This window comes from Pagrus major, chromosome 15, assembly GCF_040436345.1.
Source record: "Pagrus major chromosome 15, Pma_NU_1.0".
In the NCBI taxonomy this organism is placed as follows: domain Eukaryota; kingdom Metazoa; phylum Chordata; class Actinopteri; order Spariformes; family Sparidae; genus Pagrus; species Pagrus major.
Window position 1 is genome coordinate 27,837,423 of NC_133229.1, and position 63,544 is coordinate 27,900,966.

The window sequence follows — 63,544 nt, forward strand, 5'->3', positions numbered from 1 at the left end:
TTGTGGCAAGTGTTGTAAAGTGCTTTGAGTCGTCAGTAGACTAGAAGAGTGTAACAATGCAAGTCCATTTACCATACACACTTTAGTTCATTGCCTACATAGTAGGAAAAAAGCCTTTTTGTGGGCCCCAGGGCCTCACATGACGTTGTAAATTAAGTTTTTGGCCACTATGTCGAATTGGCTTTAAAGCCTGGCGCTCTTCCTGGGGGTTGCTCTCAGGCCCAAGACTGTTTGTTTCACTTAAATATTTAACAATGGGGAGCAAATATCTTTATTAATTTATTTTAAGGTTCATTTCTGGGGAGAAAAAAAACTGGGCACTAGGTGATCTTTAACAAACAGTACTTATTTGAACTGGTGCAGCTTTTCTAATCAAATCAAATCAAATCAGTTTTATTTATACAGCCCAAAATTACAATCACATTGCCTCAGTGGGCTTTACAAACTGTACAGTGAGCGACATCCTCTGTCGTTAGACCCTCGATTCAAGTGAGGAAAAACTTGCCATGTTGAGAAAAAAAAACCTCAGGAGGAGCCACAGAGGAGGGATCCCTCTCCCAGGACGCACAGACATGCAATAGATGTCACATGTACAGAAACAGAACAACAAAATCACAATTTACAAGTTGCATTGACAGAATATCTGATATAATTTATATAATATATGTAAAGTGGCATCGCCAAGTGGTGCCCGAGCCACAAGACCTCCTCTCCACCACGGTGACCTGGAAGAGGGCAGGACACACAAGATAATAAGCAGTAAAACAGAAAGATCAGAGTGAAGAGGCATCAAATTTTATAGAAACGATTCTGGCTTTTATGGCATTAGCAGCCGGGGAAACTCACAGACCCACAACATGGATACACACACAGCCTCCTGACGCTTTGTCAGTTTTGTGTTGGATAATGCTCTTTAACAGGTCAGTGGAGTTTCCCCCCCTTTCAAAAAACAACTACAACTGTTTCATACCAAAGAAGTGGTCCCTAAGAAATGTCCACATCAAAGTTTTGGGGACTCTGGAGTGACTGAGACACTGTCGTCATCTTCAGCACAAATTAAATCCTGTTCATCTTCAGTGGAAAAACTCATTGAGCCCCTTTAACCCTAAATTAAATGAAACACAATAGAATGAATCAAGGCACAGACACACATTTGCACTCAATCCATGTCATGCATTCTGACTAAACTGCTGTTTTAATTATTGACATCCCAGCTTAGCATTAATTAGAAAATGTGATTACCATTTTTGATCACAGTTGTGTGACAATTTTTATAATTCATCCTGTTAGGAAGACAGTGAACTGTTTCCCCGAGGCGTTTTAATATTCACACTATTTGTATTTATTTACTTTAAGAATAACTGTATTTTTTTAACTTGACTTCTGATATTCAAGTTCAGGCTTGTTGTTTTTCTTCTCATTCTTCCTGCTGTTGTCTGCGCGCCGTCACTGCAGGTGAAGAAATCAAGATTAATTCCTTCGAGCTTCACAAGAAAGTCATTTGTTCTTATAAAGTGTGAAAAACAACTTCCACAGATTGAAAATTGCCTGAGCCTCAATAATCCTTCACACCGAACATGAAGCATCATTTATTTTGTCAGTTTCTGTTTCATCGTTATTCTCGTTGTGCCCCGTGTTGAGCATTTTCATATCGGTGTGTGGATTAAGTAACGCTCTGCTTAGTGTCAGTCAGCTGACACCCACACAGACAAATGAAAGGAAATAATCCCTGGAAACTTTGTCACCTCCGTGCACTCGTAATGCGCTCAGAGAGAGAGAGCACGAGTCTTTTTCTTTAACATGACAGTTTACTCTTGTTACACTGTTGACATTGCTTTTATTTAACTCCTTTTCCCCTTTAAATTCCTCCTGATGACCTTAAAAGGGACAGTTCGCCCCCAAAATCAAAAATACATATTTTTCCTTTTAGCTGTGCTTCTTATCAATCTTGGTTGAGAGAGAAGAGACATTAGCCATAGAGCTGTTTGCCTTCTCTTTCCAGAAATAATGAGCCAGTTACTCGAGATAATCCACAGACTTACAGACAGACTGTTGTGAGCAGTTTCATGTGGGAACTATTTTCTCTCCATATCACCACACGGAAGGAAGCGTGCCTACCTGAGCTAAATGTGCTAACGTTACAGCTCACCCATGGAGAACAGCGTTGCAGGTTATCCCAAATGTTAAGGCACGAGTCTTAACACCGATCGGCCCCCCGTGGTGCGCCCATGTTCGAAAAAAACACAGCGTAAGTGCCCTCTTGGACGTCCATAGGGTAGATAAAACATGATAAAGTGCCCTGTAAGGTGCCCTTCTCTTTCACTTTAAATGGATCAGGCCTTTCTGTGTGCTGGTGCACCACTGACCCTCTAAAACCACAAGTTGTCTTTTGTTTGTCCAAGGAGTAAACGAAGGAGATGCTGTGTGATAATTAATGAACTTTACAGGTCATAATAGGCTATCTATTGTTTGTTGTCTTCATGCTAAGCTAAGCTAGCTGCTTCCACACTGATCACATTGACACGAGATTTGTGTCGATCTTCATGCAACTCTAAAGATGCCCTCCAAAGTTTCTAAGCTTTTAAGCTAAAAATCCCCCACACGTCCTCTTTCATACGAAGCACTCAATTAAAAGTGAACTCGTTAAAGAACATCATTACCAGGTGACGATTACAGCGAGTGACATGTTTACATTTCCCTTTCAAAATCTATATAATGTAATGCTAATTGAACATTTCATTGCAGCTGTGCAGTTGTAATCTGGCTCCTGTAAAGTGCCACTTGTTGTGAGCTAATTGTCGATCCCTCGGGAAATGTAAAAAATCTAATTGAATGAGTTTAGCCGGGGCTCATTTCGCATATTCAGTTAAAACCAATCTATCCTCACCGCTTGAAACTGATGATTTGAAGAAGAAACTCCTCCGCTAAGCCGAAACACACACACATTATTCCCAACCAGCCACCCACAGATGCACACACACACACACACACACACACACTCCGACTGCTGAGATACTATGTGTGTGTGTGTCTGTGTTTCATAATAGTCCATTAGTGTGCAGTAAAAACACAAATTAGTTGAGATGAAGAAACAGACCCACTGGGGTTCAGAGCTAATATGCAGTCATAAAACACACACACACACACACACACACACATGCAGAGTGTGTCAATAAAGACATTTAACTGAAATATTAGTCTTTGCACGGCGATGTTAGACATTACATCTTCTTTCGTCAGGGCTTCTCTGTGTGTTTATACGTGTGTGTGTGTGCAGTTTGCATCAGTGTTTGTGTGCACGTCAGAGAAAATGAAAGGAAAATATGCAAAATAAGAAAAAGGAAACAAGTTGACAGATATTTTCAGGCCTTTTTGCATCACTGAGAGACCGGAGGAGGAGAGTGGAGAGCGAGGTCACCGAGGTCATTAATTGCTCCTCTTCACTGCTCGGAGTAAAAAAGATGAGATGCTTCAGAGTCTCTCCTGATGAAGTGTCATGAGAGGAAACTGCAGGGGGTCGGAGAGAAAGAGAAAGAAAAAGTTGTTTAATCCTTGACATTCCCGTCCGAGTTGGGCTAAGAAACAAGAGCTGCGGCTCACAGAAGGCCGCAGGAGGCAGGTTTCACTGTGTTTCCAAAGTCACTGCTGGTGTTTTCATGCATATGTTGCTCTCAGATAACAGCTGAAATGCCTCCATCTGTAATTGTAGTCTGGTGGCCTGCAGAGGAGACAGAAATGTCAGCAGGGCTCGACGGCAAATTGCCAGAGCAGCTTCTTCCAGATTGCGTGTGTGGGTTGGTATTTTAACTTCTGTGTGTGCTTCTGAGTGTGTTTGTGTTCATTTGCCAGTTACATCACATTTAATGGTGTGTGTGTGTGTGTGTGTGTGTGTGTGTGTGTGTGTGTGTGTGTGTGTGTGTGTGTGTGTGTGTGTGTGTGTGTGTGTGTGTGTGTGTATTCGTTATGTAAGATAGCAGTGCAGAGTGGACTCTTTCTGTTGATTTGGGACAGATGATAAAATGAGTCTTCAGTGTTGTCTTCAGTCACACTCAGGATCGGCATTGATTGGAGTTACTTTAGAGGATGTTTATCTTTGTGTTGGACAACTTCCTGTTTGCCAGAAGAAATGTTTACTTTGTAGGTTTCATATTGAATATGTTGAAACTTTAAGTTCCTGTTGCTGTGGTTACGGCCTGATAAGGTTTAGGCATGAAAACCACTTGGTTAGGATAACATTGTGTTTTGTCTTAAAATATGCTTTTGTTGATTCAAACATGGTTGCAAAATGTCCTGACTATTCGTTAAAATGATCTACTTTTGCTGACTAAAAGTCGGCTCCACAATGTCCCAACCAGTCGCTAAGTTACCCAGTTGAAGTGGTCTCAAACAGCAGCTTGTCATGGCACCACCCTACCCCTCCTCCTCGTGATATGAAAGCCAGCTCATGTATTTGAATCTGAGACACGTATTGTAGAAATGTTATGATATGTATGAAAAGTAAAAGTACAAGTTTGACATATCCATGGTTTGCACAAATGTGTGCCGACATTTCATTCTGCAGACTGCATGTGGACAAAAAATATACGACCAACTCACAACCTGTCTACTTCACATCCAGGACCATCATTTCAACTTACGAAGGACAAAGTCCACTTCTGGAACATGTTGTTCAACATTATTTTAACACTTATTATTTGCCTTTCTTTGTGTGTGTTTGTGTTTTTGGATGCAGCTTTGTCGGCAATAAAAATACTTGCTTAGGTTCAGGAAAAGATAGTCACAAAGCTGTGACAGTTGCTGTGACGTTGATTAGGATGTTCCAGGAACAACACCACCTCATCAGATCGTACAGTTTTGGCACCGCGTGGTGCTATTAAAAAAGTCTTCTTCACTTATTTTTTAGTGGGTCTGTATAATTATCAAACAACAAATACTGAATCAACCAGAACAATTTGAAAGATGATCATCTGAAGAGCTACACTCAGTGTTTTTAAACGGGCATTAACTGATTCATTAATTTTGTATTTATATATTTATTTAGTCCTGTTAGCTCCACTGTTTTCACTCGGTCGTTGTCTGTCTGCCATTGGGGGACAAAACATAATAAATAAATAAATGCATTTTTAAATCACCTGCTACAAATCTACAAATGCGAACATGAAACAAGAAATACTGCAAAAAATACACAACTAACTGTTTCCATTCAGGCAGCACATCATTTCAACAGCATCTTAAACCTCCCAGCTTCAGGGACAAACTCTCTCGGCTTTGACCGTTTCACCTCCAGTTTGTATTATTAAAGACATTTTTCTTGGTGTTAAACTATGTATGACTGTGTTTTCTGTACAACCCTCAGCCCCTTTATCCTGGTAAAAAGTCCACACACGCTGTTTGCCACGGAGAGAGATGTTACAAACGATGAAGAAAAAGGTCTGACAGCTCAATTTCTCTCTGCGGCAAACAGGTGACGGCCGCCTGCCTGCACCGATCGACCTGCGCTGCTCTCCTGGAGCCACAATGGATCACTGTGCAATGCAATTCTAGTGGGAACCTTCTGGCACCCAGAGTCTAGACACTGGACATTTCCTTCATGCTGGTTTTTTTTTTCTTATTATGTAACAGAATTAATTGTCCTGCAACTAAGTTAACATGATGAGAAGATGTTAAAGAATACATTTAATGTGTGTTTAGATGATAGAAATCCACTTTTAACCGATTCTTCCACTTCTTCTTGCATTTGTGCTGCAGCTGGTGCGTGATGAAGAAGTCGGGGTTCATGTTAAACGTTTGAGACATTTCAACACTGATCTGCTGCTGATGCCTGCTGACGGAGGCGGTGTGATGTTTAGTAAAAACTGAACAAAGCTCGATATCTGATACGAATCTGATATTAATCATGAACCTCTTGATTTTTGGGGTATTTTAGACCTGGAAGCATCAACCCAAGCACCAGGATGAAAGTGGGCCAAGAAAGTTTCTGCAAAATCACACTAAACATTTTGTTACGTTGCAGCTTTATATTTGTTTCGGTTGAATTTTCAGTTTCTATCGTGTCACAACGCTGTGCTAATGCTCTGGTGAGGTTTAGCCACAAAATACACTTGGTTAGGGTTCAGAAAAACATCATGGTTTGGCTTAAAATGCCTGTTTCAGTCGCCACGATCAGGGATGGAGACGGTCCAACATCCCTTTAAAAATTGCCGTTTTCTGTCCCCCACAAAAACGACTGGAAACGTCCTTGAAAATCCAGTGGTGCAACCCAAACTGCAGCTGGCTGTTAGGCAGCCTCGTGGCTTGTAATCCCCTCCACCCCCTGATGTGAAAGGTGGCTAATGAGCATATAATGTGAACATGATGCGCCACGTTAGGTACAAATGTCGACCTTGGACGTATCTGTGGTTTTTGCAGAAACATTAGCTGCTAACATCACATCCTGGTGACAGGGCTTGAAAAACAAATTCATGAGTTCCCTGTGAGTTAGCACTGCGACCAACTCAACTCCAGGTGAGAAACTGATTGGATGATTGAGAGGAACCATCTCCAAACTGCTCGGGACCGAAGCGGAGGGTCCAGAATAGAAGAGTGCTGCTGTGAAGATAACTCAGTTTGACTTTATACAAACAGGTGCTCTCCCTAACACACACACACACATAAGTAATGAAGTCTCTCACTCTGTCACCCAGACTCATTTAAAACATATCGACAGTCTTGTCATGTCGCAACCCGGCTGCACTACTCACCACCTACTTAACTTCTGGGCCACGAAACTCTGGCTAGAAAAAACAAACCGTATTGAAAAATGATCTCTTCTCGTTTGCTAAATCGCCTCCAATTTCACATCGATCCTGCGAGACGTTTGCTGCCAACTGATCAAGTGGAGATTAAATGTCTCGCTGAGCGGTGCAGCCTCTCATTGTCTCCACCTCCATCTCCCCGTGGCTCTCCTCCACCAGTCCTTCAGCCTCTCCGTCCCTCTCCACAAAACAGCAGTTATCATCACAGAGACATCACGAGGACAACTGAGTGTGAAGAGACAGGACAGGACACACACACACACACACACACACAGATGAAGAGGCCTTATTTCATTTGTCAGCGTTAGGAAGATAATGATAAGGGAGAATAAGGAGACGTATCTCTCGCTCTGTCTTTATTTCTTTGTCTGCTTCTCTCACAAGAGCTGTTTTTGACCTTACCAACACACTGTGTGTGTGTGTGTGTGTGTGTGTGTGTGTGTGTGTGCATCCATCCCTCTCAGCCCTCTGCTATTACCGCTAACTACTCCAGGCCACAGTAGTTCAGGTATTGATTTTCCACCTTGTTCGTTCGGTCTTTCTGTCCCCTCCAAACCACTCCCTGGAGAGGGTGTGTGTGTGTGTGTGTGTGTGTGTGTGTGTGTGTGTGTGTGTGTGTGCTCTCATACATTTGTCTTGGTGTGTGGAGCGTTTGCACTTTCTGGTTGGATGCTAAACTGCATTTTATTCCCCCCCCCCCCCCCCCCCCCCCGCGCCACCTACTTTGTGCAATAACAATAAAGTTAATCTTGAGTCCATTTGTGTCAGTGATCGTCCTCACGAGTATAAAACAGTTATATAATACCCTGCAGAGAGAGAGTGTGAATGCAACCTCACGTCAACTGTTGCACTGCCAAAAAACTACAGACTCTGTCACTTTTAGTCACTAATCTTAATGCTGCTTTTGCTGAGTGTGTGTTTGCAGCCCTTTAATGTGTGTGTGCAGTAAGTCTGTACATTATTAAGTTAAAATGCCATTGAAATGAACTGTTGGCGGTGTGTTGTGTGTTTATGAGGAAAGAGAAAGAAGAAAGAGAGGGAGAAAGAGCATGAGGACGCAGGGAGTGTAAGTAAGTAATAGACAAAGACAGACAGACGATACAGTGTTTTATGTCAACTGTGTTAATCTGTGAAGTCGTGTTAGATTAATAACTGTAATGACACAACATGTCCACAAGATGGCGGCAGATGATTGTGTAAACATGTCTTTCTTTAGTAAAGATGTTGTGTTGTATCTACAATCAGTGATGCTTTCAAAGACTCATGCCATCCTCCTCAAAGTCCTTTAATCTGACAGGATGATACATCGATTGTAATAACTGATGAGTCAAATTTGCTTTTAATGTTTTTGATTATGAGCATGTTGATTAAGCTGGGTGATCATATAAAATCTTTAATGTTAATTTCAAGATATTGACATATTGTAGACTTGTAGTTGTCAGCATGTAAATTAATTAAAATGATTTGTTTCTGCAGTGACATGTGGAGGTTGCATTCTCAAGGACACGCTGCCAAAAAGGCTAATGTGCAATAATAGTAATAATTAGACAGAGTAAAAAGTAAGGATTAGAAAAAGAAATATACAGTAGTAGACAAAAAATATAAATATATGTAACATAAGTATTAAAACGTTGGCAAAAATGTTAAATGTACATCTGTCACTCTGACAAAATGGCCTTTTTAAGCATCACAGCACACATGCATAAGGTATCCTAAATGTACAATATGATATACTAGCAGTGAATTTTCAGCTGTATATTATAATCTTTCTAAATTCATCACGACAGATCTGTTGTGTTTGATTTGACTCAATTGTAGCCTATATTGGTTGACTAAGAACAAGTAGCAAGGGACTGTTCACTGTTTATTGACAGTAAACACTGTTTGAAACAATAATTATTATTATTATTATTATTATTGTTATTATTATTATTATTATTGTTGTTGTTGTTGTTGTTAATGAAGCCTCCTGTATGATTTTTAACTAATATAGTGTGATATTTGTAGCTGTAATATCTCTGGTGTCCGCTGGAGGGCAGTAACACCCCTGTGCAGCTTTGACTACTACCCTGTTGCACGTAATCGCAGAAGAAGAAGCTCTTACGTCAGTGGAGGGAACTTTGACAGCTTGTTGAGCGGAGCGTTACACCCCCACAACTTTATAATGTTTTGAGTTAACTAAGATTAATGAGGTGTTTTATCGACGTCTTCTCTCAGTCTTCAACAGGCTAAACGAAAGGTTTGTTTCTCTACTGTTCTGTCAACGGAACATTTAGTAAAACGCCGCCGACAACAGTAACAATTTAGCTAACAATGATAAACAATGTGACATACGTACACGGTTTAACTATAACTAAACCGTTTCAGTTTGCCAATATATAACACTGCTGAGTGGATTATTTATATGCCGAAATGTTAATGGTTCGTGTGTGTTTAAATGGTTTAATTCAGTCCATACGAGGTAGCTGGATGTGCTGCCTTAGAATTGCGTTGGCACTAAATTTACAGTTTTTTAAATGGAGTTCTGCGAACGGGATGGGATTAAAGTGCCACGACTGATTATTTGGGCTGTAAAGTTATTGTTGGAGCAATAGGCATCACTTATCGTATTTAAAATGTTCTAATAATTTGTTTTGTGTGTTACATAGTCACTTGAAATAGTCCTGGAGCGGAAAATACATTTTTCTTTTGATATATATTCAGTACACCTGCCACTTGATAAAGATCCACCTGTTTTATGGCTCTATCTGCCCTGATGCCTTGTCACTCTAATGGATTATTGCTCTGTTCCTTCTTCTTGCTTTCTCTCAGGAAAGTTATGAGTGGAGAGGAATCCAGGAGAGGCTCATGGAGGGGTGGGAGTGGTGGAGGGAGAGGTGGAGGAGGAGGAGGCAGTGGTAGTGGAGGATGGAGAGGAGGAAGAGGAGGCGGTGGTGGTGGTGGTGGTGGATGGAGAGGAGGAGGCGGTGGTGGTTGGAGAGGAGGCGGCGGTGGAGGATGGAGAGGAGGCGGCGGTGGTGGATGGAGAGGAGGCGGGGGAGGATGGAGAGGAGGATGGAGGGGTAGACCATGGAGAGGAGGATCAGCAGGTGGAGGAGGAGGAAGAGGATCAGGAGCTGGAGGGTCGAGAGGTGGAGGTGGTGGCGGGGCAGGAGGATCAGGAAACCAACAGAGAGGTGAGTTCCACTTGCTTTTGTATTTTCCGGTTACCAACGTTGAAGAAACTAAATTCTCAATGAATGTTTTATAAAATTAACTGTTTATTTCTGTTTGCTGACATTTTCTTCTTCTTGTAAGCTGCATATTAAGATAATGTGGGGGAAAAAAACATTACATTTTACATGAGCTGAAGCATTTAATGTACTTTTATATCATGAAAATGAAATTGTATGTGGAAAGTTGCAACAATATGTGTCTGAATTTACAGTCTAACTTCTTGTCTGCCTCTTCAGTCCTTACTCAGGCTACTTTAGATATGTTGTGTCCGTACAGAGGATGGACACTCTACTTCTCCGAAGGTATGTGTGTGTGTTTATACTTCTGTTTCACATGATGATGTGGCTTTTTCTTTCTAGTATGTAAATGTCTTAATACTGTTTGTCTTATTATGTGCAGGCTTCATAGAGAGCTCACCCAGTGTGGAGAAGATCAAAGTGTTTGAGAAATACTTCACATCCAAGATTGACCTGTACGACAAGGTCAGTCTGTCTGTGAGCTTGTGTATCTTTCTGTGCATTTTTTTTAACGGACATTTTTTCACTTTGTGTCCTGGTTTATGTTTATGATGTAACTTAAAAGGATGATTCATGTGTGTTTGTGCGCAGGATGAGATTGAGCGTCAGGGCAGCGTTCTGGTGGACTATGCAGACTTGACTGGAAACCAAACTGTGCGTGCTGCACTTCGTGATCTGACCACACAGCTGAAGGAACAGCCAGAGGTGCTGCTCAAGTGTTTGGGAGTGGCTATTCACCAGGTACACACACATACAGACACTACTACTCACATATGTTATCTGCACGTTTCAGCCTTTCTCATGTGCGTACTTTATTAGATACTCATACGCCTTTTAATACATGCATATAACAGATTGATAATGTTTTTCTGTGTGTGTCTTTTAGGTGTTAACTATAGATTTGGAGAAACAAGTCGCTGAGCTGCAAGAGGAAGAGCTTCCTGTCGCCGCACCAATCATAAACATCCCTCACATTAGTGCGAGGTACTTCACACAATCACTGTTTGCTTGACTCCTGGACGTTTCCTGATCAAGAATGAAGATGACTTTATTGATGATGAAAATCGTCCACAGGCTGTATAACTACGAACCGGTGACTCCGTTGCGGACGTTGCGTGCCAGTGTGTTTGGCCGGCTGGTGTGTGTGAAGGGAACAGTGGTGAGAGTGAGCAATATCAGACCTCTGTGTACCAGGATGGCCTTCAAGTGCCTGGGCTGCTCACAGACACAGTCTCTGACACTGCAGCATGGGAAATATGCTACACCTACCAAGGTATGAACACACTCGGGTATCTTTTCTGTACTCTGCTTCCACAGCTTAGTACGCAGAAGTAACACTGTATCGATACAATTTCCTTTCAGTATACACACAAAACAGTCTTTGACATCATTACTGAGATTTATAGGTTAACTTTGAATGTTTAATGTGTGTATACTATACACACGTGTCTTTTATCACCTAGTGTATCCAGCCTGACTGTCGCAGTCGTTCCTTCACCCCCAGCCGGAGTTCTCCTCTTACTCAAACTGTCGACTGGCAGATCATCAAGTAAGTACAGTATATTAAGTGCCTTTGTACAGTAGTGAACTGTTGTGGAAGGTTGTCTCTACAAAAGAGTGGAATATTGTTAGACAGTCCCAGCTTTTCTCATGATGTATTTTAATGAGAAAAACATCACATACTTCATTTGAAATGTGTTTTTTATGCTACCTCAGGGTGCAGGAGGTGATGGGCGGAGAGCAGAGGGAGACTGGACGAATCCCACGCACCGTGGAGTGTCACCTGACCTCCGACCTCTGCGACAGCTGCGTCCCTGGAGACACAGTTACTGTGACAGGGATAGTTAGAGTTACCAATGATGGTACGAACACACTGAAACACACATTCTGACTAACGTTGGAGCAAGTTTGGAGTCAGCTGTTACCTTTTACTGGTAGTTGGTGCTGTGTAAAAATCTATTAACTATATCTGTGTCTATACAGTATGAGTATAAACTGTAAACCTGTAAGCGCGAAGATTCTGGATAGGAATTGAATAAGAAGTGCTTCACAGCTTCTCTCACAGTTTTTGTGAAAAATCCACAAACTCCTACTTATTCCTGTGCAGGTACTTCCCGAGGGAAAAAGGATCAGTGTATGTTCCTCCTCTACCTTGAAGCCACTTCAGTCAGTAATACTAAAGGTACTGCAGCTTGTGTATTTATTTAAAGTTGGACTTGAATTTTGCAAAGCAGTGATGTATTTTTTTCTTTGTTTTTTTTTATGTAACAGAGCAATAAGATGTTATTTCTTTTTAACGTGTAGGTCAGAAGTCCAAGTCAGGTCAGGGGTCAAGAGGGTCGCATGAAGATCGTTCTAGAGGGGAGGAGTTCAGTCTGAAGGAGCTGTACGCAGTCCAGGAGATCCAGTCACAGCCTAACCTGCTGAGACTTATCGTACAGTAAGATGTTTATTACTCACAATAACACATGCTCACTATTTAAAAAAGTTACTGCATTTTCTCACACATCAACTTGTAGTTTGAATGCAACCCAAGCCAAACAGGTAGAACAACATGGGCCACTGAGGGACAAATTCAGGAAAGTTTCCTTTTTTCATGGAAGAAAATATCTTACAGGCTGTGTGAACACATTTGATGTCTGTTCTAGTGATTTTCTTCAGCTGAAACATAATTTATTCCTCTGAGTGCTGGGAAAAATTGTAGACTGATGTAAGTTTGGCCAAGTCTTACAGTATTGAGTCTGTGTCCCAAAATGGCTGCCATCTAAAGGAAAAAGCCTTGTGGTTTAGGACACAAAATGACTTCTGGCACCACTTCAGGCCAAACTTGAACTAGTGGTGAGGTATTTAGGTCTCCTCTTGCCTTTTTTTCATTCATCCTACAGCCTTGTCTTGCGTTATGTAACAAGCATTACAGCCTCACTGGGCTGCTACTGTGGGTGTAGACTTTTAGTCATTCTTTAGTTCGGTTTTCCATGGTGCTGTTAACTCATACAGAGATATATAACTCATATGTAACACTCTGATCTTCTCGCCTCCTTCAGCTCTTTGTGTCCTGTCATCTACGGCCACTTGGTGAGTTCGGTAACTAGAATAAGACTGCAGCATTCACACATTATAAACAGGATTTGTCAAATATCACAGAAGTTCAGTCCAACATCCTCAGTTCTCGTGTGTCCCCCAGCTGGTGAAAGCCGCTCTAGCCTTGGCGTTATTTGGTGGCCGACAGAAACACACGGACAAGAACAGCGTCCCAGTTAGAGGAGACCCACACATCCTGATAGTGGGAGACCCTGGACTGGGAAAGAGTCAGATGCTACAGGTAAAACAGAAAACATGAAATACTTTGTTGTGTGTTATTTGTATTGTTTTTAAGCTGAGATTGTGATGTACATTGAATTTTTAAAGTTAAGATTTGTTGGTCCTAAATCAGTGACAGTGTATAAATGTGAGGTTCATACTTGCATATGTGTGCTTTGTGTGTAGGCAGTGTGTAATGTGGCTCCTAGAGGAATCTATGTATGTGGCAACAGCACAAGCACCACAGGTAAATTGTCTTTAAGTACTACTCTCCCTAAATTATGCCGTATGTAAGAGATAAGATAAGATAATGCTTTGTTAGTCCTCCACGGGGGAAATTTGCAATATTACAGCATCAAAGGGGATAGCAAAAATAGAGAGCATCAATTAAATCCCGCAGGTGAGTGTGGTGATTATGCTCTAAACAGTTATTTGGATTTGTTACAACACAAGCAAGTTGTGAATTTAATATTTAATGATATTTTTGTTTTGTTCTGTTTTGTTTTTAGGACTAACAGTGAGTTTATCCCGAGACTCAGGAACAGGGGATTATGCTCTAGAGGCTGGAGCCTTGGTGCTGGCTGACCAAGGTAGGAAGGACAGTGGGAACACACGTTTAAAAAGTATGTTTGTCTTTTCTCTTATAGTGTATTTTGATTTATTATGGTTGATATATACTCCATCTCTACTTTCACCCAGTGCAGCACTGCCTCCTGGTTCCACAGGTTTACACAGTTGTCAGACAATCCTCTTAATTCACAGAGGAATTAAAGAAATGCCCTTGACTCCTGCTTGTGTCTAATATTTTTACTACCTCATTGTCTTCTGCTGGCCTCATCCTCTTGTTACTCTCTGTCTGTTTTCTTCAGGGGTGTGCTGCATCGACGAGTTTGATAAATTGGGTAACCAGCAGCAGGCTTTACTTGAAGCCATGGAGCAGCAGACTGTGAGTCTGGCGAAGGCCGGAATAGTTTCCTCTCTGCCTGCTAGAGCGTCAGTATTAGCTGCTGCGAACCCCATTGGGGGACATTACAACAGAGGCAAGACCGTCTCTGAAAATCTGAAGTACGTTTTTTTAGCAATTGCTGGAAGATGTTTATCTGTGTATATCTACAAGTGATTGACTTGTATTAACGGTGTTGTTTTCTTGTCTTTAGAATGGGTTCAGCTCTTCTCTCTCGATTCGACGTAGTCTTCCTCCTCCTGGACATCCCAGACGAGTCACATGACCGCCGGCTGTCGGAGCACGTCATGGCAAACAGGGCAGCAGGAGGCAGAACCAGCAGTGCCATAGTTACCAGGGCCAACAGTGAATTAGAGACCTCCATATTACTAGATCACTCTGACATGCCGCTGTCTGAACGCTTGCAGGTAAAAACTAGATTGTGGAGTACAGTCATATCTGTCAAATATCAGTTGCATTTATACAATATGTGTGTCCCTGTGTCAAGATCCCTGCAGGTGAATGTGTAGACCCCATTCCTGCATGTTTGTTGAGGAAGTATATCAGCTACGCTCGTCAGTATGTCCATCCGACGCTCTCTCCTGAAGCAGCACAGACAATTCAGGAATTCTACCTGTCGCTGAGATCTCAGGCACACTCTGCTGATTCCACACCCATCACCACACGGCAGCTCGAGTCTTTAATTAGACTCACTGAGGTAGGTTTCTGAATGTTGGGTGCATTCACCCATCAGCAACATGTGATGGATTAACATGAGATAACATCTTTGTTCTGCTGTAGTTTGAGGCTATACCTAACTCTTAAAATGTTATGTGTCTGACAAGAGGAACTTTTTCTTACTAGTGTCCCAGTACTTGCGTGGTTGACTGTGTTTTTTCGTGCAGGCAAGAGCCAGGTTGGATCTCAGAGAGAAAGCTACCAAGAGTGATGCTGAGGACGTGGTGGAGATCATGAAACACAGGTGATATTACAGGAGTAACTTATGTACAAAGATGTGTATGTTCTGAGAATTATGCCAATTTTGTTTGCTTTAAGAGTGTGAATGACTTAATGCATTTAGAAAAATACTTTATTAATGAATACCCTTACAGAACTGATAACTGTGATGACATCTTGTAACAAAATGAGCATTATATCTTAGTTGTGCTGTCCTGACATCGAATGTACTGTCCTGAGATATAAATGTCTCTTTCTCCCTCCGTGTGTGTGTGTGTGTGTGTATTATTCTGTTGTGCAGTCTGGCTGATACATACTCAGATGGTCTGGGCAATCTGGACTTTGAGCGCTCTCAGCTGGGGGCAGGCATGAGTCAGCGCAGCGCTGCAAAACGACTGGTCAATGCACTGCACTCTCACGCCCAGAGGACCAATCAGACGCAGTTTGACCTCCAAACGCTCCGATCTGTGGCTGAGAGAATGAACATAAAGGTGAAAGCATTCAGATGCACCAAAATACACATGCACTAGATAAAAAACAGTCAAGTTAACTGGCACAAACAGCTTCATGTTAATTTCACTCACCATCTGTGAGATATTAGCTACTAAAGAAATCCGCAACCGAAACTGTCGTGACTTGACGCAGCAGTTAAAACACGGCCATTGTATACATGCTGGATTATTTATTTATTCAGCCTTTGGTTGATTCCTGCAGGTGATGGATTTTGAAGGTCTGGTGAGTTCCCTGAATGAACAGGGTTTCCTGCTGAAGAAAGGACCCAAACTGTACCAGCTGCAGACTATCTGATCTCTGACAACTGCAGTAGAGTCAGAAAACACACCTGCTCCTTCCTGCAGACCTCACCACAAGGTCAGTGTGTGGGATAACCGAACAGGGTCTCTCTTTATAGAAAGGAAACAGTGATGGTGAACCCATTATCCAAACCACTTTCAACAAACCTCCAACCTCTGTGTGACCTTCTGAAGAGACTGTAACAACCACGACAACTGACAAATACAGGGCAGATCATCTGACAGCAACCAGTTTCCTGGATGGACTCAACCTTCCTGCTAAAAAGAGGAAATAAGCTTAACTGACTCCTGTACACACATCTCTGCAACTGTCTGCAGTTATTTACACACATATCAGTTTTTTAATAAAGACATAAAAAGTCAGAATTTGAAAGAATTAAGAAGCTATTGTTATTTTTTATGAAAATGAAATGACATGTTTATATTTATGTATAAATTTATGGTATTGTGTAGCTTGTCCAGTGTTGTCGTTACACTCGGTGATAGCAGCAGCACAACTCTGCACGGAAAAAGTTGACACAATGAACATTGAACGATTGCAGATTTTCTTTATAGGTCATGATATAAGTATCCCATATTGGGGCTATAGTTTGTTGATCTGAACGCCACAAAATGTACAGTGTTTACTTGTCATTTTGGTCTTCATGCTCTCTCAAATGCTCTGTATTCTCTACTGTTTCTGGGTTTTTTGTATCGTTCGCTCACTCAGTAAATAAATCATTTTATTTGCTTATTCATTTCAGCATTTTGTTGTTTTTCTACGATTACAAAAAAAGGTTTGACAGGGACTTAAAGGTGCTATTAGTTTCAAATTAAAATGCAACAATACACAATTTACTTTTGTATTAACACTAAAGCTATAAAAACTGTTATAGCGTCATTTCTTCATAGCAAAGTTATTTTAAAAACGTTGCTCTGATACCTTTCTTTTTGCGTTTGACCTTTCTAAATCATAAAAACAGATACTTTCAAAATAAAAGCCTCGCAAGCGAAAGTGTGGTTTTACGACATTACGTGCCGTGTCGGTTTACGGCAACATGGCAGCCCGCTGTCTCGAGCTGAGACCCCGTCGGCTCTGACCGTCACAATCTGAAACCTCAACATGAAAACAAGGACGGACCGCAGGAGACCCGCAGGTCGGTAACGGAGGGCTCGTGAAAGAAGATGACGATGTGTTTGCGGAGGATTCCCGCGCTGTTGTGCCGCAATGCCGCGAGTGTTCGCTGTGCGGTGTCCACGCGCGGTGCGGGCGTGTGCTGGCTCGAGCCTGCGTCATGGCGGCACAGACACACACCTGTCAGCGAGGTCGCGAGGTTGAAGCAGTCACCGGTGAGCGGCTCGTGGCAGCTCAGACTCAAAGGGACCGACGGCCGTGTCGCGTGCTGGACCGGGATCCTCCAGCAGGTGAAAGCGACACCCTGGCACGCGCGAGGGACCGTGCCACCGGTGTACCCGGGAGGTCACGCGAGGTCGGTGGCCAGTTTCCGGTCTCTGCTGTCACCCCCAGCTCGTGGGCTTTGCAGCGGAAAGACCGAGGAGACGCCGGGCAGCTCCGGGGCGGGGGACGGGAATGAAGCCAGTCCGGTACCGGGACAAGGGCTGTTCAAGTTCAAAGAGCTGGTGAGTGCAGAGCTGGATGACTGTGAGAGGTGTGTGAGGTGTGTAACGAGACAGAAGGACACACACACACACCTGTATGACGTGTACAGATAGTTTATGTTACTATCAGTGATGCTGCAAGTCAGAACAAGTTCTGATCCCTAATACAACACTGAAGGTCCAAGATGTGTATTCAAAATGTTACTTAACCATTGAAAAGTGTGCACGTCATTGGACTATAACTATATCATGTAGTAGGATTGTTGATACTGAAGCATGATGTGTTAACAGCATGTTGATATTGATGCTGTTTGAGATACAGCTGTAAAGATGAATCTATAACTACACTCTGTCTGTTCGTATGTGAAATCTGATTTATATAAAAATTAGTTGCTTTTAGTAGTACAACATTTTACCTAGACGGAGGTACTGCACTGATTGGACGGGCTGATATTGGCCCACTGCAGGTAAATTGAAGTTGCAGCACAGAAGTCTTTAAGATTCTTCAATAATCTTCATTTTTGGTGAAGATGAGGTGGAAACTAACTTTTTGCACTGGTGCACCAGATAATTTCTTAATGTTTTTCTTAGTTTAAATCTCAGTATACGCAACAAGAAATTAGGATAATCAGTGAACAGTGCGATCAGTGAAAATGTTTAGTTATCACTTGTCTGATAATCGCGTTTTTGACCGCTATCGGTAAATAGGATGGCATTCACCAAAGGCAGGGGCCAGTTATCTGTTGTGTCACATCAATTTTATGCCAGCACATTCATAAGGCATCAGGTCAGAAAGCTATGTAACTACTGAACAATTCTGATCATTGAGTAGGTAGTGGTAAAGAGGGCTAACAAAGCTTTTGAAGCAGTCACTAATAAAGATTTATTTGTTTCCCTGATACAAAAGGGGTCATAAATAACAACAAAAACTAAATTAACAGCAAAAATAACCATCCGATTTGAGCAAATAGTCATGTTAAGCATCAGTATCTGGTATTGGTGCAGAGCCACTCACTACAGAAGTATGTTGATGTGTCTGACATGTGAATTCCACAGATTTAAGTCAGTTTTATTATATTTATTTGTGGTTTTAACACGTTTCTGATCTGTTTCTCTGCAGTATGAGAACCCGTGGACAATCCCCAACTTTTTGTGTGTGTGCCGGATTGTGTTGGCTCCGTTCCTGGGTCACCTGATCATCCAGCAGCACTTTCACCTCAGTCTCGCTCTGTTTATACTGGCGGGAGCTACTGACCTGGTAATGCAGACAGACGCAGACACATTCACTGAATCGCTTGTAGGAGTTTCATTAGTCATCTACTGAAAATGTTCAAGATAGTGACATAGTTCTGGATTTGAGATATTTGACATTAGCAGTTACCGGTAGTGTTGTTGAATACAAACACAATACCTACAGTGAGACAGTTATTGTTTTAAAATGTGTTATTATTGCCATGAAGTTCATACAGTCATCTATATAAAAACTAGCTATTTAAGACTTGAAAGAATGTATTGAAATGTCTCCCTCTCTTTGTCTCTGACTCAGCTGGATGGTTTCATCGCCAGGACGTGGCCCACTCAGAAGTCGGCGTTGGGCAGCGCTCTCGACCCATTGGCTGATAAGATTCTCATCAGTTTTTTATATGTCAGTCTCACCTATGCGGAGCTTATACCAGGTATCTGTATTGTATTATTGTATATAATGTGACAGTTCTAGCAATGTATTACAGTGTTACGAGGTTATTTAACGTGTTGTTTATTCTGTTTTAGCTCCATTGACGGCTCTAGTGATTTTCAGAGACATTGGTTTGATAGCTGCTGTCTTCTGGGTCAGATATAAGACTGTACCTCCACCGGTGAGACACATTTCACTCTAACACGGTTTATTTAACAGAATTTAAAGACCACAACAGCTGAAGAAAGTAAAATACTTTACAATCTTTCCTTCTCTTTCCTCCAGGTGACCCTCAGTAAGTTTTTTAACCCCTGCTACACCACAGCACAGCTCAAGCCCACGCTCTTCAGCAAGGTGACACACATTCACACACTCACACTCACACACACACTCTTACAAACTTACCACCCACTCTCACTTTGCACTGGACTTTTAACATTTTGTACACTACTGTAGTAAAGTGGAGATTTAGCTACAATGGAGCCTTAAATAACAGGATTTATTCAGTATATGTGTGACAATTTTATTATGTTTTCAGTCACTTGAGCAGCAGAGTCAGAAACTCATAATCTAATAGAGCACGTTACAGAATCTGCACACAGATGTGTTTTTCTTTTCCAAACGTTTTATTGCCTTTTTTATGAAAAGCTGATATTTGAGATGGACTTCTTTTAAATTTAAACCACGTTATTGCAGAACTGTCAAAGTGCAACGCAAATGCCGTAACTAGATCAAACATATATCTTTATCACTCAATCTTATTACTGCTATGCATGTAAAACTTGAGTCAAGAAAGAAACCCGACCAGGGCTGCACAGTTAGCTGAAATATAATCAAAATCGTGATATGGCGAAGTGCAATAACTAAATTGCAAGAAGCTACTAAAAAATGTCAACTGTCCTGTTAATTTCTGACTCCAGATTAGAAAAAAGTTTGTTCTGTTTGTTGTTCATCATCATGATTTTAACAGCTTTTTCAGTGAAAAGGAAATAGTGATGCAAAAATGAACTTTCACATTAATCGTCATCATATCACAATCATAATCTGTCAAAGTAATTGCAGTTTGATTTTTTTAAAACCATATTGTGCAGCCTTAAACCAAACCAACAGATCTGACACTCTACTGTTGAAAATAATCATCTGATGTAAAACTCATTCCTTTCTAAATTGATGTACTTACTATACTGTACTTGTGATACTGAACACAGAAATCTGTTGTGCAGAAACACATTAAAATTCTCTGTCAAAATATTCCTTTATGGCTCCAGCACAGGCTCTGCATAATTCATTTTAATACATTCGACTGTGTAGAGTACATTCCTGGATGCCGGCAGGAGTATTTTTTTTTAGCTGCCTAAGAGTGTTGTATTTGGCAGCATCCGTAACTCTTGTAACACGCTCAACAGGTTTTCCCAAAAATAATGAGCCAAAGAGAAACAGGTGAAAGGTTTTTGTGCCTTTTTTATAATGTTATATTTATTTTTTTTGTTAGGTGAACACAGCCATCCAGCTCTTTCTGGTTGCATCTTCTCTGGCTGCCCCAGTCTTCCAGTACACAGACCACGTCCTGCTGCAGTGTTTATGGTAAATCATTCACACGCCATCTCACCCACTTCACTTAAAATATCCAACATGTCCATTTACTTTCCAATGTAGTGATTACAAAGAAAAAAATAAATGTTTATTTCTCAGAGCGTTTTTGAATACAAACGGTTTCATCTCTCTCAAGCACTTAAATGCCGTTTGTTCCAGCAGAGTGTTCGGGTCAAGTGCGTTGACTCATTTCAATCTACAACTCCGAGTGAGACGGAGTAGAGATCCGACTCTGGACAAACATTTTATTGTGTCACAGTGACCTACATATTTATACAAATTCAGCAGACTGTTGAACTGATCGACACGACGACGGGCAGCTGCATTTTTCATGCTTGGTTTTTGTACATTTATGCTTCATTTATCTTTCATGACACTTGGCATTATGACAAACCTTCATAACGGACTTAAACATCTGCTTGAGTTGCAACTAGTTTATACCCTACACATCCTAATGATAATATGCTTTTACAGTGGTTACATTTAAAAACACAATTTATAAACTGTCTTTTTCTTTTTAAAATGATGAATCGACAAGATTATTCACTTTAAATGATTTTCTAAATCTGTCTTTAAATATGGATGAATTGAATGAAATACATTTTTTTCATTTAATAGCATCCATTCTGTTAATGTCTTTCTTGATCCTGCCACTAGGGGGCACACATTTTACACATACAGTTTAATTGCACAATTGCAAGTCAGGTTAATTAATTAATTACATTGTTCTTAAATGTATCAATTAATAAGCTGTAAGAGGTCCACTGGATGATGAGGAGTCATCCCCTCATATAACTCAATAAAACCACTGTGAAAATGATGCCGTTTCCATTTCAAAGAAACTAATTCGACCACTTGGTTGTATTAATCTATCATGTATGCGTTATATTGCAGGTATGTAACAGCCGTGACTACAGCAGCGTCCGGCTATAGCTACTGGCACTACGGCCGCAAGACTGTCAAGGTGCTAAACACCAGATCACCATGACAACCACATCCAGGAAACATCAGGAAAACGGAACAAAATCAACAAACAGGCGCCGGAGACGCTGATCAGCCATGGAAAGAGTCAGACAGACAGATGGATGATCGCCAGGAGCTCTGAAAACCAAGTAGCCGCGACAACCATTTATGAGTCGCCATGGCAATGACGCACGGAAACCAACGGAGGACCGCAGATGGTTCACTGAGACACTACGCCGCACAGCAGCTCTGCCTCTCTGGACTGGTGGTGGACGAGAGACACATGCACACAGATAGAAAACAGCAAACACAAATATAGACCGCCCACACACACACACACACACACACACAGACATTAACACTCAAACATACGTGTCAAGTATATGTTAAGTGATCTGGCAAGAGCTTCTATTTTTTAGTTTTTCAATCAAGAGGTGGCAAAAGTCAACCTGATTATGATTGTTAATTTTGTAAACCGATGATTTATGATTAAAAAGGAAAATCTGCTCGGGTTTGTCTCTCTGTGTGTTTATGAATGTGTGCAGGGCTGTTTTTCTTTGTTTCATTTAATCTCACCAGACCACAAATGTGACAGTTAATCCATTTGAAAACAGCATTAAGCATTTAAAGATGGGTATGAAAAGCGATGACATGCTACCAGGATCCATTTCATGGTCCGCAGTCCACAAAAATGTCATTTTAATGCTAGAGCTGCAAATTATTGGTATTTATTTGAAGGAAACAATTATTCTATTAATTGATAAATCACGGTCACTCGATTTTTTCCTTGAACATTCCCCGTCCAAGCTCCTCCCGTGTGAGGATCTGCTGCTTCTCTGTGTTTTCTATCACTGAATATCAAACATCTTTGTGTTTTGGACTCTTGGTTGGACTGAATACCTTACTTCTCTGGCCTGGGAAACTATGGGGATCATTTTTTATTATTTTCTGACACTTTATAGACCTTACAGGAAAATAACGTCAAATTAATCAAGTGAATAATTTCTTATTTGTTTTTATTATATTTTATTTTGGTTGATTAACAAGTTTCTCGTAACACCTGTCAGGCGTTTAGGCTAAGACTGGCTCACATGCATCACATTCATCTTAATTAAAATGTGCTGCCTTTGATTAATGAAGTAAAGAACACAAGGTGACATCTTAATTTTGCTTATTTTGTTGCCAAACCTCTAAAGATATTCCACTTAAACTGATAGAAAACAAACAAAACAGGCCAAACATCCACAGTTGAGCTAACGAGCCAGCTGCAACCAGTGAATGTTTGACTTCCATGAGATGTTTTTCAGTTTCACCTGTTTGCACTGTTGAGTTTCTTACTCAGGTGCAGAGCTCATATCTGAACTCTCTGAACCAAGAACCATAATTGCTACAAGGCTCCTTTCAAGTTTTTCCAGTCTCAAGATCAATAAGCACAATGAGCCAGAGGTTATTTGCATACTTGGGTAGAACACCAGGTACTACTGGACCCTTTTCGTCGAACTCCTCTGGCGATTTTATCCGATAAACCGCTTATTTTCCCCCTCAAGAAAACTTGTACGATGAGGGAGACGGGGAGGGAGGCTGTGTAACCTTTTCAACTCTTCCACTCATTTTCTAGCAATCTTCTGCAACCACTTGGGTAATGTCGTTTCATTACCGACAGCGTGCCGATGACTGCCAGGCTTGTGCGAGTTGTTTTCGTGGCTTTTGTGTGGGATGTCTGCTCATTATCTCTTCACTGAATAATTTAAAAGTCTCATTCTAAAAATGAGATATCCATCACTGGGAACAAATTGATACCTACGCTCATTAAACGACTGTTTGAAGAACTTCTGCTGCATTTTTCAGAGGATACTAACTTAAGTCCATATTTGAAAACACAGATTGGAAGTGTATAATTTGGAAGAACTAGATGATGCCCCACAGGCTTTTCATGTAGTGTTTGAGAACGGCGCTTTAATTAGTGGTGACTCTGAGATGAAAGCTTAAAAATAATCAAGCCGCTCTTTTTCTTTTCAAGCTCTCAGTAATGAACTGGCACTGTAGCAGGCTACACGTGATCATGATTGACAAATATTGACAGAATTTTACTTATTCAATATCAGTATGAGTTTATTAATGCTGACTCTTTATTCCAAAGTTGTTCATGCAAGCACATGAGTCTAATTTAAAAGAAACTTTTTGGTCACTCACCCAAAACACATGTAGATTTGACATGACCTCTTGGTTTTTGTGCTCCTCTGGTCCGTTCGGAAAGCAATCCTTCAGAAACGGTTGCATATTCTGAAATCATATTAGTCCACTTCAAATAGGAATCCATCAGCCTAACACTGCTCTGTTGATAGAAATGTTCTTTTCGGTTATATTTAAACATAATTTATGCCCTCATCTCAGGAAATGACCTCCACTCGCCTTTTGATATTTGAGTAGATTGAATGTAAAATGGAACAATTTGTATCCGCTGGTCCGGAACCGGAGTTATTACAAGTCACTGGCAGGGCACAGCTCGGCCCGAGATCACAGGGCGTCCTATCAGGCAGCACTACGATACAGTGTTACTCATAGTCAGCATTCACCGCACAAAATACAAGAGATGCAGTGACGTAAAATGCAGCTTATTGATTTGATTAATTATTATGTTTCTTTGAATCTACTAACCATTGTTAGTGTATAATTTAAAGGATAAGTTCACCCATAAACAGAAAGTCAGTCATTATCTACTCACCCTCATGCTGATGGAGAGTTGGGGGAAGTTTTTCGTAGTCCACAAAACATTTCTGGAGCTTTACAGCAAAACAACTGACGCAGCTGGGGACTTGTTTTGAAATGAAAAAAAAAAAAACAAGTGAAAAAACGGGTCGTCTGGCACAATCCAAGTCTCCAGAAGCCCAGAAGATATTTTAGTTTTTACACCCTCTCTTTTGCCCTAATCTTGCTGCTAAGCTTTTTTTTCGAGTAGTTATTTTGACATTTTAAAACAAGTCCTCAGCTACTTTAGTTGTTGATGTGGTCAAAAAGCAGCAGCAAACTTTAAAACTGTCTCAATTGTCTGAGAAAATATTTGTTTTTTATTTTTATACTTCTCACCATGACAGGAATACAAAAAAGCAAACAAAACAACAAAAACACTTGTTTTGGCTTGTTCTGAAATTTTTAAGGTATTGAATTAATGTGCAAAATATCAGTAACTGGCAGTTTCCCATTAACAGTTGAGCTGTCAGTCAATATCTGTGCCGTCAGTCAATATTACATAACATGCTTTATTGAGTCAGGGAAATCCAAACGGCAATTAATTGAGAGAAGCTGCAGGAAAACGTTGAAAATGTTTTACCCCAAAGAGACTGTAGAAATAAATCACCTGAGAAGGAAATTATGTTGTCAGCGTTAAACAGTTAAAGATTATTAATTGCCTTTTACGTGTTTTCATACATTTATGTGACTTTTGTTGTGTCGTTCTTTACTTTCACTGAGCTTTGGTTTCATGTAACAAGCGTGCTTCCTTCCATTTTTGACAAGACACGCTTGAAAACACACGTAGCTCTCCAGAGACCACTCTTGTTGTGAAAACAGGAGGCTAGTTTTCTAAAGCGGCTGCTGGAACCAGTAAGATTACACCAGTAATACAGATGATTTAGTGATGGAGGCGAGAGCAGCCAAATGTGCCTTCACACTTCACAGCGCGGCCCTCCAGAACCCACAGACAGGCTGAATCACGCTAACAAGGACAAAACTTTTGGATCTGTATGCTTATGTCAGCACGGCCCTCCGGCTACCGCTCGCTGTTGCTGTCAGTCCTGCATCAAGTGAGAGGATCCTGTCTCCTCCCAGAGCTGAAGAAGCTTAGCTCTGCTCTACAGGATAGACTCTATTATCCCATTTATTTTACTCAACAGGAAATGAGATTAATTTGAAGTAGAGGCTGTGAAAAGGCAAAACCATGCTGTAAAGCTTTATTTTGCTGTTGTACATGGTTAGCTTAGCCAAAGTTAGTTCAGGTAGAATGCTTTACATAGACTTCATCTCTATTATGTATTTCTTTTTATGCTTACAATAAAAAGGCTGACTTCAATCATTCTTTCTCATTTTGCCTCTTGAAAGACTTCTGGTCATAGTTTTGAAGCACCTTAAAGTTTGTGGTTCCTGTGACCCCCATACTGTGATGGTTCGGCACAAATACACAAGCTGTTCCAGCCCTAAACGTTGTTTTGTTTCGGTGGGAGTAAAACCATTCCTGTATGAGCACAGTGAGTCCACTTAAGTCCTCGATGGTACAAACCACCAGTATTCCTCGTAGACCAAAACCATTATGTCATCCAGCTCCAGTCCAATTAGATTCTCATTAATCCTGCTCTACACAACAAATATCTGTCGGCATCAGGAGTCGTGAACAAAATCGTGCATTGACAACTTTATCCTGCGTTGTGTGTCATAGTGGAAGTCAGAAAGATGAGCTGGTTGGACGATGTGCTGATGTTTCTAATGCAATTCCCTGACATTCCCTGTTTTAGCAGTCTGTCTTTGGCCTCTCGTTTTCGATCACATTATACAGCAGTGGATCAGCAAAGTCAATAAGATCCATCCTGCTGCAATCCCTCCAGTATTTTAGGAAGATATTTCAGTCTAGATCAAAGTGGTGGACCAACCAGCCAGCATTGCAAACCCAAGAGCTACACTGTGAGCAGTGCTAAAAAAAGACACATTTTCTTTCACATCCCTCTTGGTGTGTGATCCTCATACACTCATGAGGATAGTTTTGGTTTTGTTTGATCAGGTTCATCAAAGCATTGAGCAGTTACAGGTCCGAATCTCAAAGCAACACGTGTCCCCTCTTATTCTGTATGTTTCCCCGTACATGCTTTGGACAGTTTTTACAGCGACTCTTTCTCCAGTAGAAAGTAGTGAACTGTTTCCCGGAGATCTCAGGGAATTCAGACGGGCTTTTTTGGGAAAAGACTGCAATTAAAAGCGTTCGTTGGAAAGGCTCTTATCAGAGCCGAGAGAGAGAAAGGATGCTGCTGCCACAACATCCGGGTGCACTTGACATGTCTGTGGCTACAACAAGTAAACATGTAGGCATTTTCCAGTTGCTATGCAGCTCTGTGGGAGCGCTGATTTTTTAATGTGTGTGCAGGCAGCTCCGGGGTGTGACTGAACACGTCGTAGGCACAGAGACTCTCCGAGCTGCCAGAGGTTCTGAGCCAAACTTCACTTCAAACTTGACTGGTTACGAAACCCACTGAATCAGAGTCCTTATAGTCCTTACAGCAGGCCTACACACACACACACACAGCAGCGCCCAATACAAATCCATATGGGTACTATAGCCATGCACACACACACAAACACACACACATGCGCGCGCACGCTCACACTCATGCACACTTACATCTTTTCTGGTCCTGAAATAGCTCTCAGCCTCCCACTCTCCCTTATATAAGCTCCCAGCACGGAGATCTGCTGGTGAAGACTGGGGTGTGTGCAAGCATGTGTGTGTGTGTGTGAGTGCATGTGCCTGTTTATGTGTGTGCACATGTGCGCCTCTGTCTGTGCGTGTGCCAGTGTGTGGGCAGTAGGAGTGTCTTGAGTCCTGTGTGTAAGCATAAGTGTGTGTGTGTGTGATTGTTTCTGTCGGTGAGTTTCTGCTGGCGATGCTGCAGCAAGTTAGTAAACAACCTTTTACTTTTTAGTTAACAGCCTTGTTTTTGTAGTGTTGGCATCTATTGTGACATCAGCAGCAGAATTAAGTCTGTCAGGGCGAGCAACACAACCAGTTACACAATGACACAGGATGCAGACAAACCCTGATTAACAACAGTTTTATAAACCACATTTTTTTTTAAGTTTAAAAGAAAAGAAATTACACTCACACATTTATTATGATTCCTCATTAAAGTGGAAAACTCAACTCCAGCGAGTACCGCTGGTCAAAGTTTCTTCAACTTTTATTGTCATGTACCACCTCAGAAAATATTAGTCTCTCGAAGTACCGCCATTATGGCTGACCTTGATATACATTAGCGTAGGTCTACTCTCTTCAGCCTATTGTTCATTTGCTGCTAATGCTCGCAGGAGCTGCTTAAGTAGCCTCGAGCACTCGTGCTCAGTTCACTGTCGTCAACTTCAGTTTCAACGGGCTTGCTCGAAATACTCTCCTGCTCCTCACTTCTCTTCCTGATCATTTGGAGCCATGTTTGTAGTGTTTCTGAACATTTCACAAAACCACAAAAGCTTACTATCTTGCCATCACAGTGGAGTTTAGCTCCTAATCCTGGTTAACTTACTGTATGTGCGTGCAACGTGCATGAACCTTACTTCTTAGCAGGCTGAAACATAAATAATACAGGAAAGACAAAAATGTTGGAAATGATCATCATTTAAAGTATTCTAGCAGTATTTTGATTGCATTAACTGTATGTTTTAAAATCAACTTATTTCATTTATTCCATGTACCTCTGGAGGGAGCTTTCCACAGTTTGAGAGCTCATGATTTTTAGCTTTTTTAAATATAACAGTAACAATACTCTTGATAGAAGACTATTAGCAGAACAAACAGCTTTATGGCTGAGCTGCTACATTCAGGGACTCTGGTGCACGTTTTCTTTCGGCCTTGTATAACCACAAACATATTCTCAGCTGTCTTTGTTGAAGAAGGACCTTGTGTATCGTAAAGCTTTTACAAACTGTGTCCCTGCAGCAAGAAACATACATTTTGTATGTGTGGGGATAGAACAACTCGTTCTCACTGCCAGCTCGTCAAATACAGCAGCTTCGTCAGCGGCCTTAGGATTCAAACTGCGACGCTCCACCTAACCCTCTGTCGTCTGCAGTCAAGTTAGCAATAATGTGTAATAAACAATGTCTGGTTAGACGTCCAAAGTAAAGCTTGCTGTCATACATTTCACAGATTATGACATATTAACTTTTGTACTGTTATTACTCGTCTTTCTCGCGCTTCAAGAAGTGATGCTTCAGGGGCACATACAGCTTTAAACTTTGAAGCATCGTGAGAAAGTGCTGGCTATAAAGAAGTGAAAAGGAACTGAAGATTAATGTTTTTAATGTTAAAACTGTCTACGGCTAAAATCAATGGTCCTTAATTATATGACCTGGAACTGGGGATTCATTTACTGTTCGACCTGTCTTGTCTAAACTCATTGCTTATCCTAATAGACATAAAACCCAGGTTGCAGTCGTGATTCTCAGTCTTTGAAATGATCGTTTCGGGATCCCCCCCCCCCCCTGAAACTGTAGAGCCCAACTAACATATCGGTTAGTTGATATTATCGGCGGATATCGTTCCATCACAGAACTATTGGTATCGATGGATATGTTGTCCGATGTGTGCAGATATTTAGGTATAATAATGCAAAAAAAGATGCTTGGGGTAATTTATGATTATTCATTTTCCAGAGAAGTTTATCGTTTCATTGCACTGATGTCATTCTGGACAATAACGTTTATTGTTAAACCAAGATATCCTGCCTCTGTTACGTATCTTGGTCACAAGATGTGTGTATATCAGCCAATATCGGATCTATTTACTCAATAATACCAAGTATCAGTCAGGCCCTAATAATGAACAGACAGGGCTTAACCACCGATGGTTGTTGGACTTTCTATATGTAAATCCAGCTGGAGGATCCTGAACTGAATCCACCCGAGACAAAACCTCCCACCTCCGCTGTGGGAAGCCTCTGTCTCATCTCACTGAGGTGCAGCACAGAGCACCTTAACTGCTCTTTTGTGCTGACAGCCATAAAGCTGTTCAATGCCTCCCCAGTGTTTACTGAAGCAGAGCGCCTGCTGTGTTTACGTGAACAATACTGGATTGTTATCTGGACTAAACAGCGTCGGTACTGTTGTTGTTCTGCAGAATCTGATACGTCCTTCTTCGTGATCTGATGACGACAGATGTAAAGACAGCGCTCACGTCTTTTCTATACATCCGTCTTGTATATGAAACCGCATATTAATCTTGCACGTTTGCTGAGACATTTGGTTCTGGCACTGACTAACAGCATCAGGTACAAACTCGCAGTGTCATGGCAACATGAGTCTCTGCACGTGTCTTTTTATACATTACGAGTGTGAGTGTGTAGGAGACCGCAGCCTGATAAAACAAGCCTTGAAAGAAGTCAGGGTCAAGCTGTGACCTCAGAAGAGTGCTGTATGATCTTGGTTCTTACAAAATGTATATGTGGAATCAATGTTTTCCTGTATGTTAGTGCGTAGGCTGGTGTGTTAATGCAAACATCCATGTGGTTGGTTAGCGGTGTTGTGTGTGTTTGTGTCTTAATGCAAAGACACTAATGACACTAATGATTAAAGCTGCTTTAAGATGTGACCGGAAAGAAAACAAAGGAAAAAGAAGATGTGTGCATTTCTCTTTTTTTTGTCTGTGTTTGGAAAACAACAAAGTTATTAGTCAAAATAAGCAATTAGTCAAATCACTGGTGGTCTAATAATCATTTAGATAATTTAGGGAACAAAACAGCCAAATTCTCTAATAATGTGAGCACATATGAGTATGAGAATTTCATTTTAATGTTTTGTGTTTTGGGACTATTGGTCGAAGTAAACGGGCAGTTTAAAGACATCATCTCTGGCTTTTGGAAGTTGTAATGAGAATCTTTCACCTTTTTTTATTAACATAATGATGAACCAATAAATCAAAAACATCATCAGTGTCAAATTATGGTGTTTCTTATATATTTTACATCCATCTGTCCAAATTCTGTCTAATTTCAGACGCACAAAATCCAAATTAAGACAAAGTGAATAAAACATGTTTAACTGTGGCTTACCATCATTTTGACATGAAAGTCAAGAATGACTATTTTAATTTTATATAAACTTTTCATCCAATTGTACTTAATCTCCCATAGAAGGACTTCAGTAAGAAACGTTGTCTCTGTTAGTCCACAGACTATAAACAGTTTTCATCTGAAGTATTTTCTACAAAACAATAAAACAATAAAAACTGCAGAGTCTGTGAATAATCATTAATTGCATCCCTACAAAGAGAGATAAATGAATCAGTGAACACTTTTTGCCACAGATGTCCCGCCGATACCAGTGAGGATGCATTTTTATGAGCGTTTAATTTAATTTATGTGTCTGTTTTTGTCTGCTGCTCTGCAAACACTTAACAACATGTTTTACTGAGATTGCTTTTTCAGAAAACATGACTTGGATTTGAATCCACGGCCGAGCACGCAGGGGCAGATATTACAGACATTCACAGGCTTGTGTCCTTCAATGTCCTCATTTGCCTCTTGATCCCCTGAATCATTACACACATGCTCACACTCTAAACCAACATGTCCTGTCATTAACTGGACTCTTCATGCACCAAAATCTGCCAATATTGGTTATAGAGTTTGGAGGCAGAGACGTGTTGTTACAGCTTTCAGGCCGTTTGTCATTGACTGTGTTTTTTTTTTTTTTCCGATATTGTTCCAATAGTCAATTATTGACTCTCGACTGTTTCGCCCACTCTCTTCCATCCTCTGTTATAATTAGTTCAGCTTGTAAACATGAAAAATCTCATTCCAAAAGTATGTGGAAATAACTGTCATATTTTTAGGGTCTGAGCTACAACTCATCATTCCAATTATGAATGATCTCTATGTAACAATTTGGAGCATTTTGCATGTATTCAAGTTTTTATTGACCGTATGTGAGCAGATTGTAACGTGACATGAAAAATTAGATCTTCCCTGTCTCTGCCAGTTGCCTATAAAGTAGTTTAATGCTGCTGGACTGGATTTCTCTGCGACAGTCCAACGGACGTGACTTTAAAGTATGCATGTTCTTGAGTGTCTCATGTCAGCGCCTCTCTCTGCTTCGCTAACAGAGAGCAACATTAGTTAACGTAAGTTTAGAAATGGAGTCTTTTAACATAAACTAACGACCGGTTTCCAGCACAACACAGAAGTTTCACAGACTGTGTTAATGGTTCAAAACCAATCAACACCAGAGCCAGAATCCAGCTGCAAGTTGTCAGTTAACTTTTCTGCAAACCGCTGATAAATTCACCTTTGTACAGCACGTATCATAGGCTATGTACCATATTGACATTCCTACAAAATGTGTCATATCACATTCAAATAACATGTCTATGATCTTACTTTCATATATGGAGGTGGAGGGGACAGTAGTCGGGTTAAGCCAGAAGGCTGCCAAGCCAGTGACCGCAGTTCAGCTTTTAAGGAGACTTCAGGACAATGTCCTGCTGCGTTTGTGGCAACCAAAACAGGCACTTTAAGCTCAAACATGATCTTTTATAATCCGAACCACGTTGTTTTTGTGCCTAAACCTAACCAGATCATGAGCACAGTGGTTGTCACGAGACAAAACTGAAAATTTAACCTAAAAAACCGTAACATAACAGCATCAGAGAAGCACAGAAAGTATGCACTACGAAGGATGTGACCAGAACATGATCTAATATGGGAAGGATCTGTTTGTTTTTTTTCGTGCGGAGCCATATCGATACCCAAAACAGGACAAAGTATCAGCAGTATCGGCCCTCAGCCACATCTCTCCCAGTTTGGTGTGTAAGATTTTTCACTGGCCTGCACAGAGCCATGAACCCGCTGACAGCAAGCCAGGCCTTATCACCCAATACCAGTGCCAGATCTCACTAATGCTGACCAAGTGCAAATCCCCGCAGCCAGGATCCAAAAATCTGATGGAACCAGAAGAGTGGAGGCTGTTGTAGCAGCAGATTAATGCCGATGCTTTAGGAGATAGAACCACATATGGGTGGAATATTCGTACTTTTGGCAGCGAAGCATATATTCAAAAGTGGCCTCATTTGACCAAAAATCCTGGTTTTGGTTTGATTCACCATCCACTAAATCGCCCACTCTCTTTCCCTTCTCTCCCACTCGCTCTTTATTCTCTCTCTTTTCCCTCCTTCCTCTTCTCTTTTCATTTCTGTCCATCTCTCCCACTCTCTTCTTTCTTTCTCTCTACCTCTCCACGTCCCTCCTGCTCTCCCTCTCTTATCCCTCCCCCATCTGTGGGAAGCTGCCGTTTGTGCGCATGTCGCCGATGAGTCAATTTGTGGAGGCAGTGCACGCACGCACACACACACGCACGCACAAACACACACACACACACACACGTATCCTGTCTCCCACGAAGGCATCTGTTTCAGTCTGTCTCTCAGTGAGATGCAGCACCAACAGAGGAGAGAGGGGGAGACAAACAGAGGGAGGGAGGCAGAAGAGAGGAGGGAGGGATAAGAAAAAAGAGAGAAGAGAGAGGAAGGAGACACAGAGCAAAGAGAAAGAGAAGAGAAGACTGAATTTTGAAAAAAAAGAGAGAACAGAAAAGACAAGTGCAGCCTGGACTGGATGTGAGGAGGAGAGGATGCTGCTGCAGCTGAGCGTCTCTGACTGACTTCTGAGGAGTTTGAGCTCGGACATGACAGAGATGCAGCATCTGAGTGTCTGAGTCTGAGCATCTCCAGTTTGTGTGTGTGTGTGAGAGTGTGTTTAATGTGTGTGTGAAGCCATGGCGAGCGCTCAGCCGGGGGTCCATGCATTAAAACTCCAGCCTCCCTCCGTCTCTCTCACACTGAGGAACGGAAGCAACTTCATTAAATGGGACGAGGTAAGGACACTGATTTTTAGAGCTTTATTATTTTGAGCTGTTTAGTTTCATGACATGTTTGGATTTACTTTTAATTTTGATAACATAATAATAGCAATATATTTTTGGCAATGTCAGAATATAATCACGACTATGCCCGACTGAATTGGATCCAGTCTGATGGTACTGGAGTGAGAGGAAAAGGAGGAGGAAGAGGAGGAAATGTGCCATGTTGTCAGATGTGTTTACATTCATTTGTTGATTGAGCTTTGGCAGTAAGTACCTGTGGATTAGACGCCAGCAAGCGGGAGAGGAGTGTGACAGTGTGTGTGTGTGTGTGTGTGTGTGTGTGTGTGTGTGTGTGTGTGTGTGTGTGAAATGCATCTGTGGTCAATTTTCTTGGTTTGCCACCTGTTGGTATGGACTCCATTAGTATGCACTGACTGTAGTGTGCATTGAAATGTGTATTAAATACACACACACACACATGCAGAGCTCCTCCTGTGCTGTCATGTGCACGGTCACAACACATAATTTGCGGAGTTGTGCGCGCGTGTGTTGTGTGTGTGCGTACGCAGGATGTGTGTGTGTGTGTGTGTGTGTCAGTGTGTGTGTGCTGGTATGCTGAAGTATGGGTCCTGACTATGAGAAAACGTGCTGTCCGGTTGCCATGGTAACTGGCATGGTTACCACCACCTAAACAGATCTGATGTGTGTGTGTGAGAGAGAGAGAGAGAAAGGACGGATGTTTGTGTGTGTGTGTGTGTGTGTGTGTGTGTGTGTGTGTGTGTGTGTGTGTGTGCATCGATGTATTGAGCCATATAATATCATGAATCACTCACAGAAGAGCTCATCCACCGTTGAACCAATTCACCGTGATTGAACCTTGTGTGTGTGTGTGTGTGTGTGTGTGTGTGTGTGTGTGTGTGTTTTGATATTTGAATTTCTCCAACATGTAGAGCTGGGCTTTATGAAAAATAGAAATCGGTTGCTATGCCAACAAGTGACAACCAGGGATCTAGTTAACCATCTTCTGAGCTTTATCCTCCAGTTTTGATTCTTTTGAACGTAGGCTGCTGCACTGTTAGGAGGGAAAGCGGCTCAGACAGCAGAATCTGTGACCTTTTCATTAAACATGGAGGAAATGATACAGAACTTTACAAGCACCGACATGTACACAAATATTTTATCAGACTGTTTCCCTCAAGAGATCCCGCTGGTCTAAAGCTGCTCTTTATACCACATGTGCGGTGTTTCATGTGCCTTTTAGATCTTTTTCTAATTTATAAACTTCCTTCTCTTCTCTGCTCTGTCCAGAAGCAGCATTTTACATCAAATGAGATCTGGCTTTCCTCTTCCCTCCAGAAATATGACAGATGTTTGATCCAACAGCTTAAAACAGGGGTGCCCAGATCTGAAACCTAAAGGTGGACCACAGGCCAAAAGCAAACATCTATTTTATGGTTTGCATTGTTAAAATGCATATTGGTACGAGGATCCCAAGTCCCCTTAATTGACCCACTTCCTTCACAAAGCGTCCCTCTGCCTGCTGTGCTCAAACTCTGTATAGTAATGAATAATCAGGGATCCTGCGTAACAACTAACTATGTATACACTCAGTGCCAAATGGAAAGTGTAACCTTATCTATACATTAACAGTTATTTGTTTGTCAAGACAATAATGTTTCTCTTACATTAGCCAGTTAATTTAATCTGGCTGAGTAGGGTAGGGTAGTCATCAACTAGTCAGAAGGCTGGTGGTTCATCCCCTGGTTCCTGCTGTGTTAAAGTGTTCATGGGCGAGATACTGAACCCTGAATTGCTCTTGGTGGCTCTTCCATTGGTGTATAAGTGTGCATGTGAATGGTTATTGCTCCTTGCATGGTGGCCACCAGTGTATGAATGTGTGTGTGAATGGGTGAATGCTGACTAGTGTTGTAAAGTGCTTTGAGTGGAAAGTAAGACTAGAAAAGCGCTACGTAAATTCAAATTCGCAGCCCATTTAATTTAATACAAAATCTGCAGTACAGAAAAGAGTTTGAGATGCACTAAAAATATCGGATTTTGTCATTTATCTTGATGTTTTATAATTTAATTTGAATTCATTAGTGTTGTATCCATGCATTGACTGAAGCATACAGCTGGCTATTAGTTAAAAACATTTTTGAATACCGATACCTCAACTTCGATACTGGTTCCTGAATGATACTTTTTTCCGATACCAATTTTATGAAGTCTGTTTTAACAAAAGATGACAGTACACACACATACATTTTCCCTGTATCTGGGCATAGCCTAGTGTTTTCCCTATTTTGCCAATCACCAGCATTATTAGATTTTGCCACAACAAGCATGCTGCATGCTTATTGGTTCACTGATGCTGATGAGATTAACTCCTTATGTATTGAAATTTGGGATCCAATAACAAGACATTTTTCTATACTTGATAGTATCGAGGCAATTCGGTCGAAACCCACCCCTACTGTCTCATGATAAACGAAGACTAACTTTACCTTTCCTGTGGTTTGTGAAAAGTTACAGATTTAACTTTAACACAGAGCATTTTGAGCCTGGATCAGCTCCTTCCTGGATCTGCTCTATAGTAGATTTTAGGTTTACGTCACTGAAAACAAGCCGTACTCAGCCAATCACCTGAAGCCTTGTCAACTTTCAATCTTATTTTAAACCACCTGGAAGTAGGAAGCCATTTGATTCTGGGAAAGATTTAAATAGTTAAGTTCAAGTACTTTTCACCCATATCTGTAAAAATTAGGCCACCTCATTCTGACTTTATGTAATACTGTTGAAGCCACTGAGAACACTTGTTTAACTGTATATACTTAAAACCAAACGTAGTGGACTTTCGAACAAAATTCACGTGTCTTTGCTTTGTTGTGTGTTTGTGTGTATTTGTTGTTTGAAAAAGCTTTAAACCAAACTGAAGTACGTCCATCCCGGCCGCGAGCTGGAAGACATCAAACATTGCAACTCCCCCCCTATGGCGACCATACTTACTGCCAAGATTTGAATGAAATACTTTTTGTAGTCAAACAGCTTAAAACCAATTTCTACTATTTTTGTGCAAAGGCTGTTCAGACAGCAGAACATCAGGGCAGCTGCACTGTCTCATTCCACCTGCAGCCAATTACAAACTGTCAGGGTTGATTATTCTGGCAACTGGGAAAAATAGCTGTGTGTCATGACAACTGAACAGAACTTTAGTCCGTGACATCAACCCCTCGTTCTCTCTCTTGAAAAGCACATTTAGAAGCTGACTCGGATGTGAGCAGGAAAATGAGATTCATGGGTACCGCCCATGTACGAAGGGTTGTGCATAATACTGACATGACACCTCGACTCCAACACGAACAAGTCTTTATTGATGTTTATTACCGTGTCATTTGGTCAAGGCACTGAATGTTTTTTAATAGTGTTGGAATTCTTGAATGCTTTTTCTATGTTTTCAGGCTGTTTCTCTCCTGTTTGTCTCTGTAGGATCTGTCTACTGTAAATCCAGTGACCCTACACGTGGATCCACATGGATTTTACCTCTACTGGACCGACCAGAACAAGGTTCAACTCCAACAGACACACACACACGTATTGAATCTCCTCCGTAGGCCTAAACTGTCACCAACCAGGCAGATGATGAGGAGCTAATTTAGCACCATGCTAAAAAAAACAGTGAAGTTAATTAATTACGTCCAAATCTGACTCATCAATATGCAGATCTGGGTGGTAGAGTCATTAGAAGTGGGACAAAAGTCAGATACAGTTCTGAGCCAAACTTTAATACACCACAGTCAAATAAAAGTATATTAAAATATGTAGGAATAATCAGGAAAATGTGCATGAAGTATTAAAAGTAAAAGTGCTCAATGGGGGAAAGTGGCCGGTGTTATCACTCATTAATTAATGTAAAAACAGGCGTCACCATGTCACACACTCGCATAATTTACACCTAGAAGCTAGTTTAGCACGTAAGAATTGATTTTGCCCAGCTGCTGTGTCAGTGCTGGGTCAGGCGTGTGTGAGCTGACCAATCAGAGCAGACTGGGTATTCAGGAAGGAGGGGGTCCTTAAAGAGACAGGAGCTTAAACAGAACGTTTCAGACAGAGGTGGAGAAAAAAAGCATGTAAATCTCTTCTAGTAGTAACCAAAAATAAAATTATGAACCTGAAAATGAGCAGAATATGTCTCCTTTAAATCTGGATTCCATATATTCAGTCAAAAACAGGACTTTTATTAACATAATTTATTAGGTTAACTATCAAACATTCTGATGAAGCTGTTTTACATATTAGACTTAATAATTATTGCCAGTGCTTTCAGTATTTATATTGTTTTATCTTAAAGAAAAAACACAATGATAAACCACAATGAAAGGCTGTGGGAACAACTGAATAGAATAGCATATAGACAGCAAGTGATCATTGATCGTCACACAAAGACACACACACTCACACTTTCTCTCCAGGTGGGATGAAATCCTCAGCAGGAAACAGGATGAAGCATTTACCCTCCCAGATAACAGCTGACAGTGTGTGTGTGTGTGTGTGTGTGTGTGTGTGTGTGTGTGTGTGTGTGTGTGTTCATTAGGAGACAGAGTTGTTGGACCTGACCCTCGTCAAAGATGTCAGAACGGGGAGAAGCACCAAAACACCCAAGGTACTTCACCGTTCACCCTTCACGTTTTAACCGTCTCCCTCTTCACACCTGCATCTCTGTGACCTCTCACTGCTCTCATGCAGAACAACTGATGTTTTAATCATGTAGTTTCCAGCATCCCTCTCGTATTTGTACAGTATGTTTGATTCTTTTTTTCTTTGAGATATTTTACTTTTATGTTTTATTTTTCTCATATCGTATGTTGCATTTAATGCTTTCATGTCCTGTCATTATGTTTTATCTCCCTTCTTCTGAAAGCTCTCTGTGCATGTTGCTCGAAAAGTGCTCTATAAATAACAGAATATGATATACAGTATATCGTTCACTGGCAGTCGCTCAGCGGTTCTGGAATGATTTTAAATCATGATTACTGTGGCTGCCGTACAAATCTCTAATAATCTCCTCCCTCTGTTCCTCCACTACCTCCGCATTTATGTTGTCACCCAGAAATGGATGTTCATGTTTCAACATTTGCTGTAGCCAAAGAAAAAGCGCCTTAAAAAGATGGAGGATTCATCCTCACTAAGTCTCCACAGTTTGGGCGGAGGAGGGAATTAAAACTTATTATGATCACACCCAAATTCATAAAGAAATGCATTAAATAAAAACGATGGCGTCAGAGAAGGGACTGTAATGGATTACACTGTGTGTATACGGGGGGTCTGATGAACAATTTTAACTTCTTTAAGGCTGTATGGATGTTTATTTATGCCGTTTTATGCTGATATTTGGGGCATTTAAGGGGGAATTCTAGTATTTTTAAAACTGAGCTCTATATTAACATGTTTTGGTGTGTAAATGGGTCATACTTACCAAAACGTTTTGAAATCGGTCGAGTAGATCGCCTCATCTAACAGCCGTGAAACAGCTGCAACGACTGCCATGTAATCCTCTGGGGCAACTACGACTATCAAAGTTATGTCCACTAAAAGTGCTTGTTTCTGTTTGAGATTATTATTCAAAGTGTCTGACAACATTACAGAAACGATTCCTACAGAGAGAGAATCTTTTGTTAAGTAATCAGATCCTTTGTGTAACCAGGAACACAAGCCTTGTTTCAGGAGAGGTCTCGCTCTGAAATCTTGTGTAAGGTGAGCAATTTAATTTGTTGCCTCATCTAGAAGTCGGTTAAATATTCAGCCGTGACTTTGGAAATAAATTCTTGCTGGCAGTTCCTCTAGATAAACGCCAAACCTCTCTCTCTCTAACTCTGATTCACGTTTCCACTGTCGTCTTCCTGCAACAACTCGCCTCATCCCGAGATTTCAGAGTAAGACTTCTCCTTGAGTGAGAATGTAATGTTGTCAGACACAACAACCTCGGCCTGTCAGTTGCAAAAAACAAGCACTTTTAATGGGCGTAACTTTGACAGTCAGAGTTGCCCCACAGGTTTACGTTGTAGGTGCGTCGCAGCTGCCAGCCGAGGCGATCAGCTGGAACCATTCCAAACCTTTTGCTAAGTAGGCTTTGAATCGTTTACACACCGAAACATGTAATTATAGAGCCCAGGCTTAAAAATACCAAAATTTTCCTCTAACATTATATTATTGGATCAGACCTGCCTGATTGTTTTGTAATTCCCTGACTAAATAAATGTGTACTGAGCATAAAGCACAGTGCAGGGCCGATCCAGTGTGCGCTCCAAAACCTGACACATTGGCAATTTGCAGGGGATCTGCAGAATTTCTGCACGAAATGGCACGTACTACTCGTGCCAACTGACAGCTTCCTCAGCCAAGAAACAAAATACCACATGTACCATTAGTGTGGTAAACAACATGATGAACACATATCTCTCAAATGCTTTTTCATGACTGAGTTCAAACTGGAGGAAAATGCTGCTTTACTGTCTTTACCAAAAAGCTTTACCAAAAATGAAGCCACACAGCCCAAGAAACAGCAGTTTAAATGTTTTTTTTTATGTTGAACCAGCTGATGTTTCACAGATTTTTAACTTGACATTTAACATTAGATCCAAACTCTGACTACCTGTGAGATGTTTAATGCTCTCCCCATTAGAGCAGGTAGAAAAGCAGACGTTAGTTGTCTCCGTCTCCGGTGTGTGGCTCTGCTTCAGCCGACAGCTTTTTGTTTCTGCGTCGTCCAATAGGAGGCCAAGCTGAGGGAGCTGCTCGATATTGGAAACCTGGTTGGCCGGCTTGAGAACCGCATGGTTACCGTGGTTACGGCTTCAGACCTTGTAAACGTCAACCAGCTCAACTTCATTGCTTCCCAGGAGGACGAAGCCAAGGTAATGAACTCAGTCCTCTGCTGATGACAGGGACGGATGATGACGATGACTATGATGACTGAGATGATGATGATGATGATGATGATGATGATGATAGAGTGTCTGATTTCGTTAGGTGTGGTGTGAGGAACTGTTTTCTCTGTCTTCCAACCTGCTGAGCCACAATCTCAACAGAGACCAGAGTCTGTTGAAAGCGTGAGTAAACACACACACACACACACACACACACACACACACACACACACACACACACACACACACACACACTCACAATAACATACATGTACACACTTCAAGCACTCTGTATCCTCGGGCTATTTAGAGGATTAGTCTGGTGATGTTCTTTATCTTTCCTTAATGTCGACAAATCCCATGAAAACAACAAGTGCTGTGTGACTGTATCGTCTGTGTATCCAAAGGCAGACATATTTATTCATCTGAGCTCCGCTGTTGTCCAGAATTTATTAAAAACACATCAGTGAGCAGCACTGTTGCCCTGGGTGACCCGATCTTTTATTTCCCTCAAGCAACTGTAGTTTATTTTTGAGTCAATCCCTCCTACACCATCCTGCTGCCTTAAATACTCGCTGGAGCGCTGACCGTGTGTTCTTCCGCTGCTAAAAATAGTCCCCGAAGAACGCACTATTTCCTCCTGCCTCAGTCCGGTTTGCTGAAAACTACAATGCCCAGCTGTTTAAGGAGAAAGAAGAGTCTTTTTTTAAAAGATAAAGCAATAACTTTGTGACCATTTATTTAAAGAGTTACATCTTTAGTAGGAACAAAGAGGCTTGGACTGATGCATTGTTGGTTTTGATCTTTTCATGGGATTAGTTGACAACAAGAAAAACAAAGCATAATACAAGTCATATCCGTCAAAGTTATTAAACTAACCCAAGTCTTTCAGGATAAATTAATCCAAAAATGAAACCTCAGTCACTATCCACTCACCCCCATGCTGATAGATAGTCAGTCAATGACTGAATTTGATCTTATATAATCACGTCAAGTTATTTCAGTTTTCATGTAATTTTGGATCATGATTCAGGATTAAAAAAACTATACACAACTGTGACTGTAAATCCTCTGTGAGTTTACATCAGATTACAGATTAAGTCTCCTTCTTTACGTCTCTACGTCCACTTGGTGTCTATGAAATGATGAGAAGGAGGTCATATTTAACTCCTCAAATCTGTTGGAATAAAGCATTTAAACGTAAATAATCCATTCTCTTATACACACGAGAATATTTTTACTTAGTCAGTATCCAGCATTAGCGTGATATTGAGTGATATTGTTCACATTTATCAAAAAAATTCAGTTTGTGACCTCTATTAAAGGTAATGTTAGCAATGCCAAATGGAAATATTGCTCTAGAAAAGACATTCTTCAATTTTTTTCAACAAGGACACCAAAAGGTTTGCTGCACCCAACAGGCCTCGATTTGGTAAAGTGAGACTTTTTGCTGTCTGTTCAAACTGTAAGTGGGAACATCACTGTATTAAACTCTCTTTCATTTTGCTGGGTGCTCACTTGCGGAGTTTGAAAGCCTTTGATAAGCCTTGTGATATACAGCTCTGAACTTTTGTCCTCTCTTTGTTTCAGGTACGTCAGGTTAACTCTGCAGCCGAACGCAGAGGGGAGAATTCCTGTCAAGAAGTGAGTTCCTGCTGATTATTATTACCCTTCCTAATCTTTAATCAATGCTTCTGTCTGAGTGTTAACTTCCAGGCACAAGCGCCAGTAGATGAGGATGTGAGAAAATAGCCCGACGAAATCAGCAGAGACACGCACAAAACTGAAACTTTGCTCTTTCCTGTCCCTTGCTTCCAAAAATAAACTTAATTCCATGTGCACTTGGGAAAGCAAAAACAGGGACAGGATTCACGAAGGTGCTTAATTCAGCACTGACCTGGTAATCAACCACTGCCAGAGCATGAGATGGATTATATGAAGGAAAGCTGTACTTTAGAAGCAAACGTGGAGCTGAATTAAGGTCAGTTGATATATCTTGGAAGTCAAATGAGGAGAGGGGATGTTTCAAAAGGGACAGTTCGTAGATATATCTTTCCTCTTACCTGTAGTGTTATTTAATCATCTTAATACTTTCGGTGTGTGTTTTTGAAGATATCAGCTCTCTCTCGTAAGAATAGAAACGAGACAGCACTCAGCTTTTTGTGCTCAAAAGGACAAAAAATACATGTGAAAACCTAAACAGCAGCGTCTCTTTCCAGAAATCCTGACCCGGTTACTCACATACTTGCTGTGAGTAGTTTCATGTACGCTTGGAGAAGCAACATGCGAGAGGTTATCTAACTAAGCTAGCTAACATTACATCTCAGCTAAAGAGGACGCCATTAATGTTTACATCTGATGCTGTCAGGAGCACGAGACTCTCGTCCATGAATGGATGCACGCTTCCTTCTGCGCAGCGATACGGTTGGTGAGCGTAGTTTGGTATAAAGAATCTAGTTCCTACATTTAAGGAGACATATTATGCTCCTTGGTTCATGATTTAGTTTTGGGTTACTACTTCTTACGTGCCAAACTAGCCGGCAAGTATTAATTATGCAAATGTGTGACATGCTGACATAGTGTGACGTCACAAAGTCACTTAATTAAAAAGTGGGACTATTGGCGAGGAGCTTCTGTAGGTATGGATTTTGGGCTTTTTAACTTTTATTATCTTTTGCATGCGCAAGAACAAAAAAGCATAACGGGTCTCCTTTAATTCTAAATATGTATTTCTGACTTTCTTGGTGAACTGAGCCTTAAAGACGTAGGAGATGTTGAGAAGTTGGTAAAAATTTGTTTAAGCAAACGTCTGGGAGATTTGCGGAAGGTAAATTTTGTGAGTGTTAGAGGAGGACGTTTCAGGGAGTTAATTAGAGAGAGCAGTCTGGAGGAGGCGCTTTAAGAAGTCAAACTGTACGTTCTGCGTTGGCGACATGTTGTGTTTAAGGATGAGTTGATAATGGTGTGATGTCCCTAACCCTAACCCTCGTCTGTTGCAGCATTGTTCGACTGTTTTCGTCAGACAGAAAGAGAGTGGAGAATTCCCTGGAGAACTGCAAGCTGCCCTACAGTCGGGTAAACACTTCAAATAAGTTTGAATTGCATTATTATAATAGTTGATGCACATGAGAGATTTTAGTTTAACCAGTTAGACTATACCATGAATACATGCTTTGAATCGCTGTTGCTGTCTCTGTAGATTATATAAGACACACACAGTCTTTTTCAGCTTTATCCTTCCTTTATCTCCATTTTCTGTTCGCTGTTGAGGCTTTTTATCTGATGCTTTTTGTCCAGTATGACTCACAGTGCACGGAGGGGTGAGATGAGCTCAAATATCTGGGTCATCAAGTTTTGAAGCAACCTGTGAAAAAGCATAAATGTAATAGTCGGATTCTCTGCTCACGCTGGATCTCACATTGAATATCCAAGATGAGGACACAGTTTCTTCATCACTGGCAGTTTCAGCTCTTGCTAATTAAAAAGATGTGGTAATGTTAATGTCCTATATATTTGACAGGGTGACAGCATCAAGCTGGAGGATTTCACACTTGAGATCTACAAGAGCTTTTTGGAAAGTCTGTGTCCTCGTCCTGAGCTCGGCAACATCTTTAAACTGCAGTGAGTAATTATAAAAATCCTTCACCTTTGTTTACAGCGACAGTCACTGACCTCTGACTGACTTTACTACTCATTAAAGGGTAATTCCATAAATTGTACACATTAACGTGTGTTTACAGGTCTTGGGGATCACTACAGCTTCTGTGAAAAAGTAGTATAAAGCCTTTTGTGGCTCCAGAGGAAGCTGCATGTAATTTGCAGTAGTACTCAGTAAGACCTGTTAGCACACGTCAATGTGTAAAATTGGTGGAGTTGCCCTTTAATGTCAGACAAGCTACTCCACAAAATAAGCGGGGTTTTTTTGAGGAGTGTTGTTGATGATTAGCTCCAGGCCAATTTCTCTGATATGCTAAGAATGATGAATAATGATTCATCTTCTGTCCTACTTGTACACAGATGAAGGATGAAAGAGAGGGTCTTATCTTTAACTTAAAAAAGGAATAACTCTATTATGTTCTGCACATTCAAAGCCAGGCACAGAAATGATTGTTGCTTTTATTGATCAATCAATCGATTATTTGTGATTCATTAGTCTTTAAAATGTTAGAAAATGTATTTTATTCATAAGTGCAGTCAACCTGCCGTCCTCCACTCGATCATTTAGTCTAAATAACAATTAAAAAACACAAAAGGATTTAGTTTATCGGACATTAAGCGGACACAGTATTAAAGGATAATAAAGCATCCTGTGAGATGCTGTGAAGGATCTGTAGACATTGTGTAATACTCTCTAGCCTCAGCTGTGACTCTGCTCTGGTCTGCAGAGGATGGGATGACGGGTCGCTGTCAGTCGATCAGATGACAGAGTTCATCAACAACAAGCAGAGAGACCCGAGGCTCAACGAGATCCTCTACCCGCCTCTCCGTCCTGCTCAGACAAACACTGTGATGGAGAGGTACCAGCATGACCAGGCACAGCTGAAGCAAGGTGCACACACACACACACACACACACACACACACACACAGACGCTTGTCCTTATCCTGGTTCACACTAACAATATTTGCTATTTTATATTCCTAAATTGCTAAACATGCTAGTAGCTAGTTGTCTGTGTTTGTAAGCAACATGTACTGTTGCATGTGTACATGGGTTGATACAAAAATACTCTCCTAACCCACCCACACATCCGCAGAGAGAGAAAACTGCTAAAATAAACACTGAAGGTGCTCACATTCGTGTTGAATGCTGCCAAAGAGAAAGTTGGCACCTACTTCAAATCCAGCACCACCTCTTACATGATTTTACATGGTCATTTTTAGAATAAATAGATTTTCCAACATGTAACAGCTCTGCTTGAATTCTTCTTTAAAGAAGCTTTGATTTTTTTCAGGTTTTTGACACTGTTAGAAACATAAGAATAGCAGGTATTGTTTATTTTTGAGGCTGTAGTCGGTGGTGGTGGTGTTGTTGTTGTACTGGAGTGCATTATATTGAAAGGTGTTCCTAATATTCTGCCCCTCTCACTGCTCTTATTTCAACTCTCTTCCTGTCTGGGGCGGTCCAGCTAGTCAGGAGGGTCAAAAGACGTCATGGGCCGTGATGGCTCTTAATCCAAAATACCCGTTTTCTTCTCCAATGCTTATGACAGTATTCCTGCCATAGGTAATACATGTTTCAGCAATTAAGCCAAAAAAAATGACAAAAATGTAGCATAATTTGGAGGAGCTACCGGCCGCTGCTTCATCATACGTCGCCTCTGCCATCGTAACAAAAAAAAAATGGTTGCAACATTGATATGTTGCTCTGCTTTTAACTGAACATGTTTAGGAGGAGGTTTAGGATGAAGAGGAGACCATCCACAAAACATCTGTCGTTTGCATTCGGTAGCAAAGCAGGAAGTGTGACGTTTTTACTCCTAATCTGTATCAAGTTGTGTTTATTTGCCTGGATGTGACCATGAGGGCAGCAGATCATAATACACTCATACGGGTTGATATAAAAGGCAATGTTGTGTTAGATATTAGGACATGCTGGGTACGACTGACCTTTTTGTCAAGTTTAATAGACTAAAGTTTCAGATCTAAAATATTAAAAAACCAACAAGATGTTGAGAAAGAGTCTGAAGTGACACTTGAGGGTGCATCAAATATTTATACCACAGAAACACCAGAAAGATGAATGTGTGTACTCTGCTGCTTCTCTTATCCCTTTTAGTTGGAGTGTGTTTCTTACTTTGATCTCCTAATGTGTGTGTGTGTGTGTGTGTGTGTGTGTGTGTGTGTGTGTGTGTGCGTGTGTGTGTGTGTGTGTGTGTGTGTGTGTGTGTGTGTGTGTGCGCGCATGCACGTTGTTGCGTGCTTGTTATGCAGGCGTCATCACTCTCCAGGCGTTCTCCAGTTATCTGTCCAGTGATGAGAACGGAGTCATCCCACCAGAGAAGCTGGACCAGTCTGAAGACATGAGCTTCCCCTTGTCACACTACTTCATCAACTCGTCACATAATACATACCTGACAGGTACGCACACACGCACACACCACACACCACACACCACACACACAACCCCTTAACTACCAGCAGCAGATTCATCACTTTGCTATTAAGAGATTGATGCACTCAGTGGCTGTTCGATACATTTCTTTCTACTGGCAACAACTTTAAAAAGTCAAGTACTCTGCAGGTGTGAGGGGATTGTTGTTGACATCCATCGATGAAAATCTGGACCGACTCCAGTGCCGAGATATTTATTCATTCAGTTCACAGCTGATTTGAACAGCAGACAAGGTAAATTACAACACATCCAGGTGTCGTGGGAACACAAAGCTCCACTGTGTGAGCAATTATAGTTCTTCAGAGTGACACTGAACCCAGCAACACTTTACAACCTTTTTATTGAGTCATCCAGTCATCAAGTCTTTCAAATAATAGACAATGTGAACATGTAGTTTAACCTACCATAACGTTTTATTTTCTGTTTCTTCTTCCTGTGTTTCAGCGGGCCAGCTGGCAGGCAGCTCCTCGGTGGAGATGTACAGGCAGGTCCTTCTGGCCGGATGCCGCTGCGTGGAGTTAGACGTGTGGAAAGGACGAACAGCTGAGGAGGAACCTGTCATCACACACGGGTTCACCATGACATCAGAAATCCCCTTTAAGGTGTGTAGATTAGCATCCAGGTAACTAGTATCCAGGAAAGGTCGTTTTCATAGAGCAAGCCGGAAGCCGGTTGTTAGTTTATGTTAGCAGACCCTGTTTCTCTGACCATCACTAGCTACTGTTGCTCTCTGTTAGCAGCACTGAGACGATCCACAATGTCTTCGCCAAAAAATCCACAGTCTTCGCTCTCTCTGTTCCCTTTAATTAATCTCTCTCCAATTAATTCTAATGACGGCATAAAATGACACAAAAATGTCCATTTTGGTCTTCAAGGACGAAATCATAACTGGCCGGAGCTGCTTTTATGGTTTAACTGCTGCAATATTCAGCCACTTTGCATTAGAAGTGCTGTTTAAAGGCAGACAGAAAATATTCCTGCATGTTTCATAAGTTATTTATTGTGTATTTAGTTGTCTGTGCAAACACTATTTATTTAATATCTGCCTTATTATGACAAAAAAATTTTTTTTCTCATTTTCCAGGAAGTGATTGAAGCTATCGCAGAGTGCGCCTTCAAGACCTCACCTTTCCCCGTCATACTGTCCTTTGAAAACCACGTGGACTCGTGAGAATCTCGATTTATTATTCACGATTTACGTGTGAATTGATCGATATGGATCGGATCACACTGAAGATTTTCTCTCTATCTTTTCTTCTGTCTAACTATCAGCCTGAAGCAGCAGGCTAAAATGGCAGAATATTGTCGATCTATTTTCGGAGAAGCGCTGTTGATTGACCCTCTGGACAAATACGCTGTAAGTAACACGCACACACACGACAAATGTTGTGTTTCAGTATGTGTGTTCTTAGCTAACTAGCAATTGATCTGTTGTCTCTACTGTGCGTGTGTGTGTGTGTCTGCAGCTGGAGTCAGGTGTCCCCCTGCCCAGTCCTCAGGAGCTGATGGGCAAAATCCTCATCAAGAACAAGAAATCCCATAAACCCTCCAACAACACAGACACCAAAAGACTGACGGACCAACCTGCCAATCAGAGCAATGAGCCAGTGTCTCCTAGCAACAACACAGGAGGTAAGACACAAAGACACAAGGACATGTGAAATGTGTTCAGCTGTGACCGACCGACAGTCTTTGTCTCAAAACACAAAACAGACCGTGGTGACGCTGTGGTTTCTCAGGCTACCGCAAAATATTGATACCAAAGAGAATTCAGTCTTTAAATTAGCCGCACACAAATTGTCAAAGAGTCTTTTTGTGTGAATCTCTCAAATAGTTTTCACATAAAGCAGACGTATGACCTCGCAAAATATGAGTCACCTCCAAATTAGCATCATTTTTTAAAAAAAGGTACAATGATGCCGCGTCACTGCAGCATCAGCTGACAATCCGATCGGTGCCCAGATATTCAGACGACGGAGAATATTTTTACATGTTTAATGAACAAATTGAAGGAGAGACACCAGAAGGGTTTGGAGAAAGAGTGACAAATTTCACAGGCTGACCGTCGTTTATTTTTATACCGACGCTAGCCGTGGCCGGAGGCAGTATGTTTTCGGGTTGTCTGTCCGTCCATACGCACGTCCATCCATCTCATTGTTGTGAACACAATATCTCAGTCCAATATCACACTTGGACTCGAGGATGAACTGATTAGATTTTTGGTGGCCAAAGGTCAAAGGTTAAGGTCACTGTGACCTCGCCAAACACATTTTTGGCCATTACGCAATGATCCCCTTAATAATTATGACCAAATTTTCCAAAAATGTCTTTTAATTAAAGATGAAACATACGGCATTCACTGCCACTAGACATCACACCTGCACCAGTTGCCAATAGTCTAATAATGGCATAGCTACCTTAAAATCAAATATCACATCAAATCATGAATTTGGAAACTGTGACACCACTAATTTTAGTGTTCTGTTTATCTACAATATGTTTAAAACGGACATGGGGTGGACAGAGGGACTCACATGCACTAACACGCACGCTCGGCCGTCTTGGCTACGAAAACAAACAACAGAGAAGCTCAGATCAGGAAACACACGGAGGAAGTGTGGCTTTATTCTCTACTCAACACCCCAGTTCTCACCTATACTGTAAATTTACATATCAAATAGTTGTTTGATGCTACGTTAATCTCAAAATATAATTTATTTAACCTTTAATATCAAAAGCACGGCGGTTACATCTTACTGTAGCTTATGAAAACATGTTTTTTACAAGTGCTTCTGGATTCAGAGACTCTTAACAGGTGCGTCTATCAGAAGAAACATCTCATTATACAACCATAATTTCATGATTTTGGCCGGAGTGACAAACCTGCTCCTTTTGCTCACACTGGTGTCTTAGATTTTTCCTCCTGCAGTCCGCTGCACCTCGGGGATGCCTCGGTAATGAGCAGGACATCCCAGAAGAGGTCTGGAGCTCAGAGCAGCAATTAAACAGAGGTGCAGGGGGAAATTAGGGAGCCTTATTGACACGTCTGATGTGCAGATCCTGAAAACAGGTCTGGGACTGAGAGCCCGTGCTGGTAGACGGAGAGCAGACTGAGCTGAAGTACATACTCATACACCGGCAGTGACCCTTTAGTCAGCGAACGCTTGAGTGGGCTGAATAATCACCTGCAGAGATTAAAGCAGTGGGTTGTTTACAAAATTACAGGCATGTGTTTTGTTATTTTCTGATTTTTTTGTGTGTTTTCTGCTTGAAATCGTAGCACAGACTTCATATATCACTCAGATATCGTGTAAATATGTCTCCTGTTGGTTTATTTACTTCTCCTCTGCATCTCAGAGGGTAATACTGTACTTTTCTACTCCACTACATTGGGCTTTTTTAGACATGTTTAACTTTAATTTTAACAGAGATGGAGGCTGAGAGTGAGGAAGATGATGATGATGAAGATGATGATGGTAAAAAGGTCAGTGGTGACGTCACACAAAGCTGAGGGGCCGCTGCCCTGACTGCTGTCGCCCTCACTGCTCTTGCCCTCACTGCTGTCGCCGTTTGTTAATGTTGGCAAGTGTTTTTGAGTTTCATCGTTGTGTTGTTGGTTTTTTGTGTCATTGTCGCTGTTAATCTTGTTGCCGCTCTAACTGTTCGTGTTGTCGGTTGTTGTCGACGCTGCTTTTTCCTGTCGTTTGTGTTGCTGTCGTCTCTGCAGTGTGTTGCTGTTTAGTCATTTTTGCTGCTGTTGTTGTTTATTCTAAATGTGTACTGTTCTTGCCATTTTGTTTTCTTATCCATAGTGTCAACCGTGGGTCTGAGCTTTAGCCGTACAAGCAAGTTTTGTTGTTAGTTTTAGCTTTTTTTCTGGTTTGATTGGGTTTTCATTAAAGGTGCAGTGTGTAGGATTTGCTGGCATCTAGTGGTGAGGTTGCAGATTGCAACCAGTGAAATAACCCCCTGCCTCACCCTCCCTGACAGCGGCAACTGAACACGCGAAAGGCCTCTAGAGTCGTTGTTTGGTTTGTCCATTCTAGGCTACTGTAGAAACATGGCAGCGCAACATGGCGGACTCCGTTGAAAAATCATTATGCTTTAATTATTATTTGTAATTATGAATATTAGATTCCATTTATGCCAATAGATCCTTTAAATCCTGCACACTGGAACGTCAAAAGATGCAGCACTGCTTTCCCATAACGTCAGACTCACAGTGTTTGAAAACAGTTATTCAAAAGGAGCAAAGTGGATGCAGCAGAAACAGAGATATTATCTTACATATTTTCTCCCTGGAGCCTACATTACCCACAACGCATCTCCGACTGCACACAGCACAGTCGGAGGTACAGTTAGTTTAGTCATGCTGGCAGCGGCTAATGTAACCTCAAGTTGCTAGCCTCAAGCAGACATGAGTGACATCACAGCAGCTCCTTCTGAAGCCACAGAAGGCTTTTTAAAAATGTATATGCCTCCGTGCTGGCATGATTGTCCCCATAACCCAAGAATTCATACGCTAATTATGACAAAAACTTACACAAAAGTCACACGGGATGTAAATTGGGGAGGCACACAACCGTAAGGGGTAATTCTAGTTTCTGATGTGCAGTAGCTGTGAATAGATTTTGATGCTCAGAGTCTGCAGAGTTCCTCTTTTATCTGCACGACCAGATAAGTTGAACGTGGAGGAAAGAAGAAGAGACACATTCTGCTAAAACAAAGAAACTACTAATTAAAATGTCTCTATTCACATCAAAAGAGAAGAAAGAAACTAAACAGATATCAAAAGGCCAGACAAGTGTGTCGGCTGTTGAAACACAATTCGCTATAGAGAAAAGAAGAATAGGATGAAAACAAATGCAAACAATTACAAGGAGAGTTTAAACACAGGCCTGTTGTGAGATCTGGTTGTGCGTTTTCACATGTATGTGTGTATTTGTGATTGTATGTGTTTGTCTAAGTGGTTCTGGTCCGCTGTTTGCTCTGTGTGACGATGTGTAGCTGCTCACTGTCAGATAATGATGCTGCTTTTTGACACTAAGTGCTAAAAACTCTTGACAACAGTTTGTTGGAGTACATGTGTATTTCTCCTGTGTATTCAACTGACAGACCATTAAACCCAGCACTCGGATTTCAGTCTGTGAAACTTTATCCCTGGTTTTTTTTCCCCCCGTTTATTTCAGGGCTCAGCAGAGCGGGAGGCCGTGGCTACAGAGGAAATGTCCACTCTGGTAAACTACGTCCAGCCAACCAAGTTCAACTCCTTCGAAGCCTCCAAGAGTAAGAAAAGCAGATCAGAACCGCGCACTGACACACTGATTCACATTGTGTTTCTGCATCACAGAACTTCCTCAAAGCTGGAAAATCATTTCATTTCGTACAGGGATCAACATTTCACAACTTGAGGATGATGTGCAATGATAGAGCAGCACTGATCTCATTGTTTCTTAAAAAAGGGGAGGATTATGAGTCAAAAATAAGTCATTTTGTCCTCTATCAAAGTTGGGGTCCTTGCATTTTACCACAGAAACATAAAAAATTAGATACAGGCACGATAATTAGTAGGAAATGATGTCCAGAGAGAATGTGGGCATCATGCTGAAGCCAAGATAAATACTGAAAAATGTCTGTGTTCGTGTGTGTGTGTGTGTGTGTGTGTGTGTGTGTGTGTGTGTGTGTGTGTGTGTGTGTGTGTGTGTGTGTGTGTGTGTGTAGAGGCAGCCCGCTGTTACCACATGTCATCTTTTGTGGAGACCAAAGCTTTGGAGCATCTCACAAAGTCACCAGTGGAGTTTGTGGAGTATCCTTGGCAACAGTGTCGGCGACTCGACGCTTCATGTTTTTCCTCTTTTGATGCTTTTTCTGTACGAAACCACAAAAAAATCTGTGACTGAGCAACATTTGATATTCATTTTAATTTTAAATGCAGCATTATGTTTGAAAGTCTGTATACCAGTATGTATAATACATGTAACTTGAATAAATACAGTTTGTTATGATGTAATAAGTATAGAAACAAGTTTATTTAGTAGTTGTTTTCTTTCTAAGAAGAGCTGAAAATCATTATATTCTGGCTTTAATGTAGTCTTTTCTATTATGTTCTGTGGTTTCTGTCTTTATGTTTATTATATTTGTTATAATTATCATTATTCATTTTACTGTTTTTCATTCAAGTTCCATCAGAATTTAATTTTTTGATCATCTTTATTTATTTTATTATATTCTATTTCATTAACATGTTACTGTTATTTCATTATTTTATTTTATTAGCTTTTTATCTTATATATGTAAGTTTCATCTATTATTGTCTCGTCTTTTATTATCTGAGTTACCCATTTATAATTGTTGTTTTATTAGTTAATCTTTCTCTTTTCTTTCTTTCTTTCTTTCTTTCTTTCTTTCTTTCTTTCTTTCTTTCTTTCTTTCTTTCTTTCTTTCTTTCTTTCTTTCTTTCGTTCTGTTTTTGCTTTTTTCGATGTGCATTAGTCTCTAAATCCATATTTAAGTTTTGTCAATTATTCAAGCTCTCTGAATAGCAATTGATTTGTTTGAAAGGTGCTATGAAATCAAAGTTTGATTGACAGATTGATAGTCAGAAGTGAAGGAGTCGTGTCACGAGTCAGCAGAGTCGTGTCGTCCTGTGTGTGATGAGCAGATGTTTATCATGACCTGACGAAGTATGTTACTTTCTCTGTAATCGATCTTAACCGTACGTTCACCAGATATAATAAATCCCAGCTGAGTCGGATCTATCCAAAAGGAACCAGAGTCGACTCGTCCAACTTCATGCCTCAGCTGTTCTGGAACGCCGGCTGTCAGCTGGTGGCGCTCAACTACCAAACTATAGGTGAGAGTCCAGGCTTTGATCACTGATCTCCAGTCAACCACCAACACCTGTAACAAACACCTCAGCAAGACCGGCGTCAGCTTAACCATTGTTTCAGTATGAATGTCAACCTTTTATTTAATAGAGCAGTTATTTCCAACATCTTAAATCAGAGCTCGGTCTGCTTTCTCAAAGGTCTGCATGTTGTGACCAGAAAGAGCTCATATTATCCACTAACTCATGAGGACACAGTAAAAGACAGCCTATAAGAACGTAATCTGTGTGTCATGAGTATGTTATTTTTTGCTGCTTCTCTATCTTGTTATTCATCTCAGCCCCCCAACAAAGGGTTGACCTAACACATTAATGTTGGGAACTATTGTGTGCCTAAATCCTAGACTTCCCATGATCTCTACAGTCATTGCAAACACTGCACTCGTTACTGAACCGACCCAAAACTCATCCAAAATCTGAAAGTTAATTGACCGAATCTTTCAAGCAGAAAGTCGTGGCATTGGAGAGGAATTTACAGCGGCTGGATGTTCCTCTCTGGACTCATTCGTCTCTTTAAGTTTCTATGTGCTCACTCTTGTATATTTCCTTTGTATTATCTGTCCTTTGTTCCTCTAAGCTTGATGCAAGTCTTGGAAATCTGCATCCCCAGTCAGACACAAGTGTCCCTGTCCTCTTCAGCTGAAGGAGTGCAACAACTCTCAGCTTTTGTAGTGATAAAACTTAATATGAGCTTTTTTTTGTTCCAGATTTGTCCACGCAGCTGAACCTCTTCATGTTCGAGTACAACGGTCGAGGCGGCTACAGACTGAAGCCTGAGTTCATGAGACGACCAGACAAACACTTTGACCCCTTCACAGAAAACACAGTGGACGGCATCGTAGCCAACACGCTCTCTGTGAAGGTACGGCGGCAGCAGTTTAAATCTTTTATGGGATCATAGCATCTTGAAATTAATGCAAAAAACAGATATTACTTTTATAAATAATGTAAACTGTCCCTGCTGTCGTTTGTAGGTGATTTCAGGCCAGTTCCTGACTGAGCGGCGGGTGGGTGTCTACGTGGAGGTGGAGATGTTCGGACTTCCTGCGGACACCAGGAGGAAAGCTCTCAAGACCAAAACCTCCCAGAACAACAACGCCATCAACCCAGTGTGGGACGAAGAGCCGATCGTCTTCAAAAAGGTAAGATACACCACAAAGAGGCCGGATCTATAATCCATATTAATCTGTCTGTTAACGGTGTGACTCCATCTCTCTGACAGGTGATCCTTCCGACTCTGGCCTCTCTGAGGATCGCTGCTTTTGAGGAAGGAGGGAAGTTTATTGGTCATCGGATCATTCCAGTTTCTGCCATAAGACCAGGTAAGTTTTTTAGTCACATCTATTCCAACCATTCTTATCCCTGAGTTTTAAAACTTTAACGCGGTTATCTGTAACATCTTGGTTTTTGTTTTTTGTTTTTTGTTTTTTTTCATATCTTTGGTGAAAACTACTTGCAGCTCCCAGAGATCCAGTCAGTGTGGCTCTTTCGTCTTTTTGTCAGTAAAGTTTGAGTTTCTCTGAGCTTCACTCTTTTTTCACTACCCTACATTCCAGTTTTTCTTCTATTTGTTCAAAAAAAAAAAAGAAATGTGGCCTTTGCCTGTATAAATGCAGCGCTGTGCCAGAAAAACTCAACAGACTACACTTATTTTAAACTGTCAAAACTTTCCTGAACTGAAATCATAATAAATTGCTATCGTCTTTCCAGGCAAATGCCGAACATTATTACATTAATGCGTATTAAAACGTTTATACCTCGGTTTTTTTTGCCTTTAATGTCTGTGTAGGCTCTAAATACGCTCATGTTTTTGTTCCCATTATTCAGAAGCTTCCCTCCTCGCTGCACCTGCTGCCTCCAACTGTTTCCAAAAGCCCATTTAAAACAGTTTGCAGAGACACGCTGCTGCTTTGAAAAATGTCACTCACCACTTTAAATGAAATGACTGGTCGTTTTCTCTTGTAATTTTGTCATTACACGACTGATGTTCGGTGTGAACTCCACTGCGTCTCTCCCTCTCTTTCCCTTTTAACGTTCTTGGCAGATTTTCTACATTACTGTTCACCCTAAATAACCCAGTGATGGTAACATCAGAGTCTGTGTTTCCTTCAGGTTATCGTTACATCGGCTTGAGGAACGAGAAGAACCAGTCTCTGATTCTTCCTGCTGTGTTCGTCTACATCGTGGTCAAAGATTACGTCCCAGACACCTTCGCAGGTGCCAACTTCAAGTCAACTTTCTTTTTTTCTTTTTTTTTCTTACTTAAACATGACAAATCAAAGTGTGACATCAAAGAACATGACAACAAAATAGATAAAAACAAGTACAACTTCCAAGAAATTTGCTGCGGATTTTCCTGCAAGGATGATTGTTTTGTGACCTTTTGTAGTTTCCACTTGTTCACAGAAATCTAAATGTCAAATGAACAGACTGCAGTGAAACGTATTGAGCACATTCAAACTCCACAATCTCAAGAGCCACCTGCATGAGACACTTAATCATTCTCAGAAATCAAGTTTACTGAGTGTTAAAGCGCCTGTTCGGCTGCTGAAATAGAAACAAAATACTCTTCTTGATGACATGGTATAACTGTATGTGAAGCTCATTTTGAACTGTTTTGTACAGGACTGCAACTAATGATTATATTCATTATGGATTAATCTGCTGATTATTTTCTCCATTTATCGATTGATTATGTGGTTTGTAAAGTCAGAAAAATAGCGAGAAATACAGTCACAGTTACCCAGAGACCAAACTAACACCTTCAAGATGTTTGTTTAGTCCAACCAACAGTCCAGACCTCAACATTATTAGATATATGTATAGTCAGATAAATGCAGTTTAGTACCATATTCCCCTTTTAAATGTAATATAGTAGAAGTATGAAGTGGCATAAAAAGAATAGACTCAAGTATAAGTACCTGTAATTTGTACTTTTGTAGCGTACTTGAGTAAATGTTGACCTACTTAGTTACATTCTCCACTAGATTTTATCGACTCCATGGTCTTTTCTCCAGCCAAGATGTTATACATGAAGAACTACTTCAGTATTTATTTATTTATTTCATTGTTTGTTTATTTATTTATTTATGTATTTATTTACTGAATAGTTTAAAATTACAAGGACAGTGTACAATAGTAGATATATCTGTAAACATGCTGGCTAATTTTTGACTGCAGTCCCTGGAAAGATGTCTTGACAGCTACAGACAAATGAAATAACAACAACAATAAAGCGTAGGAACACAAGAAAGAAGGACAGTAATACATAAAACATAAAACAAAGCATGCTTCATGTTTTTGAAATGTCCATGAGAGGAGCTTTGTCATCATATGCAGCTGTGTATTCATCTGTCTTTCTTTATATTTCCTTTCCAGATGTGATCGAGGCTTTGTCCAACCCCATTCGATACGTCAACCTCCTGGAGCAGAGGTCTAAACAGCTGGCGGCTCTGACGCTGGACGACGTAGAGGAGGACACGCAGGCCGAGGTCAGTCCTGTTTCTCCTGTTCTCCTGTCTTAAAAGCAGAACATTCGTCTGTGACTCTGGTTGTTGTCGTTGGTCTTCAGGATGAGACAGACACGACTGCAGAGCGCAAGAACGACCTGAAATCAGCTCCACTGGAGAACGGACTCAGCCCCCCGTCTGGTCCCGCAGGCCACACCCCCATCGCCATGACGCCCAAAGCCTCTGCAGCCAATCAGCAAGCAGCCACGACAGGTAGCGTCTACCTACAAACAAAACACTCACTCATTCATAGAGAAGTGCTGTTGATTTGATTATTTATTGTGTCTTTTCTACATTTTAGAAGCAGCAAAACCAGCAGCGAAGACCGAAGATCTGGTTTTAAGTGTTTTGATAGGTCAGTATTTATTTACTGCTTTCTAATCATTTCGTCCTGTATCCAATCAATCAATCAATCAATCAATCCATTACAGTTATACATGAGGTTAATATCATCAACAATCCAAGTACTGTATTGTTTTTGTAGCAGAACATCTTGAAAAGACTTTTCTGACAGAAATCTTTTGTTGTTTTTCATCTAGAAATGGTAAAAGTCTTGTATGAAACATGAGATCATAAAACGGAAAAAAAAGAAACAGCAGAGAAAGACGTCAGAGTTGTATTAATTCTCACAGAGGTCTCTTTAAATATGCTGCATGATCACTTGTGGTACCAGATGTCCCAGCGTGCGCCATGGAGAGTCTGCAGCAGTCGAAGGTTTATCAGAAGGAGCAGAGACGTCAGTTCAAAGAGCTGAAGGAGCTGGTGAGGAGGCACCAGAAGAAAACCTCCGAGCTCCTCCGAGAGTTCAACAACAAGTACAAGAAGACGTCCCGACAGTGCAGCAAGAGCAGGTGCACACGCATAATGTGATGCTAATTTAATTACTGTATCACTGCTTCTCATCTTATTCTTATTTTAACATCGAGTCAGCGTGTTCATTGTGCAGATCGGAAACATCTGTGTGTTTGTTTATGCCTTTTTTTGTTTGTCAGGAGTTCGTGTTCTGACAGCGAGAAGGACGAGCGCCTCCAGCAGCTGAGAGACGAGCAGCAGCAGCAGCTTCTGGCTCTGAGGCAGGAACAGTACTACAGTCAGAAATATCTGCAGAGAGAACACATTAAAATGGTAAAGTCAAACAAAACCAACTGCTGCTGGAACTGACTTTAGCCCCTGTCACTGTCTCTAAAAACTGTGGTTATTTATACTTGGATGAACAACTCCCTTCCTGTCGCAGGCACTTTCTTTCAAAAATAAAATTATCCCAACACGACAAAATGCTAAATATGAGTCATTGAATGATTACAAGTCGTGTAGAGTTAAACATGAATGTATGTTCCTGCAGCTGACAGAGCGACTGACCAGTCTGGCCGAGGAGAGTCACAACACCCAGATGAAGAAACTCAAAGACATCTGCGACAAGTAAGTTTCAAATCTGGGACTGAGATGACAAACATCTGGGTGTTAAAGCTCTGTGTGGGAACGACATCGTTAAGAGTGTTGCTGTTAGTGTTGTCACGACCCTGGAATTTCTGACTTCGATACAATACCTTGAAAAATAATCATATTCGGTTTCATGTCTGATACCACGGGGAAAATATAACAAGGTTTGTGTTCAGAGTCTAAGTGAATTGAGAGAAGAGAGAGCCAGAAAATGCAACTGGTGTAGGTGTATCGATACTGTGGGAAAATAAGGATTGAGACCATTTGACGTATTCAGAATCGATATGGATCGATATTTGTGACGACACTAGCTGCCTTCGTTTTCTCTGAGCTGTTCCAGGCAGCCTGAATCTCTGTACAGCAAGTGAAGCTTTAAGAGACAAATTTATGTTAGAAAGATGAAGATTAGAAGTGGGACTGTTTCATTAAATGCTGACTTTGACCAGGGACGTCCTTGGATTGTAGAGAGGTCATTTTCCCATCAAAATGTATTCCTGTACTCTATTTGTATTAATATTAAACCAGAGGTGACCATGTGTCAGTCTTTTCATAATGATATTTTATGTTTGGGAACGTAGAGGTGATAAGAACATCTACTACCAGACACCAGACTGAACATTTCTAATCCACTTTTTCAATTTTCAATGTTTTCCTCCCGCTCCAGGGAGAAAAAAGAGCTGAAGAGGCAGATGGATCGAAGGAGAACAGAGAAGATCAACCAAGCGAAGACCAAAGAGAAACATCTGGCAGAAGAGTATGTCCCACAGACACACACCGACATTAATCCACTGCACAACACACTGTGTAGCTCCTCCATCCAGCAAACATGTAGCTCAAACTCAAACCCGTCTGACTGTGTGTTCCCAGGGAGAAGATCGAGATCAATAAGTCCTACGTCAATGAAGTCGTCCAGAACATAAAACGGGTGAGCGGAGGATGGAGAATCCGGATTAAAGCGGCGCAGGATCTTTTTTTTTTTTTGATGTTTCTTTCTATAGACTGAATACTGCCAAGACGACGATGAAAATTTAATGTGTCTATCTCTTCTGTGATCATAAAACGCTTCATGAGACTCTTTGATTGTCTGTGTGTGTGTTTCTGTCTGCAGCTTGAGGAGACTCAGGCGAAGCGTCACGATCAGCTGGTGGAGCAGTACAATGAGCTCCTGCAGGAGATACAAGACCAGAAACCAAAGGTGAAAACACACATTTAAACTGTCTCTCTAACCTCCCTTCATCTCTAACTCTCTCATTTTGCATACTTCACGCTTGAATGCGCCACGCAGCGAGACATTTCTTCTCCACGGAGCTCCAAGCTGCTGCTGCTGCTGTCTGCAGCTCCACACCTACACACTTTAGGAACAGCACTGACGTCAACGCGGGGCGTTTCAGTGATGTAACGCGCCCTCTGGCAGCCATGTTTGAGCTGCTAAACTGTTGGCAGTAATGGCTGACAACAGCTGGTTGCTTCTCTAAATGTACAACCCATCTGTCTCACCAGGAGGAAATTAACAAGACAAATGTCTGTGTCTTTTTTGACGTTGGAAGTGAGTCATCAACAATACATTTCACTGATTCTTCTTATATAATGCAGCAGGAGCTCATCGCGGCATCTGCGGAGGAGAACATCAATGAAACCGAAAGATATTTATAATAAATTTGAATCAAACTCTCTCGTCTTTCTCTCCAGCTGCAAGGAGCCGTGGAGGCAGATTTCCAGGAGAAGTTCCAGTGTTTGCCGGGAGAGATCGAAGAATTCCTGCAGGACAGGAAGACGGAGGTCAGAGGTCACAGCAAGTCCCGATCGTCGACGCCACACGAGACTCTGTCGGAGGAGGACTGAAGAGAAACAAGCGAATCCAAAGGAAGTAAGAACGGGAAAAACCAACAGAGGGAAGCGTCGGTGTGAAACGAAAGGAGATACAGACTGTTAATTTCTTTTTAATGGGAGAATGCTTTAATGATTTATTTTTCCGATTCCATTCGAGCATGCACTTTGCTGTTCTTCAGCGTTTATTTTCTGTCACCTGTTCATTTGACAGACAACTGAAACCCGACAGTTTGTACTGCATGACAACTCTATCTATCTATCTATCTATCTATCTATCTATCTATCTATCTATCTATCTATCTATCTATCTATCTATCTATCTATCTATCTATCTTCTGTTCATACTTCTGTTCTTTATGCACATGGAGAGACGTTAATTCAATGATACACAGCCGCTACGAATCAAAAACTGCAACGTTAATTCACATAGAAAGGAAACAGTTTCACTTCTGCCACCTGAACTGTATTTTTTAAGCATTTACTCGTCATTAACAGCGATGCAGCTGCTCCAGTGATACTTTCTCCAGCGGCCTTGCTGGAGCAGCTGGAGTTCAGTGGCTTTGCTGAGGGGCACTTCAGAGGGAGGAGCTCACAGTATGCTCCTCTTTCAAGATTATTAAAGTACAATTAGAAATATATTGCATATTTGACAATAGTACATGATGTGCCCAGCAGCTGTTAAGATAGCGCACATACCACAGTGTAATGTGAATACTGCACACATTTTTTTTAAGGATGTGGGAAATCGTGATTTTTATGGTTTTGTGTCAAAACCCCAAGTCATGAAAAAAGCTGTTTAAAACATGAATGAAACAGAATGTGATTATTTCCCTTTTGACATAAACTCAATTGAAAACAGTACAAAAACAATATATTCACTGATTTTTGTAAATATATCCTGAAATTTGATGCCAGCAACACCTTTCAAACATTTTATTTATTTTTATTTTTATATTTATTTACCCTTTAGTTTGCCAGTTATGTTCCCGTTCAGAGTCCTGGCCAAGACAGCAGCGTTACAAATGTTTCACATGAATCAAACAACAACTTAAAACATAAAAATGTTCACATAAGAGAAACAAATGACTTAAAACAATCAACAAATTCAGCGTTCAGTAACGGGACAAGTGCATTCAGTGCCCAAATAGTCCTTAATCCTATTTTTATAATCTTCCATTGCCTCAGTGGGCTTTACAAACATCCTCTGTCCTTAACTGGGGGAAAAAAAGTTAAAGGTATTTCTGTAACTCACACCAGGATCAAGATGCAAACACTTTAAAAAGCACTTTAACCAAAGACGGTTCAGGTTCGAGTGATGGCGTAGTCAGGAAAGAAAAACGAGTAAGGAGGCAGTTCATGCAAAAATGTACAAAGACTTTAAAAAGACGACCGTTCAGCCTCCTCATACAAGTTCTCCTAAAGACGCAGCTCTCCTGCAAACCATCACATTCTGTTTTTATTCACGTTTGAAACAGCTTTCACTTCGGGGTAGACAGTTTTGCTTTGTTCTTTTTGTACCTGATTATCATTTAGAAGCTGACAGTCATCTGTATGACATGTAAGACTGTGTTCACACTATTACTGAGTATGTTGAGTGAGGTAAAGAGTTTACAGAGGACAAAGAAACAGGCTGTACTTTGTATTTTACAAGATTTATGCTGTCGACTACAACTGGATCATTTATCACAACCTTTAATAGTTTGATTATGCATTTATTTATTTATTTATTCATGAGATTTGCGGATTAATCTCAGTGGCGATTTCTATTAAGTTACTAACATCATATATGATAGTGTGACTGTTAGCTTAAGACATTTATAGACCTGTGGACTTTAGCTTCAATAGTGTTTAAGAGAAAGAAGATTTGCACAGAAACGTTGTGGGATAAGAACAAACTCTTGCAATTTCACCAGTTTTTTTATTTCTTTTGTTTGAGTTTTCTGGCCGAGCAGCAACATCCGATCAGTTCCCTCCGACTGCTACACAAAACGCTCTGACAGTTGGACGTCCTGTTAGATGAAGAGCCTCAAAGTCTGCTGCCACTGCATGATTTATTTGTTTTGATGTGAAAGTTGTTTAACATAGTTATCATTCTGATGATCTATTTATTTATTAATTGTTATTTTCATGATAATTAAGGACCGAGAGCGTAAACAATTCGTTTCAGAGTGCACAGTTTTTGTAAAAAAAAAACATGTAAAATGAATGGAGCTCGTCACTCTTTGTACAGTGATCTTCCAGAAACATATTTGTTGGAACATTTTCCATGTTTTGTTTTTTCCTCTGGACTTATTCTAACTAAGGCTTCAGCGTGTGTTCAACAACCTTTTTGCCGGGAACGGTTCCTCCAGATTTAAGCCACTGCTGATTGAGATTGAACAATCACGGCCACGGGCCGTTATCTGACCTCGTTAAGGTAGCCTACACTGCAATATTTATAGACTCAGCTGCTAACTCTTGTGCGCTAACGTTAAAGTACCTCACTATTCTGTCACCACTTTAGGTCGAAATTATCTGTTAAAAACACGTTGAAGTCTGCAAAAAGTGGCTGAGGTTCTCCAACAAAATGCCTTGTTGAACGCACCCCTGCTTTAGTGATTAAACTGAGCATGCTTTTATCGTCTTGGATTTCTCCGCCAGTTGAATTGTTTCTTGGTTTTACTGAATGCTATTTTAACTGAAAGACTATTAAAATTATTTGATCTAAAAATGAGGTGTTATCAGTTGATATTCCTGGTCCGACTGCTGTGTTATCTTTTTAAGATGCACTGATGAGGCGTAGGAGAGCACAGAGATAATTACTGTTGTCAGTCACATCGACTGCATTCGTGTCCGTGCACAAAACTTTGCAGTGATTTTGTGTGTGCTTAAGATAATGTGGGCTTTCACAGGGAGGCAGCGTGCTGTCACGGGGGAGGAAGATGGAGGAGGGTTTTTATAAGCTGGGAGATGGTCCGTCAGTCTCTGCCTGTCGATGTCACTGACAGCATGGACACTTAATCAATAGTTATACGTTCAGTATATGTTGTTTTTTTTAGCTTGTTGTGGGCGGCTCATTTGTTTCTTAAATCAGCCGCTGTTGCTTTTGTAAGGTTATTTGCATCTTTTTCTCACTATTTGTGTTACTTTCTTCATAGTAATAGTAATATCATTGTCCTTTTTAACCTTTTTAACCCTCAAACACTGATATTTAGTTATTGTTCTGACATGTTTAATAACTTTTGAACCACTAATTCTATCCATAAGCTTTAAAAAGTAATGTAAAGTAGAGTTTCTAAGCTTTTCAGTGTCACACATGTCTTGTTTGGGCGTTCAGGGCCTCCGTAGTAAACATGATTACATCATCACGTTCTGCAGCATTGA

The 63,544-nt window shown here is 41.0% G+C and overlaps 3 protein-coding genes across 3 annotated transcripts; all 3 read left to right on the forward strand.

Moving 5' to 3' along the window:
- Nucleotides 1–9,859: 9,859 nt before the first annotated feature.
- Nucleotides 9,860–16,776, forward strand: mcm8 (minichromosome maintenance 8 homologous recombination repair factor). Its single transcript, XM_073482677.1, has 20 exons — nucleotides 9,860–9,970; nucleotides 10,247–10,312; nucleotides 10,410–10,492; nucleotides 10,619–10,768; nucleotides 10,914–11,011; nucleotides 11,102–11,300; nucleotides 11,491–11,576; nucleotides 11,744–11,889; nucleotides 12,135–12,209; nucleotides 12,332–12,467; nucleotides 13,072–13,102; nucleotides 13,212–13,349; nucleotides 13,514–13,574; nucleotides 13,837–13,917; nucleotides 14,197–14,392; nucleotides 14,485–14,698; nucleotides 14,779–14,988; nucleotides 15,176–15,252; nucleotides 15,529–15,718; nucleotides 15,942–16,776. The coding sequence occupies exons 2-20, from the start codon at nucleotides 10,270–10,272 to the stop codon at nucleotides 16,032–16,034; spliced, it is 2,307 nt and encodes a 768-aa protein (XP_073338778.1). The 5' UTR covers nucleotides 9,860–9,970; nucleotides 10,247–10,269; the 3' UTR covers nucleotides 16,035–16,776.
- Nucleotides 16,777–17,068: 292 nt separating this feature from the next.
- On the forward strand, nucleotides 17,069–22,375 carry crls1 (cardiolipin synthase 1). Its single transcript, XM_073481761.1, has 7 exons — nucleotides 17,069–17,659; nucleotides 18,759–18,896; nucleotides 19,185–19,314; nucleotides 19,409–19,494; nucleotides 19,599–19,667; nucleotides 20,806–20,897; nucleotides 21,801–22,375. The coding sequence occupies exons 1-7, from the start codon at nucleotides 17,204–17,206 to the stop codon at nucleotides 21,892–21,894; spliced, it is 1,065 nt and encodes a 354-aa protein (XP_073337862.1). The 5' UTR covers nucleotides 17,069–17,203; the 3' UTR covers nucleotides 21,895–22,375.
- Nucleotides 22,376–33,392: 11,017 nt separating this feature from the next.
- On the forward strand, nucleotides 33,393–60,242 carry plcb1 (phospholipase C beta 1). Its single transcript, XM_073481894.1, has 32 exons — nucleotides 33,393–33,491; nucleotides 36,966–37,043; nucleotides 38,071–38,139; nucleotides 40,250–40,390; nucleotides 40,506–40,585; nucleotides 41,993–42,046; nucleotides 43,402–43,477; nucleotides 43,923–44,023; nucleotides 44,788–44,951; nucleotides 46,336–46,482; nucleotides 46,961–47,118; nucleotides 47,601–47,683; nucleotides 47,789–47,873; nucleotides 47,983–48,148; nucleotides 49,945–50,000; nucleotides 51,706–51,802; nucleotides 52,238–52,322; nucleotides 53,245–53,369; nucleotides 54,110–54,264; nucleotides 54,377–54,544; nucleotides 54,625–54,724; nucleotides 55,515–55,619; nucleotides 56,781–56,893; nucleotides 56,974–57,124; nucleotides 57,213–57,266; nucleotides 57,585–57,762; nucleotides 57,904–58,036; nucleotides 58,254–58,330; nucleotides 59,016–59,105; nucleotides 59,219–59,276; nucleotides 59,460–59,546; nucleotides 60,041–60,242. Exons 1-32 carry the CDS (start codon nucleotides 33,393–33,395, stop codon nucleotides 60,191–60,193), a joined length of 3,486 nt encoding a protein of 1,161 aa, XP_073337995.1. The 3' UTR covers nucleotides 60,194–60,242.
- Nucleotides 60,243–63,544: the final 3,302 nt, after the last annotated feature.

What these genes read in the sequence shown, in the direction of transcription:
- mcm8 (XM_073482677.1), top strand. Translation starts at nt 10,270, where the DNA reads ATGTTGTGTCCGTACAGAGGATGGACACTCTACTTCTCCGAAG. An exon ending in CTTGGTGCTGGCTGACCAAG is followed by an intron (nt 13,918 to 14,196) that starts GTAGGAAGGACA and finishes TGTTTTCTTCAG; the next exon opens with GGGTGTGCTGCATCGACGAG. An exon ending in CTGAGAGAATGAACATAAAG is followed by an intron (nt 15,719 to 15,941) that starts GTGAAAGCATTC and finishes TGATTCCTGCAG; the next exon opens with GTGATGGATTTTGAAGGTCT.
- crls1 (XM_073481761.1), top strand. Translation starts at nt 17,204, where the DNA reads ATGACGATGTGTTTGCGGAGGATTCCCGCGCTGTTGTGCCGCAATGCC. An exon ending in CTATGCGGAGCTTATACCAG is followed by an intron (nt 19,315 to 19,408) that starts GTATCTGTATTG and finishes ATTCTGTTTTAG; the next exon opens with CTCCATTGACGGCTCTAGTG. An exon ending in ATAAGACTGTACCTCCACCG is followed by an intron (nt 19,495 to 19,598) that starts GTGAGACACATT and finishes TCTTTCCTCCAG; the next exon opens with GTGACCCTCAGTAAGTTTTT.
- plcb1 (XM_073481894.1), top strand. Translation starts at nt 33,393, where the DNA reads ATGGCGAGCGCTCAGCCGGGGGTCCATGCATTAAAACTCCAGCCTCCC. An exon ending in GCTCAACTACCAAACTATAG is followed by an intron (nt 53,370 to 54,109) that starts GTGAGAGTCCAG and finishes TTTTTGTTCCAG; the next exon opens with ATTTGTCCACGCAGCTGAAC. An exon ending in CGTCCCAGACACCTTCGCAG is followed by an intron (nt 55,620 to 56,780) that starts GTGCCAACTTCA and finishes TTTCCTTTCCAG; the next exon opens with ATGTGATCGAGGCTTTGTCC.